General features: G+C 38.6%; 1 protein-coding gene and 1 long non-coding RNA gene across 4 annotated transcripts; one reads left to right on the top strand and one right to left on the bottom strand.

Annotated features, from left to right (window-relative positions):
- The first annotated feature begins 20,888 nt into the window (after positions 1–20,888).
- On the top strand, positions 20,889–39,136 carry LOC107828286 (uncharacterized). Of its 2 annotated transcripts, XR_012702056.1 has the most exons (6): positions 20,889–21,376; positions 30,572–31,918; positions 32,030–32,122; positions 32,204–32,492; positions 37,385–37,504; positions 37,663–39,136. It is a non-coding gene; the product is annotated as an uncharacterized LOC107828286 (long non-coding RNA). The 2 variants fall into 2 exon arrangements; XR_012702055.1 differs by lacking the exons at positions 37,385–37,504; positions 37,663–39,136 and having other exon boundaries at positions 20,902–21,376; positions 32,204–36,834.
- LOC107828265 (uncharacterized) lies at positions 23,705–37,428 on the bottom strand. 2 transcript variants are annotated; one of them, XM_075236840.1, is made up of 16 exons: positions 37,197–37,428; positions 37,062–37,096; positions 36,858–36,969; positions 35,925–36,022; positions 34,819–34,915; positions 34,653–34,742; positions 34,501–34,563; positions 34,318–34,392; positions 34,176–34,241; positions 34,025–34,102; positions 32,184–32,294; positions 32,003–32,080; positions 31,761–31,880; positions 30,653–30,696; positions 30,262–30,319; positions 23,705–23,998 (listed from the first exon to the last, which is right to left on the bottom strand). In XM_075236840.1, the coding sequence occupies exons 1-16, from the start codon at positions 37,227–37,229 to the stop codon at positions 23,990–23,992; spliced, it is 1,167 nt and encodes a 388-aa protein (XP_075092941.1). In that variant the 5' UTR covers positions 37,230–37,428; the 3' UTR covers positions 23,705–23,989. The 2 variants fall into 2 exon arrangements, 1 of the variants encoding a protein (XP_075092941.1); XR_001646785.2 differs by lacking the exons at positions 30,262–30,319; positions 30,653–30,696; positions 31,761–31,880; ... (10 more) ...; positions 37,062–37,096; positions 37,197–37,428 and adding an exon at positions 24,150–26,255.
- Positions 39,137–72,089: the final 32,953 nt, after the last annotated feature.

The raw sequence follows: 72,089 nt of genomic DNA, 5'->3' as shown, positions 1-72,089 counted from the left end.
GCTAAGGGAACGAAGCTCAAGTGAAAACAATCAAATAATACCAAAAATCCCCAAATTGGCCAAACCCGACCCCCGGGCCCATGTCTTGAAACTAGATAAAAATCAAATCAATGGAATCCTTATCCTCCCACGAGTCTATACATACCAAGAACATTGAAATCGGAGTCCAAATGACCCCTCAAATTCTCATTTTAAAGTCTCTTAATCTCAAGCCCTAATTCCTAAATTTTAGGTTTAGATTCCATGATTTATTAGGTAGATTGCACATTAGAATCGAGTTTTAAGTCCAAAATTCTTACCTCCAAGTGATTACCCTTGAATTCCTCTTCAATCCCCTTCAAAAAGCTCCAAAACCGACCAACAATGGAAGAAATAAACCCCTAATTCGCGGACAAGATGACTATTTAAACCTTCTGTCCAGGTCTGAAATCCTTCATCGCAATCGCGGGACATTGTTCGCGATCGCGAAGCACAAGTTCTCAACACCCAAAATTAACCATATGCGAACGCATAAAATCCCACGCAAATGCGATGCTCAGGCATCTTACACTACACAATCGCGGACTGGCTACTGCATTCGCAAAGAACAAACTCCAAGCCAAGACCCCTGGTCCACTTAACTTTACGCAAACGCAACCTTCTCCACACGTTCGCGATCAACAATACCTCCAACTTATGCGATCGCATCCCCAACTTTGCGAATGCACTGAGCAAATTGGACTGCCCCCAAAACAGCTCTACGTGATCGCAAGACCCCCTACGCGATCGGGAAGAGGAAAAACTCTACAATAGCTGAAACCCAAATCTGCAACTTTTCTTTAACTTAAAATGATCCGTTCAACCCTCCGAAACTCACCCGAGGCCCCCGGGACCTCAACCAAAGACACCAACATATCCCAAAACCTTATTCAAACTTGTATCAATCTTAAAAACACCTCAAACAACATCAAATCAACCAAAACACATCGGATTCAAGCCTAAGTTTCCCAAATCTTCTGAATTCTGCTTTTGATCAAAAACCCAACCAAACCACGTTCGAATGGCCTGAAATTTTGCGCACACATCCCAAATGACACAACGGAACTACTGCAACTCTCGAAATCCCATTCCGACCCGTATATCAAAATCTCACCTACCAACCAGAAATCGCCAAAAATCCAATTTCGCCAATTCAAGCCTAAATCTACTTTGGACCTCCAAAACTCATTCCGATCACGATCCTAAGTCCAAAATCACCTCCTGAAGCTAACCGAACCATCGAAATTCACATCTGAGCCCTCTAACACATAAGTCAACATCTGGTTGACTTTTCCAACTTAACCTTCCTCAAAAGAGACTAAGTGTCTCAAACCTTACCAAATCCTTTCTGAACCCTAACCAATCAACCCAGTCACATGTAGAAACATTACACAAAGCAATAAGAAGTAGAAATGGGAAAAATGGAGTGGTAACTCATGAGATAACTGGCAGGGTCGTCACATCCTCCTCAACTTAAACAAATGTTCATCCTCGAACGAGTCAAGAAACGTACCTGAAGCCTCAAATAGGTGAGGATATCTGCTCCGCATCTCCCGCTCGGTCTCCTAGGTAGCCTCCTCCACGGGCCGACCTCTCTACTGCACTTTCACTGAAGCTAGATACTTTGACCTCAACTTTCGAACTTGACGACCCAAAATAGCTACTGGCTCTACATCATAAATCAAATCATAATCCAACTGAACCGTGTTGAGATCTAGAACATGAGACGGATCCCCAATATACTTCTGGAGCATAGAAACATGAAATACCGGATGTACACTCGACAAGCTGGGTGGCAAAGAAAGCTCATAAGCCATCTCCCCAATCCTCCGAAGCACCTCAAAAGGCCCAATGAACCGATGACTCAATTTACCCTTCTTCCCAAATCTCATAACACCCTTCATGGGCAAAACCTTCAACAGAACCTTCTCGCCAACCATGTAGGACATATCTCGAACCTTCCTGTCAGCATAACTCTTCTTCCTCGATTGTGCTGTACGAAGCCTCTCCTGAATTACCTTCACCTTTTCTAAGGCATCCTGTACCAAGTCTGTCCCTAATAGCCTAGCCTCACCGGGATCGAACCAACCAACTGGAGATCTACACCGCCTCCCATACAAAGCCTCATACGAAGCCATATGAATACTTGACTGGTAGCTGTTGTTATAAGAAAACACTGCAAGTGGTTCAAACTGATCCCATGACCTTCCGAAATCAATGACACAAGCACGTAACATGTCCTCCAATATCTGAATGGTGCGCTCAGACTGCCCGTCCGTCTGAGGGTGAAAAGATGTGCTCAACTCAACCTGAGTACCCAACTCTCGCTGCACGGACCTCCAAAACTACAAAGTAAATTGAGTGCCTCTATCTGAGATGATGGAAACTGGGACACCATGCAAACGAACAATCTCCCGGATATAGATCTCTGCCAACCCCTCTGAAAAATAAGTAGTACACACAGGAATGAAGTGCGCAGACTTGGTCAGCTGATCCACAATCACCCAAATAGCATCGAACTTCTTCAAAGTTCATGGAAGTCCAACTACAAAGTCCATAGTGATCCTCTCCCACTTCCACTCGGGAATATCCATCTGCTGAAGCAAGCCACCCGGTCTCTGATGCTCATAATTCACCTGCTGACAATTGAGACACCGAGCTACAAATCCCACAATGTCTTTCTTCATTCTTCTCCACCAATAATGCTGCCTCAAATCCTGGTACATCTTCGCAGCAACTGGATGAATAGAATACCGTGAGCTATGGGCCTCCTCTAGAATCAACTCTGAAGCCTATCCACATTGGGCACACAAATCCAGCCTTGTATCCTCAACACCCCATCATCACCGATGGTCACATCTCTGGCATCATCTTGCTGAACTTTGTCCTTAAGGACAAGAAAATGCGGATCATCATATTGGCGCTCTCTGATGCGATCATATAAGGGAGACCGAGAAATCACACAGGCCAATACCCAACTGGGCTCCGAAATATCTAACCTCACGAACCGATTGGCCAATGCCTGAACATCAACTGCAAGAGGTCTCTCCCCAACTAAAATATATGCCAAACTCCCCATACTCACCGCCTTTCGGCTCAAAGCATTGGACACCACATTGGCCATCCCCGAATGGTACAATATTGTGATATCATAATCCTTAAGCAACTCCAACCACCTCTGCTGCCTCAAATTGAGATCCTTCTGCTTGAACAAGTGCTGGAGGCTACGATGATCCTCACAAGACACACCATACAAGTAATGCCTCCAAATCTTCAACGCGTGAACTATGGCAGCCAACTCCAAATCATGAATAGGGTAGTTCTTCTCATGGGGCTTCAACTGACGAGAAGCATAAGGAATAATTCTACCATCCTGCATCAATACACAACCAATGTCAACTCTCTAAGCATCACAATACACGGTATATGAACCTGAAGCTGATGGCAAAACTAATATTGGAGTTGTGGTCAAAGCTGTCTTGAGCTTCTAAAAGCTCTCCTCACACTTATCCGACCATACAAATGAAGCACTCTTCTGAGTCAACTTGGTCAAGGGCGATGCGATAGATGAGAACCCCTAAACAAACCGGCAATAATAGCCTGCCAAACCAAGAAAGCTGCGAATCTTTGTGGCTGAGGACAGTCTGGGTCAACTCTGAACTGCCTTTATCTTCTTCGGATAACCTAAATACCCTCGCTGGGCACCACGTGCCCCAAGAAAGCCACTGAACTGAGCCAAAACTCACACTTGGAGAATTTTGCATAAAACTTCTCCTCCCTCAATCTCTGCAACACAACTCTCAAATGCTCTGTGTGCTCCTCCTGACTACATGAATACACCAGAATATCATCAATGAAGACTATGACAAACGAATTGAGATAAGGCTGAAACACGTTGTTAATCAAATGCATGAACGCTACTAGGGCATTAGTCAGCCCAAAATACATTACCAAGAACTCATAATGACCATATCGGGTCCTGAAAACTGTCTTAAGAATATCTGAGTCCCTGATCTTCAACTGGTGATAACCCGAACGGAGATCAATTTTGGAGAACACCCTCGCTCCCTAAAGCTGGTTGAATAAATCATCAATGCGAGGCAAAGGATATGTATTCTTAATTGTTACCTTGTTCAATTGCCTATAATCAATGTACATCCTCATAGTTCCATCGTTCTTCTTCACAAATAGAACTGGCACACCCCAAGGTGAAACACTAGGCCGAATGAACCCCTTATCAAGGAGTTCCTAAAGCTGCTCCTTTAACTCTTTCAACGTCGTTGGTGCCATACGATACGGCGGAATAGAAATGGGATGAGTGCCCGGCACCAAGTCAATACCAAAATCAATATCCCTGTCCAGTGGCATGCCCGGCAGGTCTACAAGAAACACATCGATAAAATCCCTCACAACTGGGACAGAATCAATACTGGGAGTCTCCGCACCAACATCCCTCACAAAGTCTAGATACGAAAGACAACCCTTCCCAACCATACGCTGGGCTTTCAAGAATGAGATCACTCTACTGGGAACATAATCAGTCAAACCTCGCCACTCAATTCGTGGCACACCCGGTATAGCCAATGTGACTGTCTTGGCATGGCAGTCCAGAACAGCACAACATGGAGATAGCTAATCCTTGCCCAAAATGACATCGAAATCCACCATACACAATAATAAAAGATCCACTCGGGTCTCCAGAATCCCAATAGTCACCACACACGATCGGTACATATGATCTACAATAATAGTATCGCCCACTGGAGTAGATACATGAACAGGTGAAACAAGAGACTCACAGGGCGTATCTAGATAACGGGCAAAGTATGATGACACATAAGAAAAGGTGGAACCAGGGTCAAATAATATAGAGGCATCTCTGTGGCAGACCGAAACAATACCTGAAATCACGGCATCTGAAGTAGCAGCACCTGGTCTACCTGAGAAGGACAGAAACGAGCCTGACCACCACCTAATCGACCTCCCCCTCTAGGGCGACCCCTAGCTAACTGACCTCCACCCCTAGCTGGCTGGGCGGGTGGTGAAGTAACTAGAGCAGAAGTCGAGGGCTGACCCCTCTGCTGAGACGGACTATCATGAAGATGAGGACACTGCCTCCTCATATGCCCAAACTCTCCACACTCATAACAACTCCCTGGTGCTGGAGATGGGGACTGAAGGAAACCCTTGGCACCAGAATGACCAGTAGAAGGACCTGGCATGGAAGAACCCTAAACTGATGGAGCATGGGACGAACTCTAGGCTAGAAGGTCACTGAATGATGAATGGTCCTAATGAGAACTGTGAGATCCATGACCCGATGATGCCCCACGATAACCTGGGAGAGCTGATTGAGCCTTCCTGAATGGACGGCCTCTGCCCTACTGGAACTGAACCCTCGAAGGAGCACTACTAAAGCTACCAGATCCTCGAGGCCTCTTGTCCTCCCTCTCCTCTCGCTCCTGGTGGAGAACCGACTCAATCTCACGGGCGATGTCAATAACCTCCTTGAAAGTAGAACTTATCACCCTCTCCCTAGTCATGAGAATCTGAAGCTGATATGTGAGGCCATCAACAAACCTCATAATCCTCTCTCGAACTGTGGGAACCAACCAAACTGCATGATGGGCTAACTCAGAGAACCGCATCTCATACTGCGTCATAGTCATCTCTCCCTGACGCAACTGCTTAAACTGCCTGCACAACTCCTATCGGCGAGACTATGGCCTATACTTCTCCAGAAAGTGAACAGAGAACTGCTGCCAGGTAAGGGGCACTGCACCAACAGGCCTACGCCTCTCATATGCCTCCCACCAAGTAAAGGCAGCCCCAGAAAACTGAAAGGTGGTAAAAGCCACACCACTGGTCTCTAGAATCCCTATTGTACGAAGCATCCTCTGGCACTTATCCAAGAAACCATGGGCATCCTCGCCCTCTGCACCGCTGAAAGTCGGAGACTAGAGTCTAACAAACCTCTCTAGTCGACGCTGCTCGTCGTCCGGCATAACTGGTACCACAAACTCCTAAGCTGGTGCAACCAGCTGGGCTGGAGGTGCCCCCCGTGTCTAAAGTCCCTGCACAACCTGCTCAGGTGTGCAAGAAACGGGAGTCTAGGTGCCTCCCCCGGCCAGAGAAGTAGTTGAGGCCATAGTAACTGAGACCGCCTGAGCCAAACCGGTACACACTGATAAGATCTGAGCTAAATCCTCCTGAAGGCCTAGAATCACAATAGGCACAGCTAGTGCCTGAGATGGTGCTGCTGTAGCGTCCACAACTGGGACCTAATCCTGAACTAGGGCAGTTGGTGGATCTGCATGTGCTACCCTAGCTGCTTTGCCCCTACCACGGCCTCAACCGCGTCGTCGGCCTCTAGTGGCCCCAACTGGTGGTACTGGTGGTCGTCCATCCTGACCGGTAGCGCGTGTCCTCACCATCTGTGAGAGAATAGAATAATAGAAGTTTAGTACTCGGATCAACAAATTCGCACGACAAGAATTTCAAGAATATGAAGTTTTTCCTAAAGGTTCTGCAGCCTCTCGAGGATAAATATAGACGTCTCCGTACCGATCTGCGAGACTCTACTAAACCTGCTTATGACTTGTGAGACCTATGTAACCTAGGCTCTGATACAAACTTTTCACGACCCCAAAATACCAGTCGTGATGGCGCCTATCACATTACTAGGCAAGCCAACCCAAACATTTAATCACAACCATTTTCCTTATAATAAGTCATTTTCTAACACAAGTTTAAATACCAAATTTTCATAATAAGTAGTTAAAACAACAGAATATATGCGGAAGTCAAATAAACATGAAACTACATAGCCCCAAATATCTGGTATCACGAGTCTAGAGCCTTTAATACATGACTGACTGTCCTATACATCATAAGTCTAGAAAATGCAGAAAAGAACAAGATAGGAATGAGAAAATAGGGTTGCGGACGCCATGCAACTACCTTGCAATATCCGGTAAACTTTGGATCAGTTGAGGACCCTCACTATGGCGCTCGGGCACCTAGATCTGCACACAAGGTGCAGGGAGTAGTATGAGTATGTCGACTCAATAAGTAACTAGAGTAAATAAGGTCTAAAAGCAGTGATGAGCAGTTAAAAATCATATAAATGAATAGACAGCAGAATAACAGATCAAATTTTACAGTTTAAAACCAGTTTTGTCGTAAAATCATCAATTTCAATTTAAAAACTTGAAATCATATACTTAGCAATTTTTCCAACAAAGGCTTATTTTAAAAGAAGAGTGAAATCTGTGGAAATAGCATAACTGGGCCCCTCGGGCAATGTATCACTCAGAATATGGCCTCTTGGGCAGCCTATTAGTCACTCGTGACTCAACTCTTGTCACTCAGTACTCACTCTCAACACTTAGGCTCATTAATATCTCATAATAACAGAAATCATAGCAACTGCTGCGGTGTGCAGCCTGATCCGTAGTTTATAGTCGACTACGCTCACTGGGGGTGTACAGACTCCGGAGGGGCTCCTACAGTCCAAGCGTTATAATCCTACGGCGCGTAGCCCGATCCAATATATATATCGCTACGGCGTGCAGCCGGATCCATATAAGTATCGATGCGATGTGCAGCCCGATGCATAACTCATACATATATAAATACCCTCACCATTAGGTTCTCAACCTCTCTCAGTCATTAACCTCTCAGGCACAATAGTAGAAATTAGGGACTCAGTCCAAACCATCCTCACATTTAAAAGTAGAGTGATAAAACTAGTTTTAAGCACTTAAGCAGGTAAAACATGACTGAGGATATGCTTTTAACAAGTAGAGTAAGGAAAAATAGTAAAAATGTCCCTAAGGGTCTCAACAGGTCGGCACAAGGCCTCAAACATGGCATACAGCCCATAATATAGTATAAATGACTAAAGTACGGAATATCATAAGGTTCCAAATCAAATACGCGGCTTAATAGTCGCTGCGGGACGGACCAAGTCACAATCCCTACCCGTTCAATCCCACACGCTCATCACCTAGCATGTGCGTCATCGCATTTATCAAAACAAGTCAAATACTGGAGTTTTGTACCTTCAGTTCCACATTTACAATGGTTACTTACCTCAAACCTGTAAAAATACTACTCCACGACACCTTTGCCCATCGAATTGACCTCCACTCGCATCGAATCTATCCAAAATCAGAACACAACGTCAAAATATGCTAAAGAAATGAAGCCCAAGCAAAACAATCAAATAATACCAAAAATTCCGAAATTGGCCAAACCCGACCCTCGGGCCCATGTCTCGAAACTCAATAAAAATTACATCACCAGAATCTTTATCCTCCCACGAGTCCATACATACCAAGAACATTGAAATCGGAGTCCAAATAGCCCCTCAAGTTCTCATTTTAAAGTCTCTTAATCTCAAGCCCTAATTCCTAAATTTTAGGCTTAGATTACATGATATTTAGGTAAATTTCACATTAGAATCGAGTTTTAAGTCCAAAATTCTTACTTCCAAGTGATTCCCTTTGAATTCCTCTTCAATCCCTTCAAAAAGCTCCCAAAACGACCAACGATGGAAGAAATAAACACCTAATTTGTGGACAAGACGACTATTTAAACCTTCTGTCCAGGCATGAAATCCTTCATCGCGATCGCGGGACATCGTTCGCGATCGCGAAGCACAAATTCTCAGCACCCAAAATTCACCCTATGCGAACGCGTAAAATCCCACGCGAAGGTGATGCTCAGGCATCTTACACTACGCGATCGCAGACTGGCTACTGCGCTCGCAAAGAACAAACTCCAAGCCAAGACCCTTGGTCCACTTAACTCCACACGAACGCGACCTTCTCCACACGTTCGCGATCAACAATATCTCCACCTTATGCGATCGCATCCCAGCTTCGCGAACGCACTGAGCAAACTGGACTTCCCCCACAACAACTCTACGTGATCGCGAGACCCCCTACGCGAACGCTCTGAGCAAACTGGACTGCCCCCACAACAGCTCTAAGCGACGCGAAACCCCCTACGCGATCGCGAAGAGGAAAAACTCTGCAACAGCTAAAACCAAAATTTGCAACTTTTCTTTAACTTAAAATGATCTGTTCAACCCTCCGAAACACACCCGAGGCCCCCGGGACCTCAACCAAAGGTACCAACATATCCCAAAACCTTATTCAAACTTGTACCAATCTTTAAAACACCTCAAACAACATCAAATCAACCAAAACACATCGGAGTCAAGCCTAAGTTTCCAAAATCTTTTGAATTCCGCTTTTGATCAAAAACCCAACCAAACCACGTTCGAATGGCCTGAAATTTTGCACACACATCCCAAATGACACAAAAGAACTACTACAACTCTCGAAATCTCATTCCGACCCCTATATCAAAATCTCACCTACTAACCGGAAATCGCCAAAAATCCAATTTCGTCAATTCAAGCCTAAATCTATTCTGGACCTCTAAAACTCATTCTGATCACGCTGTTAAGTCCCAAATAACCTCCTGAAGCTAACCGAACTATTGGAACTCACATCCGAACCCTCTAACACATAAGTCAACATCTAGTTGACTTTTCTAACTTAACCTTCCTCAAAAGAGACTAAGTGTCTCAAACCTTACAAAATCATTTCCGAACCCTAACCAATCAATCTGATCACATGTAGAACCATTATACAAAGCAATAAGAAGCAGAAATGGAGAAAACGGAGCGGTAACTCATGAGACGACTGGCCGGGTCGTCACAAATAAACTATTAAATTGGGGAAAATTAGATCATCTTTAAAAAAAAGGGAAGCATTTTAGTCTTTAAGTTTCTAATTGGGGCTCTAAGTGTCCTTTTCTCAAGACTTTATTGCATGGTTGCCCCCTCTCTTTCTTGTTCAGGCTCCACCTAAAGCCCTCGACCTTTTTACTTTCTTTTGTTTGTTTTTTTAATTTTTTAGTTTTTCATTTTTTGTCTTTTTCACTTTTTCTATTATTACTTTATGTTTTTCTTTTTAATAAAATTTTGCAATTTTTTTCATTTTTTATTTTTTTTCTTTTACCTAGTTATTTTTTTGTTCTAATCCCTCACTATTTTTCTTTTTTTTGTCTTAATTTTCTTATTTCCGGTAAAATTTCTTCATCCAAAATATGTCATTCTTTTTTCACTTTTTTTTATTTTTCTTTTATTTTTTTCATTGTTGTCATGACCCAAACCGATGGGCCGCAACGGGCACTCGATACTTTACTCAATCGAGTACCAACGTAATGTATCTTTCTTATTACAGCATCATATACACGTGACATACGGGCCTAATAGGCCAACATAATCCTTTATAAACTCAAAACATAGACCGACAAGGCCGTACCATCTTTCACATGCAAGTCATATGTCTACAAGCCTCTAAGAGTACATGAATATCATAAAGGTCGGGACAGAGTCCCACCATACTAAACAATATACGTCTAAATCATACTAACCAAACATCCAACTTCGAAGCAAACGGAGCTCACCAACATCTTTCACTGAGCTGATAGCCTACTTGGAGGGCTCTCGACCTGTCTATCGGGACCTGCAGGCATGAAATGCAGCATCCCCAGGCAAAAGGGACGTCAGTACGAATAATGTACCGAGTATGTAAGGCACATAAATAAGTACATAAGAGACATGGAAGAAATATATAGTACATGACTCAACCTGTAAGTATGAATAACTTTATAAATCATAAATTACTTTTAGCGTCATGCATATGCGTATGAATGTCATGTCGTGCATAGATACATGTTTCATAACATCATCAGCCTCTGAGGGCATCCCATCATATCATATCGGCCACTGTGGGCAAAATCATCATCGTATACCAGCTGATCAGGTGGTGGTGCGTATATAACGCCATAATCTTTCCCATATCCCATATACATATATATATATAATATCATCAAGCCTCTGAGGGCATCCGATCATATCGTCTCGGCCAATGTGGGCAACATCATCAACATATACCAGCTAATCAGGTGGTGGTGCGTATATAACACCGTAACCTTTTCCCATCTTCCATATACATATATTTAGAAATATGCGTACGCATATATAACATCATCTGATCATGGGTCAATGCACATGAATGCAATGCATGAAAAGTACGTTAATAAAATCTTTCGGAGCTTCATAAGACCATTTTGCCTTTGAGTAATATCATAAAGTAAACTCTTTTTAACTTTCGTATTTTTCTGAGACCCATGAATAGATGATAAAATATTATGACACACGGAAATTCAAGAACATAGAAATACTTTTATGAATAGAGTCATTCATGGAATTTGTACATTTGCACGTTTCGTTCGTATCGTATGGATTATGCCAAAAGAAAGAAGAAATAGCCTTAACATACCTGGAGTAGGAAACTTTGTATAATATTCTTGGAAAAGGTTGCACTATACTCCCTTAAAATCGCAAAATTTGTGCTATTAAATGTAAAATAGGTGGCAATGAATTGGTTCATCAAGAAACGGTCTTTGGTTGCAATGCCATTTTTTGTATCAAAGTGTAGAGGGATTCCAGCTGCTTGAACTTGTATAAATTTTCAGTTGGTTTACTATAGGAAGGATTGATATTCAGGTTGTGAACATCGAAAGCTTGAAGAGAGGTAAATTAGGCGAAAGCAGCTTCTCACTATCATGGATACAAGTTTTGGTCTTGAAAATAATAAAAGGGAAATGGCTTGTTAGGTTGCCACCTATTAAAAAGGACTATGAGTCATAAATTATGATTAAGAGTCATATGATTTGTGTAGTGGCTTGCTGCCAAGTTTTTATTGGGGTGGAAATTATTAATCTTTATCCACTTATTAGTTAATTAGGTAATGTCTCGTTATTCGGTAATTAACCAATTACCCGCATAATTTAAAAATTATCACAAATTACTTAAAATTCTATTTATTTTCAAAATACTTCATATATACTTTATATATTATACTACCGTGGTCATATGGTACCTTGCATGGTACTAGTCCATAAATACCGAGTATTTTAGCTCGGACCGCATTTTATCCCAAAATACCAAACTTCGACAAAATTCGTTTTCTTTGAATTGCTCCCCCTTTCACCTTCATGAATTTACTAATCACTTGTGAAATAGCATAATCCTTATAATCCCCAAATAATCTTTTCCTTGGACTGATGTCAATTACCTTACGACAAATTTAACGTAAAATATTGTAGGGTGCAACATCGTCATAACTTATTACTGTGAAATGTAACATCACCGTAATGTAATACTACAGGGTGCAACACTGTCGTAACTTATTACTGCGAAATGTAATATCACTGTAATGTAATACTATCGGGTACAACACCGTCGTAACTTAATACTACAAGACGTAACATCAATCGTAATATATTACTGCAGAGGGTAACACCATCGTAACATATTATTGCAGAGTATAACATCGTCATAATATAATATTGCAGGACGTAATATTGACGTAATATTGTGGGGCGTAATAATTGTCTTGTGTTGTTTTCCCAAAAAATTCTTTCGTCAAAACTTTTCTCACTATTTTTTTGTTCTTTTTAGTTAAATAATTGAATCCTAAAATTTATATTAGGTCACTTTCTACATAATTCACTTTGAGAGTTACCTTGTCACTTTTTAAATTATATTTTTGAAACTTTTTCTATTTTATATTATAGATTGTTTTCTTTTATAATCCCCAAAAATCTTTAGGGTTTTTTGATAAAACATTATTTTGACATTTCAAAATACAAGTCTTTTATATATATATATATATATATATATATATATATATATATATATATATATATATATATACCATTTATATATTAGTAACCATAGCATATGTAATGATCCGACCGGTCGTTTTGAGTAGTTTAGCTTTGTTCCCCTATTTATTGCCTCCTCTATGTTCAATAGTGGTTATGTAACCTGTCGTGGTAGTTGGTTTAATTTCGGGTGAGTTTCGAAGTGAATTGGGACACTTAGTCTCAGGGTTGAAACCTTAAGTTGGAAGAGTTAACCGGAGTTTGACTTTTATGTAGACGACTCCAGAATGAAGTTTTGATGGTCCTGATAGCTTCGTATGATGATTTTGGACTTAGGGAATATGTCTGGATGTTGATTTGGAGGTCCGTAGGCTGATTTGGTGCTTTTGGCGAAAGTTGGAAAGTTAAAGACTTAGAAGGTTGATAGGTTTGACCGGGGTCGACTTTATTGAGATAGGGTCCGCATTGTGATTTCGGGAGTTGGTATGGTCTGTTGTTCATTTGGTACTTGCATGCAAAAATTTGAGCGCATTCAGAGTTGGTTTGATATGATTCATTGTTAGTTTTAAAAGTTGAATGTTCATTGATTCAATAGGCTTGAATTGGGGTGCGATTCGTAGATGTGATTGTTTGATGTGATTTAGGGTCTCGAGTAGGTTTGTATTGTGTTTTGGGACTTGATGATATGTTGGACGGGATCCCGGGGGTCTCGGGTGTGATTCAGGTTGAGTTCGGACTCATTTGGAGACTTGGACGATTTTATGCCTACTCAAGTCTGGTGCATTTGCACCTACGCAATTTGGCCGTAGGTGCTGCACCGCAGAAGCGGCTCACTGGCCACAGATGCTAGATTTGGGCTGGGAAGCTGGGTCCACAAGTGCGGTCAGGTTCCACAGAAGCGGACACGAAGAAAAGTGTGACGGTCCACAAAAGCGGAAGCGCATATGAACGTTTTGTCCGCAGAAGCAGAATTTCTTGATCTTTAGTGGAAGCCGCATCTGCAATATATTTTCCGCAGATACGGAGTCCCAGAAGCGACCAATTGTCTGCATAAGCGAAAATCATCGGGCAGAAAAGGGTGGAATCGAGGGTTTTGTTTCATTTTCTACATTTTGAGTTAGAGAGCTCGGTTTTGAGCGATTTTGGAGGGGATTTTCAAGGATTGGATTGGGGTAAGTGTTTTTGACTCGATTTTGTTCATTAGTCATGATTCCATCATTGCTTTTATCATTTAATTAATGATTTGAGTTGGATAAATTGGGGATTTTGTAAAAACTTTCCTAAGTTATAAATTGAGGATTTGAAGGTCGATTTAAGGTTAGAATTCGATAATTTTAGTATGGTTGGACTCGTATTGGAATGGATGTTTAAATTTTTTAAGTTTGATTGGGTTCCAAGGTGCGGGGCAGGGTTGAATTTTTTATTTTCTTTAAAGATTGCAATTTTATTATCCGGAATCGTTTTCTATGATTTGTATTTATGGAATTAAGTTATTTTGGTTAGATTCGAGCTGTCCGGAGTGGGATTTTCATGGAAAAGTCGTACTAGTGGGTTGATTTAAATTGTTTGAGGTAAGTATCTTGCCTAACTTTGTGTGGGGGAACTATCCCTTAATTGTCTTTGTTATCTCTCTTGTCATGTTAACTTTCTTATTGTCAGGTTATTCTTATTTGAAGTTGTTGATTAATGAGATATCTTTTCTTGTTGAGTAATTATCACTCATTTTGTTATTATTGAGATTCTTATTCGTATTGTAGTTGAACAGTGGGTTATATGTTGTGGTAACTTCGGTATTGATTTTGGCAAGTTGTGGCATGTGGGCACTTGTGGTGCGAATTGTTATTGTATTTTGATATTGATGCGCATGTGGCGGTATAAGGATAGGGGTTAATGTGCATGCGGTGGTATAAGGTAGGATTTATGTGCGTGTTGCTAGTAACGAAATTACTTGAAGCCCCGCGGTGACATAAGTGTGTAGCTATTTTTGGGAAAAATATTTTCAAAAATATCTAAATATAAGGCTCACGCGGCGGTATAAGGAAAGGTTGTGATTTTGAATTGTAAAATGTGGATACGAGGAGGTACCTCGGTTGTGATTCTTGTTGTACATTCTATATTAAAGAGGCTTGTTGGTTGAACAGTTTTGTTATCTCTTTATTTGCCTTACTTGTATTTGTCCGTATTGATTTCTTGTTGTTCTTATCATGTGTTCACTCTTTGTTGTCTTTATTGTTTTAAATCTCGTAGTTAGTTTACATTATTGAATTGCTTTATAGTTTATTTCCTCGTCTTCCATTATTTTCTTATACTATACCTTGTTCAGTTTCTCTTATCCTAGTAAGTATCTTGGCCTGGCCTCGTCACTACTCTACCGAGGTTAGGCTTGATACTTACTGGGTACCGCTGTGGTATACTCATAATACGCTTCTACATATTTTTGTGCAGATCCAGGTACTTTAGCTCAGGCTAGGCATCAGTGATTTGATCATACATTTCGGAGACTTCAAGGTATACCTACTTAGCTCGCAGGCCTCAGAGATACATTTTGTCTTTACTTTTACTACTGTTTACTCTTTATTTAGATAGCGTTGTACTAGGAATTTTCAGTATATTTCTGTAGAGCTTATGACTCAATTCCACCGATTTTGGAAATTTTGTCACAGATGTTCTGTTTTGGAGTTACTATATCGAATTATCTTATTATCTTGGTAATTAGTTATGTTAAGCTATCAATGAATGTTCGGTTTACCTAGTCTTAGAGACTAGGTTCCATCACGACATCCTAAGTTGGAAAATTGGGATCGTGACGGCATACCATGATTCAACTGTAATCATGTTATACTACACAATATACCAAGAATATTGTGAACAACATTTAGCATACTAGTTAATCACGGTATACTGTCACGGCCCAAAAATTCCTCCGAAGGAGTCGTGATGGCACCTAGTCTCTAAACTAGGTAAGTCTAACAATAACTGAGATAACAGTGATATTTGCTAACTTTAAATTAAATAACTCTTAACAAATTCTGATTCCCAAAATCGGAGGTACAAGTCACAAGCCTTTCTAAGAGTAGTTATACAAAATAAATACATTACTATTCCGAAACAAAAGGAACAAATAGAAATAAGTACAAATGAAGGTGAATCCGATCGAGGCCTGCGAACGCTGCAGTAGGTTTACCTTGAGTCTCCACTGCAATGACCCGCACAGCTACTACCGATCAAAATACCTGGATCTGTACACAAAAATGTACAGAAGTATAGCATGAGCACACCACAGCGGTGCCCAGTAAGTATCAAGACTAACCTCGGTAGGATAGTGACGAGAGACAGTCCAGACATCTACTGGTCAAATAAATTGAACAGGATATGATAATAAATTATCAACCTAAAGATGACAAAGTAATATCAACAGCAGATAAAGAACAACTATAATCAGTAAAACAATAAGGGAAGCACGGATAGGAACGAAAGATAACCAAGCAAATTAACACCAACATAATTGGAACACAGACAAGTAAAAATGTACTCAAATAAGGAAGGCGATGTCAGCTCAATAAATCATATCATTTCTGATGCACAATTTCAGCCATCTCAAACTCGATGTCTCATATCATAACCTCAATTACCCAACCTTTAGCACACCTGGCACCTTGTGCCCACATATTTCTATCTCACTTTGCACAACAACGTTCTCATGATACTCAGTTCATAAGGTCCATAACCAATGCAATTAAGATGTCAAAGAGTCTCATTTACATAACATAAAATAGAGTACAGCTTCTAAACCAATTAGGAACTCAGCAAGAAAAGATGAAGTTATTTTTAGAAATCATTTGGATAAAGAAAGTACCATTTTCAATTAAAGTATAACATCGAATGAATTATTACCTTTAACAAGGGATTTATTAAATTAACTTAGTAGAAAATCTATTTTTAAATAAAATACAACCTCAGACGATTTAAGAAAATTTAATTGAGTAACTAATTGAATTGAAGATTAAACAATTATTGAAATTTGAAGTATTGAAATATATATATATATAAATACGGCGAAGTGTTGAAAACACTATGGGGTTCCATCACAAAGGATCACAGCGGTAAAGGAATCTGAACAGTTAAAACACTTTAATTGGTAACAACAAATAAATATAGCAAACAGAAAGTGCACAGCATCATCCTTCATGCTTTTACTCTCGTTCTCACCATAAGAATAACTATTCACTTTTATTCTTTCTTGTTGCGGCGTGCAACCCGATTCCAATCATATAATACTGTTGCGGAGGCCCATGATAACTACACCGACAACCACAACAATTTGGATACATAGCATATATTCACGGGGTCATAGAGGAATTCGCTATTAAGAGATAACAATACGATAATGGGAACAATCACTTCAATTAAGGCAAATAAGGGCCAAGTAACAAGTAAGGGGTTTAAAGAAAGCTAACAACATCGTATGGAGCATATAGAGGTAAATTAAGCAATTAGAAAATTCAATCATGACGAAATACTTCCCACATAATGAACATAAGGACCTAAAACCCTAAAGGCCAGTTTTCCACAAATAAGTTCGAGCACACACTCGTCACCTCGCATGCACGGACTACAATTAGCATAGAAGACTCAAATCCTAAGGGGAAGTCCCCCCCCCACAAGGTTAGGCAAGATACTTACCTCAATCCGGCCAATTCAATACTCAATTTAGCTTTTCCTTTACCAATTCATCAACGTTTGGCTCAATCTAGCCAAAAACGACTTGAATATATCAAACAATGGAAGAGAAAACAATTCCAATGAACAAAACTATGATTCTTATACAATTTGCAAAAAGGTCAACAAAAGTCAACTCCCCGGACCCGCGCCTCGAAACCCGACAAAATTTACAAAAACTGAACACTCATTCCGCTACGAGTTCACCCATACAAAAATTATCAAATTCTGATACCATTTGGTCCTTCAGATCATCATTTTATATTTTTGAAAGAAATTACAAATTTTTTCCAAATTTTATCCCAAATTACGAATCAAATGATGAATTCAATGATATATTCATGTATTTTAGCCAAATCCGAGTTAGAATCACTTACCCCGATGAATTTCTTGAAAAATCTTCGAAAAATCGCCAAGTTCCGAGCTCTCTAGGTCAAAATATGAAATAAAACTCTAAATCTCGTATTTATAGTGCCCCTCTCGGATTCCCATCACCGCTGACCGCGGTAAAACCACCGCTGACCGCACTTCTGGTAGTTGCACAGGCAGGTCTTAGTATTTTGGCCATGACTTTCTCTACAGATGCCCAAATTATGATTTCTTTACCTTTATGGAAATTAGACACGAAGGGCTACAACTTTTAGTTTTGAATAATTTCAAAATTCCTTGTAGATAAAAAGATATAGGCTTCCGAAGTCAGACCAACGAACCTGCAGATTCTTCATGACCGCGGTCGCGGACCATTTTTCGCTACAGCGGAAATTCCACCACTGCAGTGAAATATCACCGCTGACAGCGGTCCTTTTGGTTGCTGGGGTCCCCCCCCCCCCAAAGATCCGGAACAACTTCCGAGTGCTGAAATGTCCGAACTCGCTCAAAATTCACCCTGAAGCTCATCCGAGGCCCCTAGGAGCTCAACCAAATGTAGCAACACATCCCATAACATCATACGACTTAGCTCCACTCGCAAATCCCTTCAAACAATGCTAAAACCATGAATCAGATGCTCAAACACATGAAAATTACTATGAACTTCAAGAACCTCTAGAATTGCAACCAAGCATTCGAACCGTATCAAATCAACTCCAAACGACACCAAATTTTGCAAGCAAGTCCCAAATGACATAACGGAGCTGTTCCAACTATCAGAATCACATTCCGACCTTGATAACACAAAAGTCAACTATGGGTCAAACCTCTCCATTTTTCAAACTTCAGTTTTTCCAACTTTCATCGAAATGCCTCAAATTATCCTACGGGCCTCCAAATCCAAATCCGAACACACGCCCAAGTCCAAAATTACCATACGAAGCTACTGACATCATCCAAAACTCATTCCAGAACCGTTTACTCAAAAGTCAAATTCCGGTCAAATTCTCTCCGCTTAAGCTTCCAGAACTATATTCCTTCTTTCCAATTCGACTCCGATTCATCTGGAAACTGAATCCAACCATGCACACAAGTCGATATACATAATGTGAAGCTACTCGTGACCTTAAACTGGCAAACCGAACGCAGTTGCTCAAAACGACCAGTCGGGTCGTTACATATACCATAATTCAATAATAATCAATTGTAATCATCGTACACTATACAATATACCAAGAATATTATGACTACCATTTAACATACCAGTGATCACAGCATACTATGATTCATGTAATCGTGGTATACTACATAGTATAGAATATTGTGAATACTATTTAATATACCATGATTCAACAGTAATCAAAGTATAAGAATATTGAGAATATCATTTAATATACTTAAACAAATATACAAAAATAATGGTACATTAAGGTATAGTATACCAAAAATATTGAACATACTAATTGACATACTCAAATAAAGTATATCATGATTCAACAATAATCATGATATATTTTATATTATACGAAGAATGTTGGGAATACCATTTAACATACCAGTAATCCCCGATATACCATAATTCAACAGTAATACCATGTAGTATACCAAGAATATTAGAAATACCATTTGATCATATTATACCATAATTCAACAGTATATATTATATACTACGCAACTGGTATATTGTGAATATCATTTAAAAGTATTAGCAATTAAAGTATACCATGACTATAATCATTTTGTTCATGGTAATTATTTCCAATCACCTTCACCTAAATAGTATACTACTCCCTCTGTCTCAATTCATGTCATACTTTTCTTTTTAGTCTATTCCAAAAAGAATGTTATACTTCTTTATTTATAAATAATTAGATAATTTATAAATTATTTTACACCACAAGTTTTACAAGCTTTCCTTTCTTTCATACATTCTGTGCCGAGCCAACAATGCCAAATAAATTGGGACGATGAAGTATTTCTTAAATATAAACCTAAATCAGGAGTACACTACTATGCTAAATAGTATACTTTTGTGAATATATACTTAATCGAAAATATACTGGTAAATTAATAGTATATTATTTATTGAATATGTCCTATAATATTTATTAAATGTGTCCAACGTTATACCAAATATACACCTTATATAAATGACTTCTTTTAGTAAACGATAAATTTAAGACGGAGGGATTAAAATGGAGTGGAAGAGAGTAAACATGTAGAAAAACAACTAAATATAATATTGACACATAATGTAAAAAAAAGTTCAAGAAGCTTGATATTTGTTAATAACTCCAAACTCTCTTTTCTTTTAGGAAACTACCAGTTGTGTCCGCCTATAAATAATTTATTACAAAAATTGGTAAATTCATAAAATATTATTAATTTAACCAAATTCTACCAATATTAGCCAATTACCTATTTGTAGGCAATAAAATATCAAATTTTTGCTTTCTTTTGAGTGAGTGTTATTAAAATAGATTGGGTACATTTAAGGAGTTTGAATCTCAGTTTTGGGATGATTTGGTGGAATTTTGAGGTAGTTTGAATTGAAAATCCAACGTAGAAGATGAACATGAAAAAATGATGAAATGTGTATCACATATGTATCACATGTATATCTATGTGTAAGATACATACATGATACATGTTTGATACATGTGTCACAGAAGAATATTTTAACTACGAATTTTGATACCAAACCAGTCCAAATCACCTCCAATCTTGCTCAATTTTGTATATTGCCTTATCTATGTGTTTTCAATAAATTCCAACCATACCCATTGAAAAATTTCTTTTAGCCCTATTTTTAAATATTTTATATCATTGGTAATGAATTTTGACTCCAAACTAATCTAACTCGCCTTCAAACTTCGTCGTATTTTGCATATTACCTTATCTATGCGTTTTCAATGAATCGCAACAATACCCAAAAAGAAAATCTTTTTTTATTTATGTTTTTTGAATGTTATATATCATTGGTAATTTTTTAGATTATTTTTGGTAACATGACTAAAATCGCTAGTTATTGGTAAATAGTGTCTTTCTTTGATACATTCCCATGAGATTCCCTTTTCTTTTTACTTTGCACAAGTTTCGATGTATCTCTCTTCACTAAGATAGATATTCCAAAAGAAAAAAGGGTCATATTTGTCGTTTTACTATCGAAAATAAACTACAGAAGCTAGCACTAATTAGTAATTACCGTCCATACAAATTGACCGTTGTTCTCAGTCAATGTCGTTCGATGATGTCCGGATTTTGCTTGAATTCCTCTTCGCCTTCATAGCTTTGGGGGAAGCGACAATAATTATGAATTTAAGGAGCAGCGAGGTGTGATTATTTTCGGCCGCAAGGGCATTTCTGTCCAAGTCCCAAATTATTCCTCTTCATTCAATTGCTTGTTAAACATTCCCAAGTCCTCCTTCACCCCACAAAAAATAATTGTTTTTAGAAATATCTATCCATGAACCTGATGGTCCATCGCCCGCCCGCACCGGCAAATCTACTTTTTCTAGTAAGTTTTGATTTTACGATTATTCTCTTTCTTTTTATTTTTTAATTTATATACTGGAGTAACTTTTTTAGAGCTTCATTTCTCCTCGCTATCCTCGGTATAATATGGTGGCATAATATTGCACCCATCCGCAAATTAATAAGACCATTAGGTATTATGGAAATGACACCAGGTAGTCACTTTTAAGCATGTTGTTTAAAATATATTCACAGTTTACAATGTATTTAAAGATTACTCAATTTCGCTCAAACTTCAGGACACGACGTCCTAGAATTTAAACCACAAAGTTCAAACTTCAGGATATCATGTCCTAAAGTTCGAAAATTATGTCTAAAATTCGAATCTTATATCCTAAATTTTAAATTAGTAGTTCAGAAATTCAGGACAATTTCAAATTAGCAGCTCAAAAATTCAAGACACTAAGTTTCAGGATACCTCATTTGTTTTTGTAAGATTACGTCTGAATCTGAATACACATCTGAATATCAAGATGTGTATTAAGATTAAGACATCTGAATCTGAATACACATCTGAATATTAAGATGCGTATTAAGATCTGAATACTAAATGATTAAGACTGTTTGATTTTTAACATCTGAATGTATAAAATTTATCTTTATTTGAAAATTAATAAACATAAAATTTAAACGAAATACTAATTAATCTAATCTATCAGTAAAATATATATATATATATATATATATATATATATATATATATATATATATATATATATATATATATATATATATATATATAAAATATGGCGAGGTGGTGATGGCTAGCGGTGGTGCTTGTGAATGCCGACTAGAGGCGGTAGTTAGTGGTAGGTTTGGTTCAGGGGCGTATACACCTTGTACTATGCGGTGTCACGGGACACCGCTTCGTCGAATTTTTTTATTAGTTATGTATAAGAAAAGTTAAAATATTAGGGATAAATATAGAAAATGACACCGCTTACAACTACAATAAGTTATTTATTTGTTCATTTCTTCAAATTGTGACACCGCTTATGAAAAATCTTGCATATGCCACTGGTTTGGTTGATGATTGTGGTTCAGGGTAGTAGCTAGTGGTGATTAGTAGTGGTGACGATTATGATTGAGAATGGTGGTGGTGAGTGGTGATAGTTAATAATGACGGATGATGGTGGTAGTTGTGATCGAGGAAGGTGGTGATGGGTGGTGATAGTTAATAATAATGTGCAGTGCCGGTTATAGTTGTTGATGGTGATGGGGTGGTTAGTTGTGGTAGTTTAGGTGGATGAGTGTTGTTTGTGTTTGAGAATGATGGTGGTGGGAGTGGTGCAGAAGGTGGGTGATGGTAGTCGATTATGAAAGCGGCTATGATTGAGGATGATGGTGGTCGCATGGTGGTAGTTGATAATGGTAGGCAACGGCGACAATTAATAATGAATATGGATGATAACATCTTAATGAAATTAAGTCTCTCATGGATCTTAATCATACAGACCTATTCAGACTCATTAAGTAGTTGTGAAGTAAAAAAATAAACACACTTAATAATTAAGATCTGGATAATTAAAATTCAGACTTTAAAAATAAACGCACTTGATGTTTGAGATCTAAATTATTAATATTGAGACCTCCATTAACTGCAAACAAATGAGGATGAATTGGCTAATCTTTAAATACATTATAAATTATGCATATATTTTAAATAGCGCGCTTAAAAGTGACTATTGTTGCACTTCGCATTTAGGTATTTAGAATATATTTCATGTGTAAATCCAACAGATTTTTAAAAAAAAAAAAATCTAAACATTTTCTGATATATCAAAGATGGATTTTGGCATTGGTTCAACAGATTTGAATAATCATAGTTTTTTTCTTTCAGCAATAGTCAAAAGTTTGTAGACGTAGTTTTGCAGTCACAAATAGCTCTGCACTAGCCAAAAAGTGCGAGTCCTATTAGATATCATCGTAAATCAACATATTGCTCACAGTTTAAAGAAGTTAATTGATCTTTTTGCTATTAATAATACTTTTAGATTACAAATTCATGAACTTCTGATGTCTTAAGAGGAAGCTACTACTCACACCATCTTTAAATAGTAATATTTTTCAAGAAATAAAATTCTTACAAGAGAGTGGCACACTCAGTGAGCATAACTTTAAAGTTTCTATTTTAAACCTAAAATGTTAAGATATCAACGAGAAACATTATTAATTTGAAGAGCTTATTCAAGAAAATATTTTTTTATAGAAGTGATAAATAATGCGCTGAAAATTAGGAGAATGAAGTGCAGATGTGAAACTGATTATGAAGACAAAGTTCCGGAGAGATTAAGATAATTACTCTCAGAGATTGGGGCGTCACATATTAGTAAGCTAGGCTGAATTAGCATCTGGAAACAAAAAGAATATCATCATCTATATCACGTACACAATATTACACGGACGAATTGCCAACTACAAATGACATTATCCTACTGTTCCATCAAAGTATCCAACATAATGATCATGAAGTAAACATACATTTACCTGCCTTGGTGATAGCAGTTCATTAGCATCACCAAATATTTCTCCTATTATCAACATTAAGAAGGATTAAGGTCACATCCAGAGTTAAGCTCATCTAAAGTTGGAAAATTCACAGCCCCTGTAAGCAAAAGAAAAGAACAAACAGTCGGTTACTACTAACTAAAATTGCAAAGCAGGCAATCCTTCAATATTATCTATCATATTCACATCATTTTCAACACAGGAAACCAAAATTATAAGAAAGACAATGGCTTAACAGATAAGCTTACTTCGAAAATGGAAAACAAGCATGTAACATACTCCCCATTGATTAGCAGACTATGCAGCTTGGTACTTCAGCTATTATCAGACAACTAAAATCTAACATCACTGTTAGCGGAAACGTAAAAGAAAAAACACAAGATTTAACGTGGTTCGGATCAAAATAATCCTACGTCCACCAGAGAACAGTTGCCTTTTTAATATTAACAAAGGAAGGGGAGAGTTCCCAATTACACTTAAGAGAATTTCTCTCTTAACTCTCTACTCACTACAATGTGTTGTATTATTTTTGGGATGGTTTCTACAAATGAAGGAGTGCATCTATTTATAGAGGTAAAGACCTCCTCTTGATGTCATTGGTGACATCAAACTACCTCCTCTTGATGTCATGGGTGACATCAAAGGAGGAAGCTTCCTCCTAGCATCCACACCAACTCTTTCCACCAACTCTTTCAATTGACATGCCATTGTTGACTAAACATAAACCAACACCTTCAATCTCCACCTTGGTTTGCGTTTCGAGCGTGCGTGTGAACAACTCTGGCCAAAACTTCTAAGCTTACTGGGCAACCCCGTTGTAAGAAACAAGAAGAATCAAACCATTGTTGAACATACCACCTCCACCTAACAATTGTTCTCTTCGGAGTTGCATCAGTTGATGCACACCCCCGCCAAGTCCTTGCAATGTGCAAACTTAGCGAGTGGGACTATCTTGGTCAACATATCTGCAGCATTATCGTCTGTGATAACCTTCACGACCTTGATAGTTCCCTCTTCAACATCTCGAATAAAATAAAATCTGACATCAATGTATTTAGTGCGCTCATGAAATCTCTGATTTTTCATTAGATGAATAGCACTCTGACTATCACATCTAAGAGTTGATTCCAGCTGAACCAAACTCAATTCCGCTACTAAATCTTTCAACCAGATAGCTTCCTTCACCGCCTCCGCTGCTGCCATGTATTCTGCTTCTGTCGTAGACAAAGCGGCAATCGACTGCAGAGTCGACTTCCAACTAACGGCACTGCCAACGAGGGTAAAGATGTATCCAGCTGTGGACCTTCTTCTGTCAAGATCTCCTGCATAGTCAGAATCTACATAACCGAGAATTGAAATACCTCCACCACTTTTTCGAAAAGTCAGACCAACACCAGAAGCTCCTTTGAGATATCTCAATATCCACTTGACAGCTTCCCAATGCCTCTTTCCTGGGCTGGACATGTATCTACTTACCACACTTACAGATTGAGCAATATCTGGACGTGTGCATACCATAGCATACATAATGCTACCAACTGCACTGGCATAAGGAATCTTTGACATATGCTCCACCTCATCCTCGGACTGAGGCATTTGTAACTCTGAAAGTTTAAAATGAGGAGCTAATGGTGTACTTACAGGCTTGCACGTATGCATATTGAATCTCTTGAGAACCCTTTCAATATACCTCTTCTGAGAAAGATGTACAACACCGTCTTCTCTTGAAATCTCCATACCAAGGATTTTCTTTGCAGCTCCTAAATCCTTCATGTCAAATTCCTTACTCAACAGTTTTTTCAAAGCATTTATCTCTGTAATGTTGTTAGCAGCAATAAGCATATCATCAACATACAACAGTAAATAAATCATTGAGTTACCAGACATCTTCTTGTGATACACACAGCTATCAAATGCACTCCTTGAGAATTCATGTGTAGTCATGAATGCATCAAACCTCTTGTACCACTGTCTAGGGGATTGCTTCAAACCATACAAAGACTTCTTTAGTTGGCATACGTGATTTTCTTTTCCCTCAGCTAGGAAACCTTCAGGCTGATCTATATAGATTGTCTCTTCTAGATCACCGTGTAAGAAAGTAGTTTTGACATCAAGCTGTTGAAGCTCCAAGTCAAATTGGGCAACCAATGCTAGTAGCACGCGAATTGAGCTATGTTTCACGACTGGAAAGAAAATCTCATTGTAGTCAATTCCCTCCTTCTGACTGAATCCTTTTACAACCAATCTCGCCTTGAACCTAGCATTTTCCACTTCAGGAATTCCCTCTTTCTTTCGGTAGACCCACTTGCATCCAACTGTCCTCTTCCCTTTTGTCTTTTCACTAAGACCCATGTCTGATTCTTGTGAAGAGACTCCATCTCTTCAGTCATGGCTAACCGCCATTGTACAGCATCCTTGCAAGAAGTTGCTTCAATATACGAGGAGGGCTCCAGATCCTTAATCTCTTCTTGTGCAGCTACGAACGCATATGCAATCAAGTTTGCTTGATCTATAAGGCATTCCGGTTCTCGTGTCTGTCTCTTCTCCCTCCCCTTTGCAATTGTGTATGGTTCATTGACAACAAGTTCTTCAAGGTCTACATCTTCTGACTCATCTTTAACCTGAGTCTCTTGATCCTTTTCCTTGGCAAGCTCCACCGAAAGCTCCACCTGCTCGTCGTTCTTGTTTCCTGAAAACTCCACGGAAACTTTACGGAGATCAAGTATAGAGGATTCATCAAAGGTGCATCTCTACTAACTATAAATTTGAGTAAAGACAAACACCAAAGTTTGTACCCTTTTACTCCATCCACATACCCTACGAATATGGCCTTCTTAGCCCTTGGTTCAAGCTTTCCTTCATTAACGTGATAATAAGCTGGACACCCAAATATTCGTAAGTATGAATAGTTAGAGGGTTCACCTGACCATACCTCATTCGGAGTCTTAAAGTCAATTGCCGATGCTGGAGATCGATTGACAATATGAGCAGCAGTGTGAACTGCTTCAGCCCAAAATACTTTGGACATTTTGGCTTGTAGGAGCATACAACGAGCCTTTTCAAGAAGAGTTCTGTTCATTCTCTCGGCAACTCCATTCTGTTGTGGGGTATGTCTGACAGTCCTATGTCTTGAGATCCCATGAACCTTGCAGAATTCATTAAACTCTTCATTGCAAAACTCCAAGCCATTGTCTGTGCGAAGATACTTGATTTTCCGCTCCATTTGATTTTCAACCAAAATCTTCCACTCTTTAAATGCTTCAAAAGCATCACTTTTTGCCTTCAAAAAATGCACCCAAATCTTTCGTGAGAAATCATCAATAAAAGTGAGAAGATACCTCTTTTTGCCCTTCGATGGAAGTTTAGAGGGACCCCATAAATCTGAATGGATGTAGTCTAGCACTCCTCTTGTCTTGTGTTTGCCAGTGCTGAAGCTGACCTTCTTTTGCTTCCCTAGAACGCAGTGCTCACAGAAGTCAAGTGTGTTGATCTTCTCACCTTCCAAAAGGTTACGATTGCTCAACATCTCCAGTCCACGTGCGCTCATATGACCCAGTCTCATGTGCCATAGTCTTGCCTTGTCATCATTAGATAACTGCACTGTAGATGCATTTGCAGAGCCAACAATGGTGCTTCCGGCCAATGTGTAAAGGCCGTTCTCTAGCTTGCCTTTCAGCATGACTAAAGAACCTTTAGTCACCTTTATAGTTCCTGCTTCGCTCATGTACCTGTAGCCTTGTTCATCCAGAGTACTCAGGGAGATCAAATTCTTCTTACGATCAGGAACATGACGGACTTGTGTAATAGTCCTCACGACTTCATCATGGCAGCGAACCCGAACTGAACCAATGCCAACTATTGCACAAGTTGCATATTGCCCATTACTACGGTTCCTCCACTTTTCTCATAGCTGCTAAACCAGTCTTTTCGGAATGTCATATGCAGAGTGCAAGCAGAGTCTAACACCCATTTGTTTCCATAACTACTATTATTATTACACGATGTTGTTAGTACATAATCATTATCAAAATCATGTACCTATTCAACTGTGGATGCACTCGCCTTTTCCTTGGACTTTGACATTGGGCAGTCTCGTTCAAAGTGCCCCTTCTTGCCATAACCCCAACACTCTGTATTCTTCTTGTTCACACGAGACTTTGATCTGTGCTTTGATTTGCTCTTTCCCTGTTGGCTAGTCCGGCCTCTCACAAAGAGCCCACTTGCCTGGTCATCTCTATCTCCTTCAATGTGCCTCCGCACATCACTAGAGTTAAGTGTCTGCCGCACTTGCTCAAGCTTGATAGGCTCCTTGCTATACATCATTGAATTCTCAATATCACGATATCCTGAAGTCAATGAAAATAGCAAAGCACATGCAAGCGTCTCCTCCTCCTTTTTAATTCCTGCAATCTGTAAGTCCATGACAAGTTTATTGAACGCATCTAAATGATCTTGTAACGAAGTACCTGACCCCATCTTAAATGTGTGAAGACGCCGTTGTAACATCCTTGTTGTCACTGATCGGTCTTGGTATAGCCCTTCTAGCTTTTCCCATAACTGTTTGGCCGTCTCTTCGGCACCAGTACTCACTTCACAAAGCACGTTAGGTGCAAGGGATAGTTGGATTGCACTCAATGCATCCCCTTCAATCTTCTCCTTGTCGGGAGTTGATATATCCTTAGGATACTTTCCGTCAATAGCATGGATTGAACCTTCCCTCCGCAGTAACGCCATCATCTGGATCTTCCAGATATTGAAGTTGTTGCGTCCACTGAATCTATCAATTTCAAACTTCATGGAACTCATCTTTGCTTGTTCTTCCTCCTTGGATCGTTAATGAATCATGTTGCTCTGATACCAATTGTTAGCGGAAACGTAAAAGAAAGAACACAAGATTTAACGTGGTTCGGATCAAAATAATCCTACGTCCACCAGAGAACAGTTGCCTTTTTAATATTAACAAAGGAAGGGGAGAGTTCCCAATTACACTTAAGAGAATTTCTCTCTTAACTCTCTACTCACTACAATGTGTTGTATTATTTTTGGGATGGTTTCTACAAATGAAGGAGTGCATCTATTTATAGAGGTAAAGACCTCCTCTTGATGTCATTGGTATTGGTGACATCAAACTACCTCCTCTTGATGTCATGGGTGACATCAAATGAGGAAGTTTCCTCCTAGCATCCACACCAACTCTTTCCACCAACTCTTCCAATTGGCATGTCATTGTTGACTAAACATAAACCAACACCTTCAATCACTAACGCATACTCTGCAGTCCCATGATTTGATTAGTTGAAGGTAGAGGTGCAAACGTTGAACCATTAGTTTTATCAAAGATTACTTCACTTATTTAGAGAGGTAATGGAAAAGGCTCCATTTATGGGGGATCCAAATCCAACGCATAATTGTGAGTGTATCGAGATTCGACTCCTTTGCACTAAATTTCTTGCAGTAGAAATAAAACACGTACCATCGAATAGACACTCACAAAGTTTATTCCAGAGATACTCTCTGCGAATCACAGCTTAGGGTTATTAATTGATCACAGAAGATCACAGGCTGTTTTGTACGATTGTACAATGTTTCCAGCATTTTCTTCCCTCCCCTAAACTTTTCACATATTCACTTATATGGCCACATATGATTTTAAAAACATAGCACTTCCTCTGGCAGAATGTCCTTGTGAGTTTCCTTCTTTACTAGTTATCCTCAATTAAATCCTAACTTTATAACACTACAAAATCACATACTGATTTTCCTTACAAAAACGAACTACAACTTTTCTAGGTGAGGATCCTAAAATACAGTATAGCTTTTAAGGTGTTTACTTTGTTCTTTCTTCTTCTACCTCACTTCTATGTGATTTATACACATATCCACAACAACTTAGCAGCCTTGATTTGAAGAGTCCTAAATCCCAACCAAACCTCCACAATCCAAATGAACCACAAAGTTGCATCAAGACTTTATGATCTTACCACTAACTGCACCCAGGAAGTCCTGGATTGGCAATGGCCTTCCATTGCCAATTTTCTTTAGGATCAAAATGACTCCCATGAGATGTCACATGCCCCAACTCCTTCCTAGTACTTTTTCCTTGTCACATGCTAACAAGGTAAATTAACAAACCAAATTCCAATACCATACATCCAAATTCTTATACGTGCATTCGTACAATCTCTCTCTCACATACACATATATATATGACTATTTTAGTCTCTAGTTTCATTGTGACCATAAGTCCATAACCATGTTCAGTTTAAAGACAGCAATTCACAAATAAAAACACAATTAGCATTGCAATAGCTAAAACAGTCATTGACATGAGAAGCTAAAGCAAAATTTCACTGTTGATACCTCAGTTGGGCTCGAAATGAGTAGGTCCCTCTCAGAATTCATATGGCCACTCAATCGCCTGCAATTTTACGGATGCATATGAGATGAAAGGTTCAAACATTAGCTATTCCATCCCATCCACTTGTGCAACCCCCCCCCCCCTCCCTCTTCTTATACATTGTAGGATATGTGCATGAGCTCTTGCCTTTTTTATTTTTTTATGAAGAGGATATGTGCATGAGCTCTTGGCTTTTTCTTTTTTCTTTTTTAGTTTTTATTTGTATTATTTTTTTTTATAAGTGACATGTGCATGGCTCTTGGTATTGTGCAGAGAAATGGAGAGTATTCCTCTGTTTCCCCTATTCCCTATTTTTGAGTGCAGGGAGGGAAGATCTGCCCCAATATGGAGTACCTTGGCTTCTCAGACTTGGTAAGATGTTTGGACATAATCGATGCCTGCAAATTAAGTGTCAAATTTTGTTCCAAAGTTCAGCAAGATTTGTCATATAAAACGGACAAGAGCATACAAAAGTTCAGTTGCGAAGATGCTCAAATTTAAAGAAATAAATTTTATTGTCATAGCAATAGTCTATCAATTTTCAGGAATTTAACAAAATCCTTTGAAGCATTTGTTTCCAAATTTTATTTTTATTTTTGCATTGTTTTACAACTTAATCCAGGGTATCAGACTTCAAAGTTAACTGTTCAGTATTCTATCACAGAAAACAATTTTGACCAATTGTACACTAAAAGTATATCATGTGGTTGCATGCTAAATTTGGATGACCTAATGATAGTAGGCCATGCCACAGATGAATTCTCCTTTTTCCAATTTTACTTCCTATTGTTTCTCTTTTATTATCACCTCAGGCTTCCACTAAGCCTAAAGAATAACTACATTGAAGATTTCAAAGATAAATGAAATTCAAAAATGGTGGTCAACAGAATCAAAGTTGTGACGACAGAAAATTATGTTGCTCAATGGAAAGAAAAGCAAAAGTAAAGGCCTTTCAAGAAAGTAAATAAACCGTTTTTAATAGGTAAGAAAGTAAATAAATAAAGGCAACTGGGACCTAAATCCACCATTTCTTGAACTCAATTCGGGTTTGCCGTTAAAAGTTCTATCCAAAAAAGCAACAGTCAGAGAAAAAATTTCCATCTCAATATTTTTAAGGTAGGCTAGCATATAAAAGCACCATTTATATAGCCAGATCACTGGTAATCCAGCGCCAGGTCCATTGTTTATTTAATAATGAAATTTCAGCACCACTAGTAATTTTAAGACTGCTAGGTTGGTAATAAGAGCATAAACATCAGTCATACTACATTAATATAATTAAAAAGCACCCCAATACAAGATTGCATATATCTTGGCTCTTACTGACATCAAAAGATTCGATTGGGTGATGGCACAACAAAAAGTTTGCAAGTGCTACCTGTTCTAATCATGCAACAAGCGGTAATGTACAGTTTCCAAATTCTAGTTGAACTCCTACCCTCTAATGGTATAAAAAGAGTACCTGCTCTTGGATTATGCTCCTGGCCTCAACAAGCTGAGCTTCTAGCTCAAGCTCTCTCTCTGTTACTTCTGAGGAAACTTCTGCGCCCTTTTGTGCATCTTGTAGTTGACCCATTCGCTCCTTCAAAATTCAACAAAGATATACAATGACTATCGCAGGTACATGCAACACTTGATATTTGTCATATAAACAAAGATAGGAACATGAAGCAAAATACCTCTATGCATAATCACCTACTTTACCTTGATAGAAGCCATCTTGTTTCGCAGACTTTCCTCAATTTGATCCCGAGCCATGTGGAGAGGCAGATCAAAAACGTCCTGAAGGATTACAAACTCTTGGCTTACTTCGTCATTAACCAGGTATGACATCCTATGAGAAATAACCCATCTGATTAGTCTCTTAAAAAGATTAGCCACATACCGTTCTGCCACCTAACGCAGACTGCAAGTGATCTGCATCTAGCCTGTCATTGCTTGTTGCTGACTGCCTAGAAGAACCATTTGGGGCATTTAAGAACTCACGCATGTCACCCTACCAATAGGAAGGTCAGTCACATTCTCGATAAAAGCATTGCTTCAAAAGCAGGTATCACACATGAAGAAAATTAGTATGATCAGCCACTGATCAATACACAAGGCTGTGAATTAATTGGAGCTGACTGCCTAGAAGACCCATTTGAGGCATTTCATTACTCACTCATGGACATGTCAGCCTATAGCAAATAGGAAGGTCAGTCACATTCCAATTAAAGCATTGCTTCAAAAGTATGTATTACAAGTGAAGAAAATTTGTATAGTTCATCCGTAGATCAATATACAAGGTTGTGTGACAAACAGATTTCTTCTGTACTGTCATGCTTGTAGACTTTCCCTTCTCTTTTGTTCTATTTTCCCCAAATATTGACATAAATAATAAACTAGGAGTAACATAAGAAGAAGCTGAAGGAAAATGAATCCATATTTTAAGTGAACAAACAGTAAGTATGCAGTAAAGTCCGAAAAAACTTCCACAGACACTATAGTGTCACAGGCACTCATTAAAACCGCACTCAACAAAAAAATATTGATCTGCTTATTTTTTATTTTCTTGGATGAGCTGCAACAAATATATCCAAAAACAATTAAGAAAAAAGAAAGAAGTACTAGAACCCATTGACATAAGATAAAACTATCAAAAAGAGGTTGTTCTCAGATTTCAGAGCATTCAGTTCTAACCAAATATGCCAAGCAAAAGCTAAAGGAAGACAAGTGTACATTTTTAAAGAGAGTGGTTTTAGGGTGTTTCAAATAAAAGTTCCTTCACTAGCAAGACACACAGATCTTCAAGAAACTACAATTGTCCAAACAGGTTTTCTTTTTGCACGAACACTTTCTCCAAAAACTTTTTTCTAAAAGTTGTCCAAAGGGGATCCAAAAGCACCTTTCCCTCCATGTTTCTTTAGGCAATTGTTTTATCTGTCTTCTACTACTACAAATTTCCATGTTTTATCAAAATTTGGTCATTCAACACAACGCAATAGACAAAACTCTTAACAGAAAGATCATGCTGACCTGCAACCTTATTCCCTCAACAACTCTTGAGGTTATATGCCTACTGAAGTACTGATTATATTCCATGTATGGACGCCTGGGCAAACTGACTAAGAAGAGCACATGTATTTTTTGGATTTAACTTTACCTCATAAAGGATGAGCACAACATGCGGAAAGAGGAAGATGCTTAATTAATTACTAGTTGGAGTGTGCTATATGAATAATCTCCAAACTAAAGGAGGCTAGACTTTCTAGATATTTTCTGTCTGTACTTTTGAGATATTTAGGAGGCATTCCAAAGAGAGATTACTTAAAAAGATTAAGAAGAATAATTTTGAAAAAGGTGGTTCGGTTAGAACTTTTCCAAGGAACTTTTAAAATTCTCTTTTGGGTGAAGAAGTGCCTAGGGGCACTTGTAGACCTGAAAAATCTTCTTCCCTCACTTAACAAACAAACTTTAATCTGAAAAAAACTTATTTAGAGAACTTTTCTAAAGAAATTGTCCGAGTAGCTTTAATTACTAAAAAAGAGATGCTAAATGGAAACACTGGTCATTTTTCTTGAGCCGAGGGTCTATCGGAAGAAGCCTCTCTACCTTCCCTGGGTAAGGGAAAGGTCTGCGTACACACTACCCTCCCCATATCCTACTTGTGAGATTCCACTGGGTTTTTTGTTGTTATTGTTGTTGTAAATGTAAACACCGAATCACTGTTATGGCTATTGCTTGTACCTGCATTGATCGCAATAATGCCCTCAAATCGGCATTTTCAGCAGCTAGTTCTTGATTTTTTGCTTCATAAGCATCCACCTGTGAATATACACAATTATAAGTTTAGCCTGGAGAAGCTGAAAGAGTTTAACCAAGTCCATTCACCACTTACAATCTTCTTGTAGAAGTCATTGTCAGCCTTCTTCCCATTCCATGTCCCACGTTGACGCCCTTCTTTCTATAGAAACATACGAACAAAACTGTTAAATCTCGGAATAACCATGGGTAAAAGAACTGCTAAAAATTAATGCTACCTGAAGTAAATTCATTATTTCCATGCCTGATCTGGATTCCTTCTTTTTCTCCATCAACACTTGATTTAGCCTCTCCTGAAAATAGCACAACCCATCCATAAAACTTTAATACTTAATAAGTTGGAAATACCCGTAATATAGCTATACATATAATTGAAAGAAAACAAAGATGAAAAAACTCACTTGCAACTTTATATACTCCTTTTCCTTTTTCTTCATTTCATATATCTGCTGAGTTCTGACTTGCTATTTCAAAAATAAAAATACAGCATAAATGAGACCAGTTGTGAGAAACAGTACATCGCTACAAGCAGTATAAATAAATAGTAGCCAACCTGATTACCAAGAACCATCCTCTGAAACTCATCTCTTTCCTTCTGCAATTTGTCAATTTGTGCCTTCAAAGCTGCTGTAGCTTTAGCTTCCTAAACATATTTTTGTATAAAGTCAGCCAACTGTACATCTAGACTCCTTAGTTTAAGAAAAGGTAGACTTTCACACCTCTCTAGTAATTGTAGCTATCTCTCTATCTTTGGCTTGTATTTGAGATTCCAGCCTCTCCACTTTGGCCTCTAATCTTGATATGTCTGATAACAGCCTTTAGATAGAAGAAAACGTAACAATTACTGGACATCTTGCTCACTTTTGAAAAACATCATGATAATTGGAAACCACCCACAGTGGCGGAGCCCGGAATTTCGCTAAGGGGGCTCAAAATGAATATATATGTGTAAAAAGTGTATTTCTTCACCTATATAAGAAGTATAAACAGTATATTTTTTCGACAAAAGGGTGTTCAACTGACCACCCTTCAGTCTATGTCACTTCACCATTGCCCACAAGTAGAATAATTACCGCAATAGTTAAGGACTAGGATTTGGAACTTTATTCTTCTTGTATTCAAGATAATCCAAATTAAATGGTACTTACAAGGTACACCATGAGAAATGTAAGTGTCTTTTGTAATTTAAGGTCTTCCTAGTAATAGGAAGTATTTGGGTCCTTGTCAGCTTTGCTTATACGTCCACCAATTGAATTGATCATTTTAAACTCCCCTAATTCACTATGAGGAGTCCATTCAACAGTCAAAATGTTCTACTTGAGAGCTCAAACGCATTATATCCAAGGCTGAGAAAAGGAAAGAAGTAACTTTGACTTTTTTCATAGAACATAAGCATACAGGCTGGAATCAAGAAGAGTTGCATTCGAACAACAAAAGATTTGATTTGAGGGAACAAAGATTCGTTAAGGACACCAACGCCTTTTTACTGAGATAATATAAAAGGTTGGAAATAACAAAAGAAGTCAGAAACCTATAACTCAATGTTTCTGAGATGTTACAAGAAAAAGCCAAACAGATTTTGAAGGAAGTCGTAACTTAATAGTTTCCAGTTCAGTATTGCAAGTAACATCTAAAAACACTTACACCAATAACTGCAAACTACTTTAAAACAAGCATCAATCTCTTAAATGGCTTTCGTCCTTCCATTCGAACTATCATTTATAAGAGAGACAATCAAAGAAAACCTATGAAAAAATAACAAAATTTGTGACCACACAATCAGTCTTCACCAATCTCAAAGAACTACTTCAAAAGTCTAGAATACCGTTGTCTCTGCTCATTTGCAGACACTCTGAATTCAATATCCCTCTGCCTCTGCTGCAATAGTGCATATACACAGTTGCAAGTCCTTGCTATAGAAACCTATCAAATGAGAAATCAGTCAGTATTACACACATATAGAAAAGTAGAATACACAGTTGGTCCTAATATATGTGACGTATTTCTATACATCTCACAATGTTCAGCATTATTCCACTAATAATATCAATAATACAACTTTGAAGAGTGTCTCGCGAAGCATTCGTTTCCTTAGAGTGAGTTGGTTTTGACTGACAAGTTCCAACCAAACTTTCATTGGTCAATATTATGAATGGGAAACTATTCAAATGTGATCTCTTTTCCGAATAATAATTTTTTCCACTAGAACTATCATAATACACAAATTGAAATTTGGATGATATCAAGTGGTGTTAGATCATTTAAATAATTTAGGACCGAGTTATTAGCACTTGCACCCACTCACTACCGTTGCCTAAGAAACAGTACCTCAATAAAAATGAATATTTTGAAGCTGAACGTCTTTATAGTTTTATCAGTTGCAATATTCAGTTTTTCACTATCATAGTTTGATCAGTCAACTTTACTATCTTTATTTTAATGACGGTTGTGTCCGGGCCAGCTTGTGTGCCGGGTACTTTCTACCTCCCATCAGTACAGATATCAGGTAACTCTACCCACCAAGCAATCAACTTCACTATCTCAATTGAATTTTCCCTTCAACGTGTCCAACCCTAACCCTAACAGCATGGTTAATAAAGTAATGGCTAGCATTTTCAGTAAGCCCTAACATAACAACCCAACCCCTACCCCGGTGCTCCCCACAGGCAAACTGTAAATTTTCCTTAAAATACAATGAGAAAAACAAAATAAACGGAAAAAAAATAAGAATAAAAGAAGAACTAAGAAATGGTCGTACAGGGTCATGGGCAAAGAGATCGAGGGAAGCAGGGAATCCAAAGGTGACCAGAGTTTGGTTGAGATACTTAGCACAGTGCTCCAAATTGTTTATATCTGCAAAATTATACTCACTGCAAATATACAAAAACACAAATCACTACATTTTACAAATCAAAACCCTAAATGTGTTTTTTTAGAAAGAAGAATTGGTCTTGTCTATTACCTGATTCCCATGCCGCTAGGAGGAGTAGATGTGCGCTGCAGAAAAATTATAGAGTAAGAAATATAGTTAAGAGTGCGTTGAACTTAGAAACACAAAATGAAATGAGAGAGAAGAGGGAAATGGGGATTAAAATACTCTGAGATCGAAATCATTGTCTGTAGGAGGCATGTTCGTGAGGGATTTTAGAAATGGCTATCTTCAGAAAACTCCAAAGGGAATAGATCTGAATGTTGGCCAAATTTCAAATTGAGTATTAAAAGTGCAGGAGTATTCGCTTTTGTTGTCATTAACTCATTCTCATTTTTGTTTCACTTTTTCTTCAGTATCCTCTTCGCTCACAGTAGTGGCACTCCACACTCTCGAAATTGGGGAAGTAGTATAATTGACACGACCAGCGGGTATGACGGGTCGGTTTGTAAGGTGAACTTTGCTTTCACTAGCAAGTACGTGCCTCCTTATTCTTTTTTTTTTTTTTTTTGAGTTTCAGAAATTTCCAAGTGAAAACAATTTCTCGCTTTGACTGTACTTAAATGTGAAAATTTAACCAAAAACAATCAAAAAAATGTAGGAAAAATGAAACTAACCGATATTTGTTTTGCAGATGACATAATAATGTGTTGCAGGGATAATCGAATGTTTATTCAACTGATGATTAAGGTATTTGAATATTATTCAACAGTTTCAGTCCTCAAAACAAATATGGAGAAAAACTCTTTATATATAATAGGGGTGGATCAACAATTCAAGGATCAAATTCTTCCTGAAATGCATTTTGTACTTGGTGAGATACCTTTCAAATACCTTGGTGTTCCATTATCATCCAAGAAAATAACAATTCAACAATGCATGTCGCTGGTGGAGAGAATGATTGCCAGGATTAGATGTTGGACCACCAAATTTCTTTCATATAGTGGCAGAGTACAGCTAATCAAGAGTGTCCTGTTCGAGATACAAACATACTGATCACAAGTATTTTTGATACCAAGGAAGATGATGCAGCAAATAACAAGTGTATGTAGAACATTCTTGTGGACTGGACAATGTGCAACATCAAGAAAAGCATTAGTGGCATGGGAGAGGCTGTGTATGCCAAAATCAGCAGGGGGTTTGAACATCATTGAGTTTCAGACATGGAATAAAGCAGCCATGTCTAAACTGTTTTGGGTTATCACAGCTAAGAAAGACACCTTGTGGGTTCAATGGATTCACAACTTTTACATAAAAAGAAGAGATATTAGTGAGATGGAGACACCCAAACAAGCATGCTGGCTTGTTAGGAAAATATTCGATGCAAGGAAATGGTATCGGAACAATGATCTTTACACAGAGCTACAACAATTCACTCATGCTGATAAGTTCATAATCAAGAAGGCATTTATGCATCTGATCCCTCAATATCCTAAAGTCATGTGGAAAAGCCTCAATATGGGACCATGTCTTGTGCTAAAGTATCAGTTTATACTTTGGCTTGCACTACGGAAGGGATTCACTACAGTTGATAGATTGGCTAAATGGGGAATACAAGTTTCTAGGAATTGTGTATTATGCATGTCTGATACTGAAGAAACACATTCACATCTATTTTTTGAATGTGAATATTCAAGGCAGTTATGGAGCTCCTTCTTACGTTGGACAAGAGAGTGCAGTCAAGTAAGAAGCTGGGAGGAGGAAGTTGAAAGGTTAACGACCAAAAGATGCAACAACAAAGCCCATGCAGAGGTCCTAAGATGGTTACTAGCTGCGACTGTTTATCATATTTGGAGTGAACGAAATGCTAGAAGATTTCAAGAATAGCAACAAGATCACATTCTAAGATTAAGAGAGAATGTCATTCAACCGCATAAGAAAGGACAACATAGAAGCAGTTGGAAAAAGCTATTAAATAGTTTAAACTCATACCCAAACCAAATATAGGCCTATATTGTAATAGATGCTAGAGGAAAGGAGGAAGTATTTAAAAAGTTACAAAGAACATGGCTACTTCTAGAGTCAACAATGAACTGGTGATGTATATATCATACTTGATTAAATAAAAATTTATTGTTTGACCCAAAAAAAATCAAAAAAAATCAAAAACAAATTTAAGGGGTAATTTCAAAGGCCTCCCTTCATATTTGGTTTTGTAACACTTACGTCCCATATGATGATATTACACTTCTCTCTTAGTTTGAATTCTTTAAAATATTTATAATTATTATTAATTCAAAATGATTACAATATACTAGTGAAGATAGCTGATGGTGAGCGCATACCCAAGTGCAGTGGTCGAACTTTGTTTAATCTTATATGTGATAATGGAATGGAGTTTAGTATAATTACACAATTTCTCTAAAATGTTCCGTTAAAGGTCTTTAATGATTAATGGCAGACATAAAATATCATATTAAGAATATTGAATAATGTCATTAACTATTACCATTGCATCACATATTTCTTCCACCTAATTGATCTTTAAATTAAGATTAAAAAAAAGACCTTTCAAAAATAGATAAATGAAGTAGGAAATGATGCAGAAGAAAGAAAAAACATTACCCAACTTTTGGTGATCCCATCACATTGAAATAATTTGGTAAAACCTATTAAGTATTTACCATAACCAACCAAACAAATAAATTTATAAACTAAGAGCATCCATCGCTTTGGCCACCTTCTAAGAAGGGTGCTTAAGCTATTGAATCTCTAATAGAGTCTTCAACCCCACCTCACTAGTTATAAAATTTTTGGACTAAATATTGACACTTCCTAGCTTTTCTGGGTTCCCTATGTTTCTCAAGTCGCACCTTAATATCCCTTTGTATCTCGCTATTACAAGCTTTGTATTTACGCTTGTTTGCCTAAACACTTTCCAACTCCTAACTTGCCATGTATAGTATACCATGCCTCCCTAGATAGTAGTAACAACTTCTTTTTTGAATTGTTTCCATCTTTTATTCTTTATCCATTGTAAACACAACTTTGCAGCACTTCAGATATCCATTTGTAGCCTGCAAACAAATGCTTGCTCGTTTTCTTTATCCCCTCATCACATTAGCAACATTCTTCATTATCTACATGTATATTTATTTTTTGCATTCTTTCCTTTGTAAGTAGTCTATCTTGATAAGCTAGCCGGATCATTATTCTCTATCGAGGTAACAAAATTGAGCCATATTAAGTCAGCTTCTTCCACTTAGTAAGAGGCCCCAACATATATCTGCATGTTACTGAGTAAATACCTGATGATGTCAATCGATATTTTACACCTTGGCACCAGTTCTCCTCCTTCCATTTAGCGAGTTCAATTTTTTCAGTACCAACTACAATCCTGCACTGGTGTATGATGTCATATATCAGTTGTCCCTCTCTATATATTGTATGCACCCATTTCACCCAAAGCACATCTTTTTTGGTTGTCAATTGTCACACAACTTCCCAACAGAAAATCATGTTCCATAGCTTACATCCTTAAATGTTCAGGCCATCATATTGCTTAGGAGTACACACTTTTTTCCAAGAGACTAGTGTCACTTTTTTTCTCCCCATCGCTACCCCACAAATAATTCCTACACTTTTGATCAATTTCTTTCAACACACTTTGAGGTAGAATAAAAGCGGCACCCCAAAAATTGTATACAGAGAATAAGACTGCATTGATGATTTGTAGTCTTCCTGCATATGAGAGTTGTTCATTAGTTGGGGTATCCTGATCTATTAGGGTTTTCTCAATTTTTAGGATTCTACGTTGAAGGTCAGAGAACTAAGGATAGGCTTTAGCTTGGCGGATCACGAAGTTTCATAGCGAAAGTTCTAGGGATCTCATAAGGTTTAAACAAATGGATTGAAGAAGTTGAGGTTTCTGCTGGTTTAAAACTAGTATATGCTGAAGGTGATTTTGTAACTAAATATTCACCAAGAGATTGTAAATATTTATTTGTATAATTATTTCATTCAAATATATTTTTAATATCTTTGCCAGTAATAGCTTCATTTTTGTTTTTTAATTTGAAAGAATTAGCTACTACAGAAATATTTGCATAACTTGTTGAAAATACTTGTGCTGGAGGAAGTTGTGAGATGACTTCCTCTCCGGAGGTTTTCCAAATTTTCGAAACGTTAATTGACTTACAAAAAGGAAAACTTAATTGGTGATATTCAGCATAAGCTTCAAACCATTCAAAGAAATTAATTTGTTCTTTTATAAAGTTTAAAGACTCATAGTAAATGCTTTGGTGATTTTTTCTTTCGTCTCCTTGAAAATTCTAGAAAACCCAAGTTCTTTTCAAAATATTTTCTTGTGAATAAAAATTTGCTCGAAGTTTTTCTTTATCAATTTGAAAATCTTTTTCTAAAACTCCTAATTCAGCACCTAAAGCTGAGTAAGTTGGAGATTGAGGTTGTTCATAACTAACTTCTGTTGGAGGGGCTGTTTTTGCAGAATATTTGGCTTGTGGGATCCTAGATTCAAAATTAACAGTTTCAATCCTAGAAGGAAAGGAAGATATTAAATGTCTTCTAGACTGTGTCGAAGAGGAAGAGACAGAGACTCTTTGGCTAAGGGACCTTTGAAAGGAAATGGTTACAGATCCGCTAGAATATTATTGGACCAGAGAGACCGTAGTATTTTCTGGTTTCTCAGCTTAAGTAGCATCTTGTAGTAACCAGTTTTGTGGTAGAGAAACTTGGTTCCAAGAAATGAGTTTTGGTATTGACAGATGAGATCTTTGTTGTTCTGTTTTGAAAAGAACAATTTCACCTTTATGAATGGTTTTCATGGCTCCAGTATTAAAGGCTGAACTCATGTCTTTATACTGTATTCTGCAAATAATTACTACTGGTAAGGATCCAATTTTGATTTTATAATTTGTTGTTTTAACATTGAGAGTTAAAGAATCTAAGATATTTCTGTCTCTAAGAGATATTGTAATATTAGGAAAACAATCAAAGTAAATTGGACCGCTACAAAGTGTTACAGCCCATATTTTGTACGTAAAAGTACGCCATAAAAATTGATGAAAGCTCGGAAATGAGATGTTACATCCCCCATTTTCGTACGTTAAAGTTTTGTCATAAGTTAACCGAAGTAAGCTCGGGAATGAGATTATTTTGAGACTATAAGCATTATGCTATTTCAAACAAGTGATGAGTAAATTCGTGAAGGTGAGAGGGTAAACAAATCGAAGAAAATAAATTTCATCAAAGTTTGACATTTTTAGATAAAATACGGTCCAAGCTACAATACCCCGTATTTATGAGCTAGTGCCATACAAGGTACCACATGACATGATAGCAAGATGTATAAAGTGTGTTAAAAGTGAGTAGTATTTTAAGTAATTTGAGATAATTCTTAATTATATGGGTAATTAATTAATTATTGAATTTGTGGATAAATATTTAAATGAGATTTGTTGGATAATTATAAGGGGGCAACATCCACGTGGGATTTTGAAAAGTTGGCAGCAAGTTGCTATCTAGTCATATGCTTAAGGAGGTGGTGGCTTATTTATAGGATTTTGTGGCTTAGTCACCATATAAGTGGGCCCCACACCCCCTAAGATTAAAAGAACCCCTCTAAATCACTTAAGGGAGATACATATATCTCTAATGTAAGGAAGAATGCTTCAGCAAACTCATACAGGTGATAACAATGTGATTTTCTATCAAATCCATACAAGACTGCTTAGTAACGTGAGAATTGCGATTCTAACGGAGCACGGTACAATCTTTCTCAAGAATATCACACAGTTTTTTCTCTACTTTGATCCATCGTTACGTATTTTATCACAATTGACGTGTATTAGTGGGATTGTCAAGAAAATCGGATCATGTATGTTAAGGCTATCCCTTCTTTCTTTTTGGCATGATCCACACGATATAAACGAAATGAGCAAATGCACAACTTCCATAAATAACTCTATTCATAGAAGTATTAGAGGTGCCTATGTTCTTGAATTTCCATGTGTCTTATTATTACATCTTCTATTCATGGGTCTTAGAAAAATACGTAAGTTGAAAAAAGTTTACTTTATGATATTTCTCTAAGTCATAATGGTCTTATGACATTCCAAGAGATTTTATTGACGTACTTCTCATGCATTGCATTCATTTATACATGTACATTGACCCATGACTAGATGACGTCATATACGTATATATATGTATATGGGATATGGGAAGTGGTTACAGTGTTATATACGCACCACCACCTGATCAACTAGTATACATTGATGATTTTTTCCATAGTGGCCGAGATGATATGATGGGATGCCCTCATAGGTTTGATAATGTTATGAACACATGTACCTATGCATGACATGAAATTCATATGCATATGCATGGCACTATAAGTATTTCATGATTTATTGAGCTATCCAAACTTACAGGTTGAGTCATTTACTCCATGTTTTTTCCATGTCTTTTATATACTTATTTATATGACTTACATACTCGGTACATTATTCGTACTGATGTCCTTTTGTAGGGGACGATGCATTCATGCCTGCAGGTATAGACAATCAGTTTGACGATCCCTCATAGTAGACGAGGTTAGCATTCAGCGAAGGATCGATAAGACTCCACCTCATTCGGAGTGCAGCCGAGTCCATGAGTCATCGTGTCAAAATTTTACTACAGACTTATGGGTAGGTCGGTACCCTGTCCCATTTGATGTCAAATACTCTTAGAGGCTTTGTAGACAGAGGTTCATTTTGTACAGCATGTCAGAGGCCTTGACGGCCCATATGTATTCATATATTAAGAAAGATGGATCATTGATACAGTACTTTCCCACTTATAGTTATACATTATGAGTTGTGGCCATGTTGGCCCAATTACCAATGATAGTACGATAAGAAATATAAGTTACGTTGGTACTCGGTTGAGTAAGGTACTAGGTGCCCATCATGACCCTTCGGTTTGGATCGTGACAGAAGTGGTATTAGAGCAATTTTGTCCTAGGAAATCTACAAGTCGTGTCTAGTAGAATCTTGTTTGTAGGTGTATTGTGCACCACACTTATAAGCAGGAGGCTACATGGCATTTAGGACTGTCACTCTTTCTTCTTACTCTAAATCGTGTGGTACAACTTAGTTGTAAGAACTCAATTTTCTAAACTTTGTCTTATTCATAATACGACGATGCAAAGCGGTTGGTAAGGGATTGAATGTGGCTGTGGAAGAGTTGAGTCAGAGGAACTAGATTTTGCATCATGCTTAGGATGAGTAAATGTAAGGTCTCCAGAAGATCATGTGTGTACTGAAAGGTGTAAGCTTCTTGATAAGGATCCCAAAGGCAAGAATATCTATCCACTCTTATGGTAAAAAGCAATGAAATAGAAGGTACAAGTTTCAATAAGTAAAAGAAGCAAGGTGAAGAAGGGTAAGAGGTACCTAGTTAGTAGAGATGAACATTATCTACAATTCAGGAAGAGAGAGATATAAGCATTTTGAGTTACCTTCAATAGTTATGCCTTAGGGGGCTAACGGGTATAGTTAAGAGAGGGACGAGATATAAGGATCCAGCTGGGGTTAGGGTAACTCAAATTAGTTAATGGATTGCTTGCGTTAGTTGACATTTCCGAAGAATATTGCGAATGTGCTAATATATCTCCTCGTGAGACACCCAGATGGTGCACTATAAAATAGTATAGAAAGATATGAGTACTACAAAGACAGGCATTAGAATCTTGGAATGGATAAATATTACCTTAGTGTGGCTCTCGTCATTAGTAGAGAGAGAATGTTAGGCAACCCAAAGAGCCAGTAAATGGAGCAAGGGGAGCTAAAAGCATAAGAATGTCTTGTTGAAGTTTTTGAAATAAGGTGATAGACATAAATGTTAGCGGGAAAGAAGAAGAGAGTTAATGATGCATTATGAGTAAGGTGTGATACATGGATGACCGCAGTAGATAAAAAGAATGACAGTATTACAGAGTCTATAGTCAAGGGAAGGAAAAGACAAGAGGTGACAGGCCTTGAGGCAACAAAAGAGTATAGGTCATAAAGTCACATCCTCATTTCAAGAAATAAGTTCGTGACTCTAACGTGATTCCCAGAAGGAAAAGTTAGACTCCGAAGTAATAGAAATCAATATAGATTGGTGAAAAAGATAAATTAGACATGAATTATGGACTGAGTGGTTTGATAACGGTCGACATCATGAGAATTTCATATTGCGTTTCGGCGATAATAGAATGGACAACAGAAAAAGATTCATGAGAAATTTAGAGGATGGTTATTCAGGAAGACCCTTCCCTAAAGCAAGCAAGGTGAGCAAAGTTAAGCTTAAGAGACTGTATGTGCCAGTTACACTAAGTTTCACCCTCGTGAGTAAGGAATTTTGTTATCCTTGGTACAGAAGGATTACCGCAAGGCGAGTAAGGGTCATCGATGATGTGAAAAGACGCCCAAGATGAAAACGTAAAACATCTATAGGTAGATCCTCATGGCTCCAACTCTTAGTACTCCCCTAAATGGGGGAATATGAAGTGATGTGGCATTAAGTCGGAATTAAGTGGTTCTAGTAATTATGGAATGATAAAGGAAAAATACGATAAAAATGAGAAAGGGATGGGATTGCACTTATTCAAATCCTACAGATATGCTATGATTCCAGAATATTATGTAAACACAATGTCAAGGAAAGGAAGTAAGGGTTCCTGTCGGGATGTTATTGATAAATAAGGAGCTAGTGCGAAAGGTAAGTTAAGACAAAGGAAATAACCCAAGAAATATTACGTGGAATATTGATATGAGAATGGGTCAACAAGTAGTTGGTAGTTGATTTAGGAAGAGCCTAGTTATGGCGAGACAGGAGTTTACAGAAGAATCAACAAATCATGCAAGATAAACATAGTAAAACCTAATATAGTGAATTCAGCCTCGCAGTAATCTCATTGTAATACTTGAGAAATATTCAGCTAGGAGTTGAGATAGTTAAAGGTACCTATGAAAGTTAAGGGAATAAAAGAGAGTACCACTGGGAAGACAGTCAAAATATCTGTTCAGAAGCAACCCTACAAGCACATGGGCATGGAGGTAAGTAATTATGGATAATTATAAGCAAGGAAGGACATCAAAAATTCCATCTAGTATGTTGGGTAATAAGATCGCTGCTTTACAAGAGTCAGAGGGTCCTCCCTAAGTACTACAATGAAAGACTAGCTGAGAAAATGAGGAAGAAGGCTTCAACATAAGCACAGTGACCGAAAGAGGATATGGTCTTGTAACAACATTCTCACAACAACACCGTATGCACTCCATAAGAACCTATTGTGGCTAATGAACGGGTAGAAGAAAAAATCAAAAGATGATATTCAATATGGGTTGTATGGAATTCCAATATGTGCGGCACTAAGATAAGCCTAGTATTCAGGTAACAAGTGGCAGAACGACTAGGAAAAGTAATTGCTTACATTTAGAGAAAGCTGAGAAGGAACGAAAGGAATTATTTGATCAATGATCCAGAGTTAATTACGTTATTAGCGCACTTAAGATTTCAGAGTATTATCCATGCAGCATATATGTTGACAATCATACAACTGTAGAAGACTCCGATATAAGTTAAAAGAAAGAATTGAGTCCAGGTCATAGACAAAGAATTGAATTGTTAGAAGATTGTATCATGGATATTCCATAGCGTCAAGGCTAAAAGTAATAAATAATACTATGAGTCGCAGATCGGGAGATAACTTAAGCCTACATAAAGCTGATCAAAAGGAGGAGGAAACTAAAGAGATACATCAACGAAGTAAATCAAGAATCTAATTATTAGACCCAGAAGCAGGATTACTCTTAGATATCAAAGGTACAAGAGAGATAGTACAGTAGCCATTTTCTATAATGGCTCTACGATAAAGCTAGTTAGAAGAAGTACCAGCCTCATAAGAAGTAAGTATAAAGTTCTCATCGAATTGTGTGTACACTAGAAGTGCAAATATTATAATAGAGCTTCAAGTTGTGGATGTGAATTATACCTATATGGAAGGGAGGTCATGAAAGAGATAGAAGATGTGATGTGATATTTTAAGGTAAGTAAGGTAAAGGTGAACAACGTATGAGATACTCAAACATAGAAGGTTTTGAATAGTCCATACCGCGGATAGAAGGCTAGAAGCACGGGGATCAGTATCCAAGAATGATAGCGTCCTCCTCAAAGGCATATCTTCCAGTCGATGATTTCTAGGTATCGAGAGGTCCAGTTAAGAGAGTAAAGAAGAGTTAGAGATTATGTGATGTCTCGCTTGATGTTCTAAAATAACACAAGTAAATCTGTGGTGCAGGCAAGTTGTAGGAAGGTTGCGAGTAGTATAAATAGATATGTATAGGTCGTAAGCTAAATTATGGTAAAACGACAAGGTTTTAGGAAGACATGAGTAAGGATAAGAAAGGACAAGGCAGACCTCAGTAATGATAAATCGAGGTAAGAGTTATGGTATAGTATGACCTACTTAGATGCAGTATAGTCATGTAGATAGATAACCGGGCCTATGAAATAAGATATAGCAATATTCGTAAGTTCGACAAAGTACCGAGCGAAGAACCTCAGTATACCTACAGATGCCCAAAGGGACATCTTGTCAAGTTCTGTATATGTTTAAAAAGTGAGGCCTAGAGATGGGCTAAAAACTGGAGGAAAAAAGAGAGAAGAGTCGCATAGGTGCACTTATCGGGAAAAAAGTTGTACAGGCTGCATGATAGAAGGTAGCAATAGTTAAGAGATTGGAAGGATTCCGACTACAAGTCGTAGTGTGTGAAAGAGGCCTAAAGGGGGGAATGCCCTGGCCTTTGGATTTATTCACAGAACAGTCTCCTAGATAGCAAGAACAATATTAAAACCATTCATAAGAGCTATCCGGTTATAAGACCGATAAGTGTATCAGTGAACATTCGAGGACGAATGTTCCAAAGGGGGGAATGATGTTACACCCCATGTTTTCGTACGTGAAAGTACGCCATAAAAATTGATGAGATGTTACATCCCACATTTTTGGTATGTTAAAGTTTTGACATAAGTTAATCGACTTAAGCTCGAGAATGAGATTGTTTTGAAATTATAAGCATTATGCTATTTCAAGCAAGTGATGAGTAAATTCGTGAAGGTGAGAAGGTAAGCAATCAAAGAAAATGAATTTCATCGAAGTTTGACATTTTGAGATAAAATACGGTTCAAGCTACAATACCCCGTATTTATGGACTAGTGTCATACAAGGTACCACATGACCATGATAGCAAGATGTATAAAGTGTGTTAAAAGTGAGTAGTATTTTAAGTAATTTGAGATAATTCTTAATTATATGGGTAATTGGTTAATTATTGGATTTGTGGATAAATATTTAAGCGAGATTTGTTGGATAATTATAAGGGGGTAACATCCACGTGGGATTTTGGAAAGTTGGCAGCAAGTTGCCATTTAGTCATATGCTTAACGAGGTGGTGGCTTATTTAGAGGTTTTGTGGCTTAGACACCACATAAGTGGGGCCCAAAATCCCTAAGATTAAAAGACCCCCTCTAAATCACTTAAGGGAGATACATATATCTCTAATGTAAGGAAGAATGCTTCAGCAAACTCATACAGTTGATAGCAACGTGATTTGCTATAAAATTTATACAAGACTACTTAGTAACATGAGAATTGCAATTCTAACAGAGCACGGTACAATCTTTCTCAAGAATATCATACAGTTTTCCCTATTTTGATCTGTCGTTACATGTTTTATCACAATTGACATGTATTAGAGGAATTGTCAAGAAAATTGGATCTTGTATGTTAAGGCTATCCCTTCTTTCCTTTTGGCATGATCCACACAATATAAACGAAACGAGCAAATGCACAACTTTCATAAATAACTCTATTCATAAAAGTATTAGAGGTGCCTATGTTCTTGAATCTCATGTGTCTTATTATTACATCTTCTGTTCATGGGTCTCAGAAAAATACATAAGTTGAAAAAAGTTTACTTCAGCATATTACTCTAAGGCATAATGGTCTTATGATATTCCGAGAGATTTTATTGACGTACTTCTCATGCATTGCATTAATTTATACATGTACATTGACCCATGACCAGATGGCTTCATATATGCGTATATATGTATATATATGTATATGGGATATGGGAAATGGTTACAACGTTATATACGCACCACCAGCTGATTAGCTAGTATACGTTGATGATTGTTTTCACAGTGGCCGAGATGATATGATGGGATGCCCTCAGAGGCTTGATGATGTTATGAACACATGTACATATGCACGACATGACATTCATACGCATTTGCATGATACTATTAGTATTTCATGATTTACAGAGCTATTCAGACTTATAGGTTGAGTCATTTACTCCATGTTTTTTCCATGTCTTTTATATACTTTTTTATGTGCCTTACATAATCGATACATTATTCGTACTAACGTCCTTTTGTTGGGGATGCTGCATTCATGCTTGCAGGTATATGCAATCTGTTTGACGTGCCCTCATAGTAGACGAGGTTAGCATTCAGCGAAGGATTGGTAAGACTCCACCTCATTCGGAGTGTAGCCGAGTCCATGAGTCATCGTGTCAGAATTTTGCTACCGACTTATGGGTAGGCCGATACCTTGTCCCATTTGATGTCAAATACTCTTAGAGGCTTTATAGACAGAGGTTCATTTTGTACAGCATGGCAGAGGCCTTGACGACCCGTATGTAATCGTGTTTTAAGAAAGATGGATTACTGATACAGTGCTTTCCCACTTATAGTTATACATTACGAGTTGTGGCCATATTGGCCCATTTACCAACTATATTACGATAAGTAAGATATGTTAAGTTGGTACTCGATTGAGTAAGGCACCGGGTGCCCGTCGTGACCCTTTGGTTTGGGTAATCATTGAAGACTAAAAATCTAGAATCTCTAAGACAGAGGAGTAGAGATGTGTCTTGACCTTCTCTAGATAGAGGTCTAGCTGCAATCTGTACTAAATCAAAATGGATATTTTGCCTATATTTTCTATAGACTTGGAGTTTAAAAGTTTGATTTCCTCATGATCTGATTCAAGATGAATGGTTTGATCTTCCTTACTTGAATTGGAATCTTAAGCAACTCAAGTCCGATCTTCACTGATCTGAGACGACCCTCTGTTCAAGTACCCCTTCTTCTGCTCGAGCCTCGGCAGAGCCTTTTTGATCTCATTCGTATTCTCGGGTTCGGGGAGCTCCGACAGGGGGACTTGAGTCTCAGCAGAACCTTCCCTTTTCTTCTCTCTCCTTTCCCTTATCTCTCGGGTCTCAACCGAATTTGCTCCATTTTGCTCAGTTTGGGAGCGGAGGTACCCAATTGTAGAAATATGGTAATCACTGGTTAAGGGCCATCATGAAGACTTGTAAATTGTGGAATGTGGATGTTTAGAGATCTTCCAGTCATCTATTGATTGATGCAAGTCAGAAAAGCTAATTTCTTTTTTGAGTTTGGGATTGGAGGAGGATGATGAGGAGGAAGATGAATAAGTTGGAGAAGAGAAGGAATATTTAGATGGGGAAGAGAATGAGTGGAAGAAAGCTATGACTTAGATCTACAAGTAATTACAACAAAAATAACAATGATAACTTTAATGCTTCCTGTTCTTCGTTCAAGAGATTATTGGGTTCCATAAGGATAATATTCAAGTTCTTAACTTAATATTATGTCGAAAATTTAGATCTAAAAATGAAATCTGTGGATACATGTCTTCTCTTATATATAATAATTAAATCTAATTATTTCTTAAGAAGTTGTTCTTTAGGATGACTCAAAGGTTATAAATAACCATCACAAGCCAACTGAGCAATATTATATCCACTTTTCTGAGGAAAACTGCTTACAAAACAGATCCGGAAGGATCACAATGCCAACCTTAAGAGATCTTCTTAAAAAAGTATAAGTTTAAGAAAGATATATAAAAGAACTCATATATCTAGATCTAAGTTTGATCTATCAATAACACATAAAAGCAAGTTAAAAATAAGAATAATAATCCTTACTTCCCCCATGGCTCTGATACCAAGGGGACCAGAAGCGAAACACCTAAAAGATTAGGGGAAAAATAAATAAATAAATGTAAGGATAAAAAGCAAATAACAATAAGATAATTAAACCTACAGAAGATACAGTTGGAGTGCAAATAAATAAATTTATGGGGTAGAGCCGACCATGTAAATAAAATGCGATAAAGTAAATTACATTCATTGTTGTTACTGATATTCTTGTACCCATTGTGGTGGTGGAGCCATGGGCTATTATTGTGAAAACATTGATATTATAGATTATTGGCAAATTATGATATATGGGCGCTTGTGGTGCGAGTTGTTATTGTAATATGATATTGATGCACATGCGACGGTATAAGGCTTGGGGTTTGATGTGCATGTGGCGGTATAAGGTGGGACTTATGTGCATGTTTCTTGTAGGGGAACTATGTGAAGCCACGTGGCATCATAAGGTAGGCTAAAATGCGTGTAGCTATTTCGGGTAAACTGTTTTCAAAATTTATTTCAAATGTAAGGCTCACGCGTGGGTATAAGGCAAGATTATGATTGAGATTGTGAATTGTGAATTGTGAATACGAGGCGGTACCTCAGTTGTGATTCTTGATTTATACGAGGCGGTACCTCAGTGGTGATTCTTATTGTACATGAGGCGATACCTCGTTGTGATTCTTGCTGTTTATTTCCTTATCGTTCTAACAGTTGTTGTCCGTGTATGATCATTGTGGTTCTTTTTAGTTGGTTCTTTTATGCTATTTCCATGCTTAAATTTCCAGTATTAGTTCATGCTATTATCTTAACTTATATTATTTATTTCTCCGCTTTCTATTATTTATCTTTATTATATTTCATACTGCTTATCTATATCCTAGTAGGTGTATCGACCTGACCTCGTCACTACTCTACTGAGGTTAGGCTTGATACTTACTCGGTGCCATTGTGGTGTACTCATACTACGCTTTTGCACATTTTTGTGCAGATACAAGTACGTCTGCTCGTGCCGGCCATTAGAGATCATTTGTAGCTGCTTTACGGAGACTTCAAGTTATGCATGCTCGACGTCCGCAAGCCTAAGAGTCACCTTCCTTGATTTTACTACTATTGTATTTCTTTTCCTTCAGACATTAATGTATTAGATATTCTAGTTTTATTCTATAGAGCTTGTGACTCAGTTCCACCGAATTTGGGGGAGCGTATTGTTGAGATTATGTTTTGTATCGAAAGGTCATATTAGTTATTCAGCTTATTTTAGTATTTTGATAATTGTTCTGCCAAGTTATTATTATTTGTTAGGCTTACCTAGTCGTAGAGACTAGGAGCCATCACGACATCTTACAGAGGGAAATTGGGGTCGGACAAGTTGGTATTAGATCTCTAAGTTCATAGGCGTTACGAGTCATAAACAGGTTTAGTAGAGTCTTGCAGATCGGTATGGAGTCGTCTATACTTATCTTCGAGAGGCTACATAACTATTTGGAAACTTCACTTCTTTGATTCCTTATCATGTGAATTGGTTGACTTGGAAAACTGAATCTTTGACTTTCTATTCTCTCACAGATGGTGAGGATACGCACTACTGGATCCAACGATCAGATACATGTGCCCCCTGCTAGAGCTGCGAGAGGCCGGGGTCGGGGCAGAGGCCAAAGGCCGAGAAGGGGCATGTGGTGCAACCAGAGCACATGCCAGAGCTGCGACAAAGGAGCCACCAGTAGCTCTAGTCGGGGGACAGGCACCCGAGGCGCCTATTTCCACCCCAGCACTTCAGGAGACCCTCGCACAATTTTTGAGCATGTTCGGCATATTAGCTCAAGCGAGGTTGATTCCACTTGCACCAGCCATATCTCAGGATGGCGGAGGAGCACAAACTCTTGCGGCCCGCACCCTAGAGCAGCAGGTTCAGATTGATCATATCTCAGAGGTTATCCTAGTACTGCATGTTTCTCTGATTTAGCTCGTGGTTAGGGCAGCAGCATTTGAGGAGAAGCAACTTAGGCTAGAGAGGTTCAAGAAGTACCACCCTCATACTTTCAGTGGTTTGGCTTTAGAGGATACACACGATTTTCTTGAGGAGTACGATGGGTATTGTAGATATGAGTGGGGTTGATTTTACTACCTTCATGCCATCAAGTGCGGCATATTAGTGGTGCCGAGTGTACGAGGAGGGTAGCCCAGCCAAGGCAGCTTCACTTACTTGAACTCGATTTTCAGAGTTATTCTTGAGGGAGTTTGTTCCCCAGACCCTTCGGGATGCATAACACTTAGAGTTTGAGCAGTTGTGCCAGGGTACTATGACAATGTCAGCATATGTTGTCTGATTCAATGATTTGTCCAAAGATGCACCTTCCTTGGTTTCTATCGTCAGAGAGCGAGTCCATCGGTTTGCCGAGAAAATTATGGTATTATATTCAACATGGCTAGGGAGTTAGAGATAGATACTCCATATCAGCAGGTGGTTGATATTGCACGGAGGTTGGAGGGCATGCGAGGCTGTGAGAGAGATGATAGAGAGTCCAAGAGGCCTCGTGGTACATAAGGATTTAGTAGTGGTCATGTTGCAGCTACAACCCGTCATGGTAGAGGCTATGTAAGTCGTCCAGTTCATATAGCGCTTCCACCTTCTAGTGGTGCTCCGGTTGTACCGAGGTTTCAAGTTGTAGCTACAACCCATGATGGTAGAGGCTATGGAAGCCATTCAGTTCATTTAGCGCTTCCAGCTTCTAGTTGTGCTCCGGTTGTACCGAGGTCTTAGGTTGCTCACTTTGCTCAGCCACTTTCTAGTGCACCTCCTACATAGGGTGCCTTCAGCGGTCAGTCCAGCCGACCAGGCCCGAACCAGTCCCAGTAGCCACACCCACCGAGAGCTTGCTTTGAGTGTAGTGATACCCGCCACATGGTTAGAGACTGCCCCAGACTTAGGAGGGGTGCACCTCCACAGGCCACTCAGGCTCCACATATTCAGTCAGGCCGACAAGCTTCTCAGGCCATGATTGCTGCTCCACCCACACAGCCAGCTAGGGGTGGGGGACGACTGGGTAGAGGTCGCCTTAGAGGGGGAGTCCAGGCCAGATTCTATGATTTTTCGGGTAAGACGGATGTAGTTGCTTCAGACTTAGTCATCACATGTATGGTTTCGGTTTGCCATAAAGATGCATCGGTCTTATTTGATCTGGGATCAACTTATTCATATGTGTCATCTTACTTTGCTCCATATTTGGATATATCTCGTGATTCCTTGAGTTCTCTTGTTTATGTGTCCATGCCTGTGGGAGATTCTATTATTGTGTACCGTTTGTATTGGTCGTGTTTAGTTATCATTGGTGGTTTTGAGACCAGAGTTTATCTATTGTTACTTAGTATGGTAGACTTTGATGTTATCTTGGGCATGGACTGGTTGCCACCCTATCATGTTATTCTAGATTGTCATGCCAAGAACGTGACATTAGCTATGCCAGGTTTACCACGGTTAGAGTGGAGGAGTGCGTTGGATTATGTTCCTAGCAGGGTTGTGTCATTTTTAAAGGCTCATCGGATGGTTAAGAAGGGGTGTGATGCTTATCTAGCCTTTGTGAGAGATATTAATGTTGATGCTCCTATCGTTTAGTCAGTTCCGATAGTGAGAGACTTTCCAGATGTTTTCTCAGTAGATCTTCCGGACATGCTGCCAGATAGGGATATCGATTTTGATATTGACTTGTTGCTGGGCACTCAGCCCATTCTATTCTACTATATCGGATGGCCCCAATGGAGCTGAGAGAGTTAAAGGAGCAATTGTAGGATTTACTTGATAAGGGTTTCATTCGGTCTAGTGTGTCACAGTAGGGTGCTCCGGTCTTGTTTGCGAAGAAGAAGGATGGTTCTATGGGAATATGTATCGATTATCAGCAGTTGAACAGGGTTACAGTGAGGAACATGTATCCTTTGCCATGCATTGATGACTTATTTGATCAGCTATCGGGTGCTAGGGTGTTCTCAAATATTGATTTACACTCAGGTGATAAGCTGAACATTCGGGATTCGGATATTCCGAAGACTACCTTTAGGACTCGGTATGGTCATTAAGAGTTCCTTGAAATGTCATTTGGGTTGACCAACACCCCAGCAACATTTATGCACCTGATGAACAATGTATTCCAGCCTTATCTTGATTTATTCATCATTATGTTTATTGACGATATCTTGGTATACTCCCGTAGTCAGGAAGATCATGATCAGCAGTTGAGGATCGTGCTCCACACCTTAAGAAAGAAGAAGTTGTATGCAAAATTTTCCAAGTGTGAATTCTGGGTTGATTTGGTGGCGTTTTTGGGTCATGTGGTGTCGAGTGAGGGGATCAAGGTAGATTCGAAGAAGATTGACGCAGCGTAGAGTTGGCCCAGACCGTCTTTAGCTACTGAAATCCGGAGTTTCCTTGGTTTGGCTGGGGTATTATCATTGTTTCGTAGGGGGTTTCTCATCTATTGTTGCACATATAACCAGATTGACCCAGAAAGGTGCCCATTCAAATGGTCCAAAGAGTGTGAGGCAAGCTTTCAAAAGCTTAAGACTACTTTGACTACAGCCCCAGTGTTGGTGTTACCTACGGGTTCGGGGTCATATACTATGTATTGTGATGCGTCACGTGTTGGCCTTGGCACGATGTTGATGCAAGATAGTACGGTGATTGCCTACGCATCTAGATAGCTAAAGACCCATGAGAAGAATTATCCAGTCCACGTTTTGGAGTTGGTAGCCATTGTACATGCATTGAAGATCTGGCGGCATTACTTCTACTTTTATACCCCATTTTTTCGTACGCGAGAGTACGCCGCACGTCAGTTGATGTAAGCTAAGAAATGAGACTATATTTGAAAGTACATAAAGTAAGTTAATCATGTTACCTTGGAGGTTACAAATCTTTAATATCATGGATAACAACTAGTAAGAGGGTTGAAAGACTTAGAAGCTAAACAAATTGAAGAAAATAAATTTCGTTGAGTGTCGAGAAATTGGGAATGTTATAACATGTACTTTTGGGATGAAACTGATGGGGTCCAAGCCTGCACTACTATTGAGTAGCAAGGATGTTCGATGCAGTTTTAACCAACAAGGTCGGGATCGAATCCACAGGGAGTTAATTTGTTTGGAGTTAGGTTTATATCCAAGTAGAGATTGTCGCACCTCCTTTTCACCGCACCCGCGAGGCGCGTGGGGGAGTTTTCTCCAATTAAAGGACAGTCGAAATAGGATTTATTTAATTATTTAAGAGTCGCCACCTGGGAATTTTAAGGCGTCCCAAGTCACCAATTTTAATCCCTGAATCGAGGAGAATATGACTCTGTTTATTATTCTGCGAACCAGAAATCCTGAGTAAGGATTTCTGTTAATCCGGAAGAAGGTGTTAGGCTCTGAAGGGTGATAGTAGTGTTGGGACGAATCATGCTGGCAAGCTGATTGGCGAGGTCGTTGTTGATTATAGTAAAGCGGTGAACCTCTGGGTCCCGGCCAAATTCCTGAATCAACTACGACTGCTTCCTCCCTCTTCTTTCTTCCGATTCCTCCTACCCCGCCTTGAATAGATTGAGTAGTTGCCTTAATTGCTGAATAGCTCATGATTTTATTTGTCTTGAGGCCTTCTTCCACCATACCTCCTATCTTTACTACCTCGTTGAATGATTTTCCAACCGCTGAAACCAAGTGGGCATAGTAAGTTGGTTCCAAGGCTTGGAGGAAGTAGTCTACCATTTCGCTCTCCTTCATAGGAGGATCCACTCTTGCTGCCTGTTCTCTCCACCGAAAACCATACTCTCTGAAACTTTCATTGTGTTTCTTCTCAAATTTGGTCAAAGATAATCGATCTGGGATGATTTCCAGATTGTATTGGAAATGGTATGCGAATGCCTGTGCCAGGTCATCCCAGGTGTACCATCTTCCATGGTCCTGGCGTGTATACCACTCCAAAGCTGATCCGCTTAGACTTTGACTGAAGTAAGCCATCAATAATTCATCCTTTCCTCCAGCTCCTCGCATCTTGCTACAGAAACCCCTTAAGTGGGCTACTGGGTCGCCGTGCCCGCTGTATAGGTCAAATTTGGGCATCTTGAAGCCAACTGGCAATTGTACATTGGGGAATAAGCATAAATCTTTGTATGCTACACTGACTTGCCCACCTAATCCCCGCATGTCTCGGAACGATTGTTCTAGACTTTTGACCTTCCTGAACATCTCTTCTTGTTCAACATTTTTGGCTGGCTTGTCAATTTCGGTTGGGAGATCAAACCGATGAGCAGTTGAATTGATTTCAGAGGCTTTAAAGGTGGGCTCCGGGGGGTAATATTGGTTGTCTTGGGCCTGGAATGTAGGCTCACTAGGAGATTTGTGAAATGTAGCAGGGGGAGGTGCTACGAAAATAGGAGTCATAGGTGGAGGAAAGTACGGAACTGGTTTTGGAGGTGGAGACTGTGGTGTCTGAGAGGTGGTGCCTCGGTAGTGCTGATAAATGGGGAAACTTGGGGATAATTCAGTGGTGATATTATCCTGAGTTTGGGTCATTGATGGAGCAAGGTTATTTGGGTAAGATGGGGGTAACTGTCCTGTAGACCAAGCTTGGTACATCTCAGCCATTTGCTGTTTGAGCTTAAACATCTCTTCTTTCATTTTCCCGACATCCATCTCTTCTATCTCCATACCTGTGTCAACATCTGGGATAGACATACTTTCGGGTATTGGTCCTTTTGATCTTGTGTGATAGTGATAATATGCCAGTATACTCTTTAGAGAAACTAACTGCTTGAATTCTGAAAATGAACAAACTTGTTAGTTGTGAGAGTTTAACACATATATAATCACACGTTGAGATGCAACGCTTCTAGACAAATAATCCCTTTCTATTATGCATTTGCTCGGCTGCTTGTGTCGTCCCAACTTTCTTGAAATTTATTGTCATTCACTTTTATTTATTATATATATCTTTTATCGTGGTGGTCGAATCTTAGAGATTGCCTACGTATCATGTTCTTACATGAATCAGACCTTGCGTAGTTCGGACCATAGGCAATCACTTTTATTTATTACACAAAGATGGAATTACATTTGAAAACTTTAAGAAAATGGCTTGAAAACACACACTTAAATAAAAGATACAATTCTTAACATCTCACAACGTGCCCCACTTTCCACTTTTGTTTGTCAAATATTGGATTATCTGCTCAATGTGGGGCTTGACCCGGATGGCCTCCCAGCGTTCGATACATCCTTTCCAACTCCATTGCTAGATGACGAGCAAAAGTGGGAGCATGCTCTGTAAACCTTTCATAATCCATTCCTTGGCAGTTTACATAACTTTGAGATGTGAAGACTGCCAGGTCGTGGATTTGTGCCCTGAAACCTTAGAGACGTTGGTCTTGGTCTTGCAATTGCTACTGACGAGTGGTGGCTATATCTCTGACACGGTTTTCACGATCCAGAGCTGATTCTAACAGAGCTCGGAGTCTGGCCTGCTCTAATCTTGCTTGCGATCTTTCCCTGTCGAGGTCTGCTTGTTGATGTTCTCTGTTGCATCTTCTTGCCTCTTCTAGTTGTGCACGAAGCTGGTCTTCTGATCGCATCCAGTAATCTTTTTCCTTCTTGAATTGTGCCTTGTCTTTTTCTGATTGCCTATCTTGGCGTTCCTTGTTAGATCTGGCTTCTTCGTTTAATTGTTGGATCCTTTCTTTTGCCTTGCTCAATTCCCTTTCATTTTCCGCAAGAATGGAATCATAATCTTGTATTTTTTCAAAGAGATTGGCGATGGTTTTTTGATCCTTCCAGCTCCTCTTTGGCGTTTCAGAAACTCTTTTCATTTTTTGGAATCGAGCATGAAGATTTTCATTCTCACAAGCTAGACTCTTTTTCTCGCCTTCGGCTTCTTGTGCTTGCAAATCTTTCTCCAAACTGAGGCTTCTTAAATTTTCTTTTAGGGCATGGATAGTTGCTTTGTACCCTTTTTCTTTTTCTCCCCAGATCAACCGCTCTTTGATTTTATCATTGAAGTTTTGAACATGGGGTCTTTTTGTTGGCCTTTTTAGCTCAGGTTCTGGTACATTATCCGCGCGAGACCGTTTTTCGAACCACCTTGCATATCCAGGATTCATCTCACCCTTTGTAGCGTCTAGGAATTGAGTATCGCTTTTCAAGTATCGGCACCCATTCTACATCTGCTGAAGTAAAGCTTCGGGGATAGTGGCTTCTGGGTGTAATTCGATTACTTGCATACTCAAATCTTCATCATCAGGAACTATTTGATATCTCCCTAGTTGCCTTAGGACTCTTAGTGGTGCATATGGCTGAATGCTTCTCAATCCCAATAGTAGTAGATAACTATTTGAGGTTGACATATGTATTGCTTCTCTCATCGGGAGCCATCCCAGAGTCCATTCAACTTGATTTGCCGTTAAAGCCTTTAGATGAGATACCCATGCTTCTATCCCTTCTGGAGCTTGATAATTTTTTGTTCTTTCCTCATAGCTCTCAATGCAATTAGCTTTGTTTGACCCATACTGTATGATCTTGGGTTGTTGTTGGAGATGTTCAATCACCCACATTTGCAACAAAATTTTGCATCCTTCGAAGACTTTTGCTCCTGATTTGCATAAAGTCAAAGCCCGATAAATATCTGATAGAATGATGGGGACAAGGGTGTGATTTTCTCTAGTGGTGAGGATTTGCACAACTTTTGCGGTGCGAATATCAATTGTTCGCTCTTTATTTGGGAAGACCATGACTCCTAGAAAAGCCACCATGAAAGCAAATCGACGGTGCATCTGCCAAGTGTCTTTGTTTTGTTTATTAGTAAGGCCTTTTTCATGAATTTCGAACCCATCTGACTTTCCAAACCTGGAATACAAAAAGTTGAAGGAACAACATCCATTGATGACATTGCTTTTCCTGATTTGACTGCTGATGTTCAGAAGACCGAAGAATCGATGTATTGAAGGAGCCTTTGTGAATATCAAGCTTTGATTTCTTAAACTTCCGTCAAAACCAGCATATCCAGCTATCTCCTCTAATGTAGGAGTAAGCTCGAAGTCAGAGAAACGAAAAACATTGTGAGCAGGGTCCCAAAAAGTTACTAATGCCGCAATCAGATCATCACGGGGTTTAACTTTCATAATGTCCGTGAGATTTCCCAAATGCCTGACGACCCATTTTTGACCGTCTTCGCCTAAATCATACCACCATATTTGAAGCTGACATAGAAATTCTTCCGTACTTGTGGATGAGGGGCTTTGTGTGGTGCTCATTTTGTATCTGAAATTTAATTTTGATAAAGTCAAAATTCATTTTTGAAAATTTATACTAAAAAAAATAAATAATTTTCGATTTTTTTTTATTATTAAATACCTTTATTTCAAGATTTAAAACTTTTTTCGAAATTTAAAACAACCAATTTTATTCCTCTCTTCTTACCATGATTTCATTTAAACTGGTCAACAAGCATGTTCGAGGCAAATGAATGCACAAGTAGCAAGTAGGATGCATCATGATGGTCTTTTTATTTCGGGTTCACCTGTCCTAGACAGACCCAACCCCTGTGTTGAGTCTCCAAGGCCAAATGTGTATGATGCAAATAGACGTTCCTACTAGGGATCCGGTACATGACTGAGTTATTCTAAGTGTAAAACCTTAGGTTGATTGTTCTAAACCTGGCTTACCCAAACGGACAGTTTGAGCCGAAGCGGGGGCAACGTACCGGGAGCACGAAAGTCTGCCCGGCCTAGTTACTTGTCCCAACTCCGTCTTATTTGGTATGACTCTAACAGAAAGGTGGGTCACGCGCACGTGTACACCATAAATTCAGAAGACTCAGAAAGAAGGGGGTTTCGTAGCAGTTGTATATATTCACAATTCAAATAATATTAAAGTGGTAAACAACAACATTTAGCATATTAGCATATAAACAGTTGAAAATCTCATAGTAAATAAAGCCAATTAACACAGATATTTTAAGCTCGAATTCTTTAAACCCTGAACCAGAGATTCTGGGTTCGTTCCCCAGCAGAGTCGCCAGAGCTGTCGCACCTCCTTTTCACCGCACCCGCGAGGCGCGTGGGGGAATTTTCTCCAATTAAAGGACAGTCAAAACAGGATTTATTTAATTATTTAAGAGTCGCCACCTGGGAATTTTAAGGCGTCCCAAGTCACCAATTTTAATCCCTGAATCGAGGAGAATATGACTCTGTTTATTATTCTGCGAACCAGAAATCCTGAGTAAGGAATTCTGTTAATCCGGAAGAAGGTGTTAGGCATTTCTGAATTCCGTGGTTCTAGCACGGTCGCTTAACTGTTTTTATTATTGGCTTAATTATCTTGATTTTTATTAAATATATTGATGTTACATGATTTTACTACCGCTTATACTTATTGTGATTGAAAACCCTTCTTTGATTCGAATTACGCGTACGTATATTCGTGTTATAAATTTAAAAATGCGGAATTGTGTCACGCGTACGTGTACACAATAACTTTTGATAATATATTTATTAAGCAATCATTTTTTCGAGATTGTGCTGAATCAAGAATATTTGTTTTTCTTAAATATTGAACCGCACATCACGGATTTTTATGAAATTAATTTAACGCCTTTGGAAAAATCCTTTTATTAAATATTCGCTCGAAATTGCGCGTACGCATAATCCGAATTTTGCTTTTAAAAATATAATCAGGGTACGCGAACGTATCCCTAATTGCGCGAAATATTTGCAATGATATTAGGGATTTTTCCATAAATTGTTTATTATATTACGAGAAATCTTCATTTAAGATATCCTTTAATTCTTGAAAAAAAGAATTCACAATTTATTGAATGTTGCCCGTTGATTATGATTTCCGAGTATTAATGTTTATCCCAAGACTACTCAAATTCTCGGTGAAAGAATAAAAGTTTGATTTTTAGCAAATACAACATATATATGTATGCCAAAGGATAAATTGTATATGAAAATAACAAATTCTTATTTCTAATTACCATTGATAAAAGTGTGGCAATTGGTGCTTATACATCTCGTTTCATTATCAAATACTCGCTTTTGATCTAATAAGCCTAATTATTTGGTCAATTTGTTTTATGAAGGTAAATAGGCATCGAGTTTATAGGAAAGGAGTTATTATACAAGTTACTTCAACAAAGTTACCTTACATGCAACCTAACTGTTTGGCGTAAACATTCATAACGTTTTAACGTCATGACGAGCTATACCAACTTACTTTACTCATATGATTATACCTGTCATCATACCATATAATAACTTATACCAATCTAAACAAAATCATATTTGTTACAAGATATTCTACTAATGTAACTTCTTAATCTTTACATTTAGCTAACGGTATTATGGGATGTAATCAATGGCCCATTTTTATGCCTTACTCCCTGTTTTGACAATTCACATATACCTATACCAATGAGATTTCGGAATGGCTAACATTATTACAAAACTTTATATGAATTTCAAAATAAGACAATTTAACTCATAGCTATCAAATTGAATTCACTACTAGTTAACTAACATAAAAAAATGAAATTTAAACTAATGAATTCGGACAATTGAAAAATAGAATTTCAATTCAAGCTTCATTGATGAGTCATGTTGAATCTCTTTCCAACTTAAAATTTAAAAGACATGTACCTGAAAATGAAGGTGGAAGGAATAAATTTCAGCAGTAGCAGCAATAACAAACTCAGCCCCAAATACCAGTATTCCCACAGATTTAAACAATAATAAGATCCGAAGAAAACAGATGCACAGTACAGTTACTTTTTAAAAGACACTTCAGATGTTAACTGAATCAGTGGAACCAAGTAAGGTTGAACAGATTCAACAAAAGAACAATATTTCAGATTTCAATTTCTTTTCAGTTTCAAATTCCCATTTTTTTTTTGATTTTTCTGTTTCTGCTGCTGTATATCTGTGTGTGTGTGTGACTGTTCTTTTTGTTCCTTTTCTGTTTCTTCTTCCTCTCCTAAAATCTCTCAAACTCTCTTCTTCTGAAAACTGATCTCTCCTTCTGAAAACTGATTTCCCTCTCTCTGAAAACTGATTTTTTCTTCTCTTCGTAAAGTCTATTTTTTAAACTCTCTCTAAGCTCTCTTTTCTCTGAAAAAGTCCCCCTAAGGTCTGTCCAGCTCCTGTATTTATACAGGGCTGGTTGCACCCTTTTAATGCTGGATGGACCCTTTATCCCTTTTAAAAATCAGAAAGTTTTTCCATTAAAACTACTTTTTAATACTTTATATGATCCTAACCTGATTTTCAGCAGCCCCATTATCCCTTGTTTCCCATTAGTATCTTAAACTATAGCCACTAACATTACATTATAATACACTAGCACTAACACCCTGTTTTTACTGTTTCATTCCCAGAAATGCCCCTGAAATCCTGATGTTATTACTGAAAAATCAGAACCTACTGCAAAACAGATTCTAAAATCTGTGTAAACTTAATTATCCTTCTGATTTACAGCTATAACCAATCCTATTAACCTCCTAACACAATTGTATTTGACCAACTTTGTAAACTTGAATTCAAACTTGACATTACAGCAATATTACACTGAATTCAGAACTAACATCATAACAACATATTACTGAAATTATCATAACAATTCAGACTGGACTTAACATTGAACCAAAATCAAACACACACAGGATCATTGTCAATACTGACAATGCCCTGAAACTTTAATGTTCAGACAATAACATATATACAACACTTATTTTGACAGATTCATATAAACCAGGATGATTTAACTGACGAGTATTAGTTAAAAATGATTATCTACAATATCTGTCAACAAACAGTGCATAAATAGAAACAGATTGTTTCAATCAGTATTATCATGAATGAGAATTCATAATATAACTAATCGACGAACTTAATCGAGTCGATTACACACATTGTAACTAAGCACAATCAACAGAAACAATTCACATTTAAAATCAAGTAGACGGGTAGGAGACAGTATGATAATAAAAGATGGGAAAATTACACAGACTAAAACAAACACAAAAATACATGTATAATACACAAAATAAATAGAAAAAATACCTTTGAATCTTCAATTTTATTCCGACTCGAACTCAACTTGGATTTCGGATTTTTTGTTTGAAATCAAACTGACCTTAGTCGAAGTATTTTCCACTGAAAATACTTCGACTAAGGTCGATTAAACCTCAATCTTCATTTAATATGAACGGAATCCAAAAGTTTGGTATTTTTTAGGGTTTCAGGTTCTTGGATCTTAAATCCGATCATTTCCGGGCAGATTCGAAGGGAACCAAACATGATACAAGGGTGAGGGTAGCCTAGGGGTCATTTGGTGTTAGTTTGAAATGGATCTGAGTTTGTTCTTGTTTGGTCCGAATCTTCAAAAGAAGATTCGAGAAGTTCAGAACTGATTCGAGCCAAACTAATTTCAGTTCCATACTCAGGATGACTAGGGGAAGCTATGGTGTCGACTAGGTGCTGTTTGGTTTAGATCTGAACTTGGCTCGAATCTTCAAATGAAGATTCGAGAACCTTTAGGGAGATTCGAACTAAGCAGATAACATATTTGAATAGAGGGTGTTCAGGGGGTTCTGGGATGTTAAGTTGGTGACCGGCGGCGTTGATGCCGCCGGGTTTCAGGCGATGGGGAATAGGGGCGGCTAGGGTTAAGGGGGGGGGGTCTGAGGAAGGTGACGATGAACAGTAGAGAGGGTGGGTTTAGTTAGGGGGCCGGGGTAGGGGTCTGGAACTTATATAGGGGAGGGGTGGATTGATCTTGACCATTAGATCAATCAGAATGAGCGGCCCGGATTTATTCACTTAACCAAATGGTGTCGTTTGGTTTTAGTCAGGGAAAGGGTCAGCCCGGGTTAGAAATGGATCAGGTTTGAGTGAGTATTTTAAGACCGTGAGATCAAAATGAATGAACGGTTCAGATCTAGTTGCCCTAAACGTCGTCGTTTTGTTTATGCACGGGCTGAACTGGACCGTTTGATTGCAATGAATCAACGGCTCTGATTGGAAATACCTCATGCGACGTCGTTTAATCTGGTTTGAATTGGACCGGACAGGGTATGCTGGATTGGGCTGTGGGGGTGAGTTAAAATGGTTTGGGCCTGATTGTTTTGTTTAAGAATTGGCCCAGATCCGTTTTACCCACTTAATTTCTACTTCTTTTAATTTCCTAATTAAATTCCTAAAAATTATAAAAAATAAAATTATCCTTGCAAAGATAAATTACCTATTAATGCATGGACAAAACATTAATCACACATTGGAATATTAAAACTAGAACAAACACATATTTTTGTGATTTTATTTTTTTCGAATCAATTATTAAATGCATAATCAAATCCTAGATATGCATGCAACATATATTTTTATTTTATTTTTCATTTTGTTATGACAAAGTAAACATTTACGGACATAACACAAATATTTAACACCACGCAAATTCAAAAATTACACAGTAAAAGAAATTTATTTTATTTTTTGATTTATTTTGGAGTAGTTTTCGTAAGGCAAAAATCACGTGCTCACAGAGATGCGGGTTTTGCTCTTAATTGTAATTCCACAAATGGTTGGTTTGTTTTCTGCTTCTACTTCTATTCTATATCATGCAGTATTTGAAATTAGGTACAATATTTTTGTTTTTGATTTTCAAAGGTTTAAAGGGACTAGGGTAGTGACTTCTACCTAGGTGGATATCTAACGGTTAGCAAGAAGCTAGGACAATCATGTGATTAATTAGGGTCATAATATAGCTATCATACCCGGGTGATCACTCTATAGCTCTCGGTAGTTTGAGTGATCTTGCCTAATTTGACTTTCTCAAGTCCAAATGGGTATTCATGCAATACACGTGATATTAGCTCAAGTTGGGTATTATTATCTCTAGGTTTAACCCTTTAATTGGGGCTATATATTTCTTGAGTTCACCCAAATTCCTTGTTTGCCTAGTTTTCCTATACTTAGTCCCTCTTTCTCAAGTAGAGACTAAGTCATAAAGGAATAAATCAGTGTTTGCACCTACTAATTCAATAGTTCTAGCAAGAACTAGGCTAAATACTACTAACCCATACACATTCAAGCCCTAAAATTCAAGACCCATCAAATACCCATACTAGGATTGGGTCACAAACCTAGCTATGGGTTTAGCTACTCATGGAAATAACAGAAATCATAGATGAAATAAAGATAAAATCCATAATCAAAAGATGAAAAGCTAATGTTAAAAGTTGAATCTAATACAAAATTGCCCAAAATGGAACTTGCAGCCGTCTCACATGCTCAGCAAAAGCAAATCATAACCTAAAAATGTCAAAAAGATCTATTTATACTAAGCTAAAAATTTTGGACAAAAATACCCTTGCGAAGGTTTCGTGACCGTGTATTTTGACTGTGGCCGCACTTTTGCTTTTGCGACCATGTAATTTTGATCGCAGTCTGCCCTTTCTTCACATCTGGATCTGGGTTGAACCTTGCTTCGCGAACCGTGTACTTTTCATCGCGTCTGCGTGAGAGACTTCCGCGGCCACATAATTTAAACGCGGACCACCCTTCTCACTTTTGCATCACTTGTGAACTCTCTGAATCTTGGAAACTGCGGTCCGCAGAATTCCAATCATGGCCGCAGTGGTACTTTCACGGCTGCCTCTTTATTACGCGGTCTGCGTTCATATTTTTGGCCAAAAACAACCTCTCTGATTCTCTATTTCGCGAGCCGCGTAATTATGACAGCATCTGCGTTGATACTTTCACGGCCGCACTTTTTTGTCGCGGTCCGCGTTCCACAGCTTTCGGCCCACTCTTGGTCTTTGTTCAAGTTTTGACTCCTTTATTAGTTGATCATGGTTATTTTGGCTCATTGGGAACAATCCGTACAAGCAAGCATATTACATCAGTTTTCGAGATTACCTTTATGCATTTTAAGCCCAAAACGCAAGTAAAAGAAATCAAGTAATGGTTAAAATCCCCACCTATCAACTCCCCCAAACTTAAACGTTTGCTTGCTCTCAAGCAAATAAGGTAATTCCCACCTCCACTAAAACAAAATAGCAGGATATTTCAGCTGCCCTAATGTGAATCAATCATGCATCAATTGGGACTAACAATTACCCTCAACACAAATGAATTATCAACAACACAAAACCTTTTGAGTACCATAGTTCTAATGCGACGCTAGAGCATCAAGAGTTGACTGAATTCACCAAGGAAGTTCGCTCTATTACGTAGGTCATTGTGAAATCCAACTCTTCCTCCTCTACTCTCCATAAGCAAATCTCACTTTGGATTGTAGCACTCAAAACAAGGATTGTGGAGAAGTATGCTCATCTCTCTCAAGGGAATGTCACAAGTCCGGCTCTAAGTACCATAAGTTTTCCCCTTATGTAAATTACCACTAATGTAAGCTCACTCAACTCGAAATCATATAGCGCTTTTATGGGAATGTAATGAAGGCTTTTGGATCAAGGTAGGACTTATTGGTATATGATGGTTTCATTTTTCCTTAAGCACTCCATTTTCTCATTTCGGCTCACACTTTCTTGACTCTTTAAGTGATTTTCTTCTTCCTTAGGGGAACTAGAGAGACACACTACCACTCTTTCTTGCTCATGATGATTATTTTTTTCCTTTTCTAATCATTCCATGCTTTTTATCGTTGCGTTCATTGAATCCCTTCAATTTTCTATCTTATTCACTTTCTTTTTGACTTTTTGGCTTTTCTTTCTTTTGTTTTGCCTTCCTTTTCTTCATTTTGTATCTTTTATCACTTTCACATTCCTCGTCTCTCCCCAAAACTTATGCTTTTGCCAATTGTGAATGCTAAGGAAAGATCGGGTGCCAAGAGAGGGTCATTATAGAACGGATAAAGGCTTGTATCATGGTTATTGAAAGAAAAAGGGCTTCGGCTCAACGGGGTTGATTAGGGATATCATATTTGGTAGGCTATGGATACTTTCAAGTTTTAAATTGGATCAAGGAGAGCCTATAATCATTTCTCAAGTTGAGCTACACTTAGAATTTCACCTAGACAAACATTCAGGGCAAGTTCTAGACTTATTGGCACGGGACTTGGACTTGCAATTCAATACCTCACCTCACAAGCTGTTGGATTGTTAAAGAGAATAAAGTCGAGGGCCCACATCAATCCTATCTAAGATTGAGCTTCACAAATGGCTCCAAGAAGCCACTTGATGATTGTTTAGTCAACACAAGAGTCTAAAGGTCACAACTAGAACAATTATTTGCCAATCAACTTGTTTCTAACCATAAGGTTGAAGGTAAATGTGCTAGGCCCAAGTGAAGCCTGCTTGAGACACTTTTATTCATTACTACTATTTACACCAAAACATAAAGAAAAACAGACTCAATCCCTTAAGAAGGTTGACACGCCATCCATCGTCAGGAAGAGCCACCCGGTTCACAAAACATCAACATTTGGAAAGAACCGTGGCGTTAAGAAAACCAAAGGCTTATTATTCTCATAAAACATAAAAAGAAGCTAACAACTTAAAAAAAAGGAAACTGCTAAAGGAAATAAGAAGCTATGAATTAAAATTACGAAAGAAGTTATGAAGTAAACTATGTAAGTCAAACTAAATATATACAACTTGAAGTAAAGCAAATATATACATAAATAAAAATGAATATGTACATCAAATGGTAAAAATATAGACATACCAAAATGTGAAAGTAACGAATATATACATACCAAAAGTAAAAAATAAAGAGAAGTAATGATAAAGAAAATAGTATCATGGTTATTACATACCAATGTCACCAAATCATCACCAATCAAAATAGACCACCCCCCAATAAGAGATAGCATTGTCCTCAATGCTAATATCAAAATAAGATTAGGGAAAGGGTTAGAGAGTAAAGAAAACTCCCTATGTGGTTTGCATCGGGCCTGGCACATGAGTGGGGTCCTCGGACTGCATAGGATCAGTAACTCCCTCCGGGTCCTCTAACCGGATCTCCAAATCCTGTGACTGGGGGACCACGGGGTTGCGGAGCATCTAAATCATCTCCTCAGCACTATGTGTAGTGGTAGCTGGCTCCTCAAACTGGCCAGCTGCTGGTGCCTCATGCTCTGTAGCCTGTGCTGCTGCGACTTACTCCCCCATGAGCAAATATAGTGGGATGTCTCCAGCAGAAGTAAACCTCTCTACATCCTTCTTCAGTTGCTCCACTACCTCCTTTGAGGCCCGAGTCTTCTTCATCTTCTTAATTTTCTTGCCCAGATCCTTGATGGCCTTACCCTGTGTATCCAAAGTCTTCAGGATCGTCTTTTGGTTGTCCTGGAGCTTCTTCTGGTTGTCCAGAAGCTCTTTCAATGAATCCTCCACTGATGGAGGTGCTTGAAGCTGTGCTGGGGCTGACTATGCTGCTACTGCACTGGATAAGATAGTTAGCTTTGATGTAGCTGCCTGCATCCAGTTGTTGATGCTGGATAAAGTTTGAGAAACCCGTAGTGAAGTCTGAGGGTAAGTGGAAGATGAGGGCACAAATAATGGCACTGTGACGGATGGCCCGGATGAAGGAGGAGGCATGGAAGCTGAAGGACCCCCTACTGTGGAAGGCTCTGACCCGGAAGTCACTACCCTAGGCTCTTTAGACTAGCCAGTGGAGATAGCGGCTTTAGCCTTTGCTTTAGGGTTGTCCGGTCCTTGGAGGCTGTACCAGGAGAGGGGCTTTTTAGGCTTTGTCTTTGTGTGATAATGCTTCTTCTCAACTCCTTGGTCCTCGAAATACATGGTGAGGAAGTTGGGGTAGGGGTAGGATCTTTATTCCTTTCCAACTGCCTTTGTGATATGATAAGTACATGAGGTTCCCCACATTGATAGGATACCCCACCATGATGGAGGCTATCAAGACTGCCTAGGTGAGTGGGAGGACATTATCATGCTGACATGGGTCAAGCCAGCTGGATACAAATGTGGACCACCCTTTGGCTTCAAAGCTGAGGGTGTTTCTGGCTATTGGGACTCCAGCTATGAGCCATGCCGGTGTCGTCCCTGGGGCTAATATCTCCGCTAAACATGGATGGCTTGCTTCATCTAGTGCCAGCTACTCCAAGTATTGCACGACTTCCACATCCTCAAAACTGGAATACTTGTTCAATGTGTGGCCATCAAGCTGGATCTTCAAGTTCCGGACCTTTGTCATAGTGGTGCCCTTTTTGATGTGGGCAATGTTTGCATAGAACTCTTTGACAAGATATTCATTTACATCCAGAACTTTGCTGGTGAAGAATTTCCACCCTATTCTCAAGATTGTGGGGAAGAAGGTCTCTCTCTATGAACTGTCTCTCAAGGGTGAGAGACCTTGGGGCCACCATTCTCGGAACTTCGTATAAGCTATTTCGCTCACAAATCTATCGGCCCACACCTTGGCCTTTCTGGACCTGCCAACCCCCCAACATTGGTGTCACCCCCTCTCTAGCCATCCGGGACATCGTCATCATCAATAGTAATAGGGGCAGCTGGTAAGACCGAAGTTGTAGCAGGTGGGGAAGATAGTGCTGAAGCCTCACTACCTTCCTCTGAGCCATCAGACGACTCAGAAGAGGAGGTAGGTTCATCAACTAGATGGAATTTCCCCTAGAATTGTGTCAGGACATGTGTGGCATAAAGTCTCTTTCTGAAGCTTCCTGGGGAAGGGACATACTCACTGGTGTCAGAATGGTCTGCTGCTTTATCTGCAGCTTTGATGGAGGCTTAACTTTCCAATCGGCTTTTGCACTGCTAGGGGTATCTTAGTCTTTCCTTTACCCCTGCCTTGGGAGGGTTCTGCCTCCCTTTAGATGTATCACCTCTGCATCTGGAATAAACCATTATCTGCAACATACAAGCAGTGAAATATAGTCAGAAAAGGGTTTCAAGGATGTGTTAAACAAAACACAGATAAAATGCAACACTGCTTCTTAGAGCAGGGCACCGCAGACCGCGTAAAAGTGAGAGAGACCGTGAAATGCCCATCGCGGATTACGGAAAAGTGAACGCGGCTACGAAGAGGTCAAATTTAGACTAGTTACTCTCTGATCTTGGACAAACACAGACAGTAAAAAATTAGACACGGCTGCGAATGATCAACCGTAGACCGCAAAAAGGTGTATGTGGTCGCGAAAGCAATTAATAGATTCTATAAAGTTCAAAGGTACGGACCGCGAGAACTTAAACGCGGCCACGAAGGACCAGCTGCGGACCGCGTAAAAGTAACCGCTGCCGCGAATTTATATTAATACTCAGTAATTAAAAGCTAGGGTATCGCGGACCACAAAAAACTGAATGCGGCCGCCTACCCTACCGCGGACAGCAAAAAACTGAATGCGGCTACCTACCCTACCGCGGACCGCGGAAAATTGACCGCCGCCACAAAATTCAAACGCAATTGGTACTGATGAATGCTGACAACTAGGGTTTTCACTAAGTGTTCAAAAATTAGTTCAATTAACCATGCAAAGTTATTAACCCTATCCCCCATTAGGCATATAAACACTACCCACATGTATTTAAGCATCAATTAATTTTAGATTATAGCGTGCATCTAACCCTAACTTAAAAGAAACAAAATTAAAACAAGGAGAAAAGAAAAGAAAAAGATAAAATCAAATCATGGAATTGAACATACCAGTTGTAAAGTTTTAGTAGGAAATGAACTCTTGATTAGAATGAGATGAAATTGAGAGCTAGAAGAGATGAACAATACTTTTGGGTGCTATGAAAAGTTGGGTATCGTAAAGTGTAAAATGTTCAAGGAACCCCTATTTATACTTAGGCACTATGGAACCCACCACCTTACCTAAGCGCGGCCGCAAAATTCTATCGTGGTCCGCGCTTTATTACCTTATGTAGAGCAGCTTCAAGCACCTGGGTGCGATCCGCGAAATATTGATCGTGACTGCCAAATTATCTCGGTCCGAAAATGTGAACACGGCCGCGAATCATGAAGGGGCTGTGATAGATCAACTTCAGAGAGAAGTTGGCATTTTTCGTAAACCAGCTACGCGGTCCGCGTCAAAGTTATGCGGCAATGAAGTG

The sequence above is a fragment of the Nicotiana tabacum genome, chromosome 18 (genome assembly GCF_000715075.1).
Source record: "Nicotiana tabacum cultivar K326 chromosome 18, ASM71507v2, whole genome shotgun sequence".
In the NCBI taxonomy this organism is placed as follows: Eukaryota; Viridiplantae; Streptophyta; class Magnoliopsida; order Solanales; family Solanaceae; genus Nicotiana; species Nicotiana tabacum.
The sequence above is the reverse complement of the archived record's forward strand: the minus strand, read 5'-3'. Positions and strand labels throughout refer to the sequence as shown.

Excerpts from the sequence above, each read along its gene's own strand:
- LOC107828265 (XM_075236840.1), bottom strand. The coding sequence starts at position 37,229 with ATGCCTCCTACAGACAATGATTTCGATCTCAGA. Across the intron at positions 34,393-34,500 it reads AGGAGTATATAAAGTTGCAA|GAGAGGCTAAATCAAGTGTT; the intron begins GTGAGTTTTTTC and ends TGCTATTTTCAG. Across the intron at positions 34,242-34,317 it reads AAATAATGAATTTACTTCAG|AAAGAAGGGCGTCAACGTGG; the intron begins GTAGCATTAATT and ends ATGTTTCTATAG.